The sequence below is a fragment of the Marmota flaviventris genome, chromosome X (genome assembly GCF_047511675.1).
Source record: "Marmota flaviventris isolate mMarFla1 chromosome X, mMarFla1.hap1, whole genome shotgun sequence".
Taxonomy (NCBI): domain Eukaryota; kingdom Metazoa; phylum Chordata; class Mammalia; order Rodentia; family Sciuridae; genus Marmota; species Marmota flaviventris.
Genome location: NC_092518.1, coordinates 103,268,685 through 103,340,773, shown reverse-complemented (window position 1 = coordinate 103,340,773; position 72,089 = coordinate 103,268,685). Strand labels below are relative to the sequence as shown.

The 72,089-nt window shown below is 39.4% G+C and overlaps 2 protein-coding genes and 1 non-coding gene across 3 annotated transcripts; 2 read left to right on the top strand and 1 right to left on the bottom strand.

Moving 5' to 3' along the window:
- The first annotated feature begins 3,230 nt into the window (after positions 1-3,230).
- LOC114092437 (small nucleolar RNA SNORA61) lies at positions 3,231-3,350 on the top strand. Its single transcript, XR_003582719.1, has one exon. It is a non-coding gene; the product is annotated as a small nucleolar RNA SNORA61 (small nucleolar RNA).
- Positions 3,351-15,620: 12,270 nt separating this feature from the next.
- Positions 15,621-22,874, top strand: LOC114089890 (rhox homeobox family member 1). The gene is made up of 3 exons (XM_027931864.2): positions 15,621-16,039; positions 18,877-18,922; positions 22,758-22,874. Exons 1-3 carry the CDS (start codon positions 15,621-15,623, stop codon positions 22,872-22,874), a joined length of 582 nt encoding a protein of 193 aa, XP_027787665.1.
- Positions 22,875-29,502: 6,628 nt separating this feature from the next.
- LOC114089882 (rhox homeobox family member 2B) lies at positions 29,503-35,745 on the bottom strand. The gene is given in 4 exon segments (XM_027931857.1): positions 29,503-29,931; positions 34,445-34,490; positions 34,970-35,249; positions 35,559-35,745. Coding segments are annotated over 4 exon segments (942 nt in total).
- Positions 35,746-72,089: the final 36,344 nt, after the last annotated feature.

Sequence of the window (72,089 nt, the reverse complement as noted above, 5' to 3'; positions counted from 1 at the left end):
TCGTGACAGTTGGGAGCCTCTGGGGCTCCTTGTTCGTTCCAAGTTTTCAAACAACAGAGTCATTCCTACTTTTTACAATTGTGCTTAGGTTCCAGCAGATGTCAGGTAAGAGGGTTGCCATTTGATGCCGATGGGGAACATTTCTGTAAATACCTTTGCACACCTGCCTTTTGTATATGTTCTGGGTAATGAGAGGTGGCTTTTGCAGCCAGTATTAGACTGGAAGTTCACACCTAAGTACCATAATAATACCTCAATGTTTGAGGAGCATGTTTTGCATACAAATATATCGTTAATCTGTTATGTACTGTACTAATTACACTGTATACTTTAGTATGATGCTGATACATAACTAAATTTGATACTTATATTTTCATATGGAAACGAGTTATGAAAGTTTTGAGTAGATATTACTTTATCACTTTTGAACTAAGAAATTTTATAAAATTTGCTATATATATGCCTTTTCTTAGTCTGTTTCTTCATTTGTTCATGTTTGGTGCATAGAACTGGGTAAATGCAAAGTTCTGTGTTTATTTTCTTCAAAAACACAGTATATTTAGAACTTTGAAATACCTCATGTTTATGAAAATAAATAGCAGTTAAGTGATTTAAAATTTTCTTTAAAAAGTATAAAGAAAGAAAAATATAAATTGTAGGAAATTTAATCTAAATTAAGATGTCTTAAAAATATAAACATGCACTAGAGTGATATCACAGCAAATGATGGTGGAAGAAGCTTGAATAAAATCACTTCCTACGTTGAAACAGTCATAAACTGTTGAAGACAGAATCAATAGTTTTTGGAACCCTTAAGAAGAAAGGGTCAGTTGAATTTCAGTAACAGAACATTGTGAAAAATTTTCCCACCAGGGCTGGGGTTGTAGCTCAGTGGTAGAGGGCTGACTTAGCACCTGCAAGGCCCTGGGTTCAATCCTCAGCACCACATAAAAATAAATAAATGAAATAAAGGTATTGTGTACAACTAAAAAATAAATATTAAAAACAATTTTTCCCCATTAACTTAACATTCTCTGTTTCCAACCTTGGAAGTGCCACTTGAGTTCTTTTTATGGCTTTCTGGTGCTGAGAGATTAATACAATCCTTATTTTTAAATGCTATTGCTATGTATTTTCACCTATCTGGTGATTTACTGGGAGCACAGCTCAAAGGTTGACTTATTCCCTTCCCTCCAGGCTGTTGTTACTTTCCAGGTTGGAGGGTATGCACTGAGAGGTTTTACTGATACACAATGCCTTTGTACACTTGCAGCAGGAGAGGGACAATAGATGAGACAAACAGGAGATGGACCCAAAATCCTAAGGAGATTTTCTCCTAGAAAGCTCAGGAGAAAGTGCTAAGGAGAACGTTTCTTGGGTATATAAGGGATTGAAAGGGCCACCAAGTCCACTGAGGAAAATGGAATGCAATGTGCATACTACAACCAAGACAAATGCTCAGAAAACACCTTAGAGTACCCTAGGATTCCACCAGGGCTAAATCTGGGGATTCTGTGCAAGTATGTAATGAATACCAAGGTAATCAAAAGACAGATATTGGGACAATAGATTTTCTGAAAAAGTCACAAGCGACAAAGGATATTATACATTGGTTGTTATGGAGGTGTCCCCCAAAATCTCAAATATGAGACAATGCAAAAAAAGTTTAGAGATGAAATGATGATTGGTTATGAGATCCTTAACCTAATCAGTGCATTATTCCACTGATAGGGATTAACTGCATGGTAACTATAGGAAGGTATAGAGTGTGGTTGGAGTAGGTAGGTCCCTGGGGGTGTGCCACTAAGGTTGTAGATTTTGTCCCTGGCAAGTGGAGGCTGAGGCAGGAGAATCAAAGTCCTCAGCAAAAGCAAGTCGCTAAGCAACTCAGTGAGACCCTGTCTCTAAGTAAAATAGAAAATAGGGCTGGGGATGTGGCTTAGTTTTCCTGAGTTCAATCCCAGGTACCCCCCACAAAAAAAATTGAGGAAGACCAGTTGAATAGAGGAATAGTATCAGGGGAGGGAGGAGAGGAGGGAAGGGGTAGCGGAGATTGAAATAGAGAAAACCATCTGATATGCATTTATGAATAAATAAAAATTATTAACCCCACTATTATGTAGAACTATAATTCACTAAAAAAGTTATATAGAAAGGAATATAGATATAAATACACACATATATAGCAAACAACACAGTAAAAAATCACAAGTAATGCTTATTGACATGATTGAAGGGAAAATAGTTTTATAATAATAGTTGGAGGCTTCAAATTCCCACATCAATAACAGAGCATCTATATGGAAGATCAGTAAGGAAGAAAGTAAGTTGAATATTGTAAACCAACTAGGCCTAATGGATAGGCATATCTAGAGCCCCACTCAACTCCTGTGAGTTTGGAATATTTTCCAGTATAGACATATGTTAAGTGACAAAACAAGTTTTAATAAATCTAAAATGATTGCAACCATATAAAGTACCTTCTGCAACCACAATGGAATAAAACTAGAAATCAATAACATAAAGAAAGAAAACTAGAAAATTCTCAGAAGGGTGGAAATTATCCACACATTATTAAACAACCAATGAGTAAAAGGAGAAATTAGAGAACATTTATAGACAAATAATATGGAAAATATGACATACAAAAATGAACGGGAGGGCTGGGGTTGTAGTTCAGTAGTCGAGCACTTACCTAGCACGCATGAGGCACTGGGTTTGATTCTCAGCACTGCATATAAATAAAAAGATTAATTGATTAATTAAAAGGTCCATCAACAACTAAAAAAACTAAAAAAAAGAAGTAACAAAAGCAGTGCTCAAACGTACATTTATAGGCGTAGACACCTATATAAAACAGAAGAAAACCTCAAATCAATAACCTAATGGCATGCTCCACATAACTAGAAAAAAGCAAACAACCCAAAGCCAGCAGAAAGAAGAAAATCATAAAGACTGAAATAGATCAAAAGTGTAGAAGAAAACAGAAAAACAATATAAGTAATCAGGGAAAGCAAAAGTTGTTTTTTTTAAATAGCAAAACTGACAACTCTTTAGGTAAACTGACAAAGAAAACAAAGAAACAACTAAAACAAAAAGATGAAAGTGGGTACATTATTAACAACCTTAGAGAAATAAAAATAATTATAAGAGAATACAGTGAATAATTGAATGCCAATAAATTTTAAAACCTAGATAAAATGTACATATTTTATAGAAACACAAATTGCACCCTCTGGTTCCCTTTCCTATCAGATCTTGGTGGTTGTAAAAGGAGGAAAAGTAATACTGAAGCTGGCCATATGGTGTTCTAGTCTGTTATCTAACACACCAGCTTGTTTCAAACAGAGGTAAAGAAGAAGAAAAAAAAGAAACACAAATTGCCCACATTGATACAGAAAGAAAATCTCCAGATACCTGTAACAAGTAATAAGATTGAATCAGTAATAAAAAATCCTGCCAACAAGGAAAAGCCAAAGGGCAGATGGTTCCACTAGTGAATTATATGAAACATTTAAAAACTAATTATCATTATTTATTCTCAAACTCTTTCAAAAAGTATTAGAGAAATGAATATTTCCTAAATCATTCTATGAGGCTAGTATTTCAATGACACAAAAGTCAAAGAGACACCACAAGAAAAATTATTCACCAATATTCCTTATAAAACAAAATATGAGCAAACCAAATCCAACACAATATTGAAAGTATTGTACACCATGACTAATTAGGATTTATGCCAGAAATGTAAGGGTGATTCAATATAAGAGATTGAATCAATGCAACACAGTACATTAAAAGAATAAAGATGGCTGGGATTGCAGCTCAGTGGCAGAGTGCTTGCCTAGCACGTGTGAAGCACTGAGTTCGATCCTTAATACCACATATAAATAAATAAAATAAAGGTTTTGTGTCCATCTATAACTAAAAACTATTTTTAAAAAACAAAAGAGTTTGAGGGGCTGGGATTGTGGCTCAGAGGAAGAGTGTCGCCTAGAATGCATGAGGCACTGAGTTCGATCCTCAGCCCCACATAAAAATAAAATAAAGATATTGTGTCCACCTATAACTAAAAAAATAAATAAACACTTTAAAAGAAAGAGTTTGATGGGCTGGGGATGTGGCTCAAGTGGTAGTGCGCTTGCCTAGCGTGAGTGAGGCACTGGGTTCAATTCTCAGCACCACATAAATGTGAAATAAAGATACTGTATCCACCTAAAAATTAAAGAAATAAATATTTTTTAAAAAGAGTTTGAAAAAAGCATGTGATCACTTCATTATATGCAGAAAAATCATTTTACATAATTCAACACCCTTTCATGCTAACACACTTAGAAAAGTAAGGGTTGGGGTTTTAGCTCAGTGGCAGAACGCTTGCCTAGCAAGTGTGAGGCACTGGATTTGATTCTCAGCACCGTATCAAATAAATAAATAAATAAACAAACAAACAAATAAATAAATAAATGTATTGTGTCCATCGACAACTAAAAATATATAAAAAGTAGAAATGGAAGGGAACATTTTCTACATGATAAAGGACATGTATTAAAAATCCACATTTAGGGGCTGGGGTTGTGGCTCAGTGATAGAGTGCTTGCCTAGTACATGTGAACACTGGGTCTTATCCTCAGCTTCACATAAAAATAACTAAATTAATTAAATAAAGGTACAGTGTGCACTTACAACTAAATTTTTTTTAAAAAAATTCATATTTAATACAAACGGAATGGTGAAAGGACAGCTTTCCCACTAAGCTGTGGAATACAAAAAGGATTTCACACTGCTGTTCAATATCATGCTGGAGGGTCTAGCCCAAACAATTAGTCAACAAAAATAAATAAAACTCAGCAATATTAGAAAGAAAGAGATCAAACTAACTGGATTCACAGATGACATGTTATGGAAAATTCCAACTTAGAGAGAAGAAAACTCCATAATTTAGTAGAGCTAAAAAACCCATTCAGCAAAATTGCAGAGTACACGAGCAATATAAAAAAATCAGTTTTACTTCTAAATACCAACAATAAACAATGAGAAAATTAAATTAATATAATTTTATTTATAATAGCATCCAAAAGAATAAACTATCTGAATAAATTTAAACAGGTGAAAGTTTGTACACAGAAAACTATAAAACTAAGGAAAGTAAAAGAGGCTGAAAAAAAAGGAAAGACAACTTGTGTCACTTGTAACATTGGAGTACTTCTTGTTAAGATGGAGAAACTATCCAACACAATTTAGTTTAAATGCAATCAGTATCAAAATTTCAAAGGCATTTTTTTTTCCACAAATGAAAGAGCTGATCCTCAAATTCACATGCAATTGTAAAGGACCCCAAATAGCTAAAGCAATACTGAAAAGAACTTACACTTTCCGTGGACTGTGGTGGCACATGCCTGTAATCCCAGTAACTGGGGAGGCTGAGGCAGGAGGTTTGAAAGTTCAAAGCTAGCCTCAGCAATTTAGCAAGGCCCTAAGCAACTTAGCGAGACCCTGACTCAAAAGTTAAAAAATAAAAAAAAACCCGGGGATGTGGCTCAGTGGTTAACAGTCCCTGGATTCAATGCCTCGTACCAAAAAATAAAAATTTAAAAACCCAACAACAACACCAAACTTCACAATTTCAAAACTCACTATATATGTCTACAGTATTAACAAAGTGTGGCATTGGCATATGAAAACAAATAGAAATATGGGATATAATTGAGAGTCCGGAAATAAACCATATATATCTATGGCCCATTGATTTTGTACAAGGATGCCAAAAATTTGATGAGGAAAGAGTAATCCTCTTAACACATTGTGCTCAGACAACTGTATATGCACATGTAAAAGAATTCAAAATAGATCTATGATCTAAAAATAGCTAAGCTAAAACCATGATTATTTAGAATAAAACAGAAATTTTCATGAGCTTGAGTTTGGTGATGTATTCTTAGAAATGATACCAAAACATGAAAAAAAAAAGCAGATAAATTTGACTTGCTCCGAATTTAAACTTTTTATATCAAAGGATATCATGAAGAAAGTAAAAAGAGTATCCCAGAATAGAAGAAATTATCCTTAACTCATATCTCTGTTAACGTTCTAACATCCAGTATATGTAATAACTTTTACAACTCAAAAAAGAAAAAGAAAATACCTGCTCCCTCCTCCCGCTCCTGCTTTTCAGTACAAGGGATTGAACCCAGAAGCACTTTGCCACTGAGCCATATCCCCAACCGTTTATTTATTTATTTTATTTTGAAAAAGGATCTTGCTAAGTTGCTTAGGGCCTAAGTTGCTGGGGCTGACAGTGAACTTGGAGTCCTCCTGCCTCAGATTCCTGAGTTGGTGGGATTTCAGGCATCCACTGTGACCAGCCAAACAACCCAGTTTTTCAATGGGCAAATTTCTTGAATGGTCATTTTTCCAAAAATGTAAACAAATGGCCAAAAAACATATGAAAAAATATTCAACATCATTAGGCATTAGGGAAATGCAAGTCAAAACCATGATGGCACCACTGCACAAACACTAAGATGATTAAGATTAAAATAAGGAAATTTAGCGTTGGCAAGACTGTGGAAAAATTTAAATCCTCCACATTGCTAGTATGATATAAAATAGTGTCTGTTAATGTAAATGCTGTTCTTTGTTAAATACCAAATTCCCATTGTTTCTTTCTTCATTTCTAAATATTTTTAGTTGTAGATGGACACAATACCTTTATTTTATTAATATTTTTAAGTGCTGAGGATGGAATCCAGTGTCTCACACCTGCAAGGTGAGCACTCTACCACTGAGCCACAAGCCCTGCCCTTCAATTGTTTCTTGATAGTATATAGAGAAGCAATTGACTTTTTAAAAAATATATTTATTTTTTAGTTGTAGTTTGACACAATACCTTTATTTCACTTATTTATTTTTATGTGGTGCTGAGGATCGAACCCAGGGTCCCATACATGTGAAATGAGCGCTCTACCACTGAACCACAACCCCAGCCCCGGCAAATGACTTTTGTATATTCACCCTCTATACCAGCAAATTTGCTCTACTATACTTCTTAATTTGATTCTTTGGAATTTTCTATATGGATAATCATATAATCTGCAAATAAACAGTATCATAATACTGTACAGTATAAATTTCCCACTAACCACTGCTTCTGATAACATAACACAAATAAGTTGCATTTCCATGTGGTTGAAAATATTCAATTCCTCCAAAGTACATGTATGAAGACTCGAATTGGGTGTTAACATACTTTATATACAAACAGAGATAAGAAAAATTGTGGTATATACATGTAATAAGAATTGTAATGCAAAAAAAAGTACACGTATAAAGACATGAATTGGCGTGAACATACTTTATATACAAAGATATGAAAAATTGTGCTCTATATGTGTAATAAGAATTGTAATGCATTCTGCTGTCGTGTATTTAAAAAAATAAAATCAATTAAAAAAAAGAAAATATTCAATTCCCCTTAGACTTCGCTGACCTATTCAGAAGTGTACTATTTCATTCTAGATATTTGGGAATTTTCAAACTGTTTCTGTTATTGATTTCCAGGTTCCATTGTAGAAAATACATAGCCCAGAAAGTATCACTGAGACTCAAAGAATGTCAATAAAAACTTCCCAAACTAAACAACAACAACAAAATCCTGGGTCCTGTTGTCAAGGGCTGTGATAAAGAGAAAAAATGTCCTGGGTGCTGTGGTCAAGGGCTATGATCCACAAGGATCCTCAGCAAAGACAGGAGATATACTCAGCAGCTGGATCTGGTGCCTGTTAACCTGGGACAATACTCCTGCCTCAATTTCAAAGACAAGATACTATCTTTTTAATGTTTTTAGTTGGGCTGGGGCTATAGCTCAGTGGCAGAGCACTTGCCTAGCATGCGTGAAGCAATGGGTTTGATCCTCAACACTACATAAAAATTAACAAATAAAATAAAGGCAGTCTGCCCATCCACAACTACAAAAATTTTTTTTAAATGTTTTTTTTAGTTATAGATGGACACAATACCTTTATTTTATTTATTTAGCTGAGGATTGAACCCGGTGCCTCACCTGTGCTAGGCAAGTGCTTTGCCACTGACTTATAACCACAGCCGAAGGTACTAATTCTTTTTTTGGGATGAAACTCAGGGGAATTCCACCACTGAGCCACATCCCCAGCCCAATTTTGTATTTTATTAGAGACAGGGTATCACTGAGTTGCTTAGCACCTGGCCATTGCTGAAGCTGTCTCTGATCCTCCTCTCTCAGTCTCAGGAACTGCTTGGATTACAGGTGTGTGCCACCACACTAGGCTCCAAGGTACTATTTTTTGGGGGGGCTGGCACTGGGGATTGAACCCCGGGACTTGTGCTTGCTAGGCAAGTGCTCTACCAACTGAGCCATATCCCAGCCTCGGTACTAGTTCTTAATCACCAGCTGTTGGCTGTCTCTTTTTGTTAGTCGCAGGGCATGCCAACTGCTGTTGTCCACATGTCTAATGGTGCAGTCACAAAATAGGCACCTAGTTTAGGAAAGGGCTGCAAGGCAGAGCTGAGAGCTGGTGGTGCAGTGGTAGTGAGGAGAGAGGATGGGTCATGCCTGCAGAATAGAGGCTCTGTGTTGAAGCAGCTGGTTACACTCACCTTGGTGGGAAGCCTGAGCTGAGAAAGGGGCTTTGCTCTTTTTCTTTTCTGGTAAATTTGGTAGTGGGGGTGGGAGTAGGGATGAGGAAACCTCCCACTTTTCCACTGAGAGTAATCATATCCCAGCCCCTGTTCATGCTCTCCTCCTCATTGCTAGTTGCTGCCTCCCCCCAACACCTGTGGCCACATGTCTATTTTCATTTTTCTATTTGATCCCAACTTACAAGCATAGTATGAAAGTATTTGTCTGATTGGGTACCCGCTTGTGTTCATGAACACTTTAGTCAACTGGGAAATTAACCTCAAAATTGGAGGGCCCTCTCCCTGCTGCTTTGGTTTTGCCCACCCCTGACCACTTCACTGCTATCTTGCCCTGGCTGCCTCTATCCCTCTATACCTCTCTCAGTGGCCTATAGACTCCAAAGGTCTGCCTCTTTCTATATACTGCCCAAACGTTTTTAAAATCAAATATCTATTTTTTAGGTACATATATTACATTAAAAAAGAACATAACATCACTTCAGCCAAATAAAGGCTGTATGAGTTGTCTACCTTCAGAAAAATCTCTATGACAGACTCTTTAGGGTTTTTATTGGCTATTGAAGTTATTGGGGTCAGGGCTAGGGGAGTCTGTTAAGTTATCAGGCGGTATGGTGCAAAAGGAACCCCAAGCCCAATAAGACCCATATCCATACATATGCCAAGTCCTCATTGGTGAGTTTTGGTAGATACTGCTTTCTGGGACTCTCCTTGTACCAGCCCCTTGAATTTTTTTCCCCAGGGCCAATCCTGTGCTTGAAGTACTGTTTGCTCGATTTCCCAAGATGTTCAGTAGTAATGGTGGTCACTCCATGATTTGAGTATGAAGATTGCCACTTAATTGTTCCATTGCTTATTTTAAAACTGATGTGTTGGGCTGGGATTGTGGTTCATTAGTAGAGCGCTCGCCTAGCACCGGAAGAACCCGGGTTCGATCCTCAGCACCACATAAAAATAAAGGCATGGTGTTGTGTCCATCTACACCAAAAAATAAATATTAAAAAAATAATAAAATTAAAAGTGATGTGTTTTTTTCCCCTTCTTTTTCTTCCTCCTCTCCTTCTCCCCCTCCCTAGCATCAGGGAAAGCAAGATTAACTTTCATCAAGTCCTGTGCTGAACTATTCATGTCCTTCAGCTCAGTGACCACAAGAATGAAAGCTCTGTCAGGAAGATGTGCTAACTTGGGAACTGGTATCTGCAGGTCTGAGCAACCACTATTTCAAGGCCATCATCTATGCGTGAATCATGTCTTCAGACAGGCATACCCATAGCCAAGTTCCCAAATTTCTTTTCAAAACTTTTGCCACCCCTCACCAAGAGGACAGTAGCTCTTGACATTCAAGTCTGCTATTCTCCTCATTTGCTGGCAAACCAGTAAAACCTCTTTTTTCTTTTTGTCAAAACCTTGTCCTCATTACTGTTGCACCAGTGACAAAAAAAACAAGCTTTCTGCAACATGATCTTGAACTAGCAGATTAAGTCCAGTACTTATTTTTATCCAAAGTTCTTCTACTTATTTAAAGAACTCCACCATTGAGCTGGGGTGGTAGAGCACATGCCTAGCGTGTGTGAGGCACTGGATTTGATTCTTAGCACCAAATATAAATAAAATAAAGCTACATTGACCACTAGTGTGTGTGTATAATTTTTAAAAACTCAATCATTATGCTTACTCAAAAAAAACCTTTTTGTAACCTCAAAAGGTCTGAGATACTCAGCAACTAGCTCTGAGTATCAGACAAGTCCTCTATTTTCCTGGACATCTGTAATCACATCTGCAAGATGAGATATGAGCACAAGAATATAGAGGAGTCATCCAAGCTGGAATGTAAGTCCAGGGTACTAGCAGTTTATTCTCAAAATAAGCTTCTCAACCTTATAATACTTTCCTTCCTTGAAGCACAAAGGTTTCTTTGCCTGTTCTGTTGTTATTGTTATAATTCTTATTAATATAATTATTATTGGTACTGGTGTTGAACCCAGGGCACCTGTACCACTGAGCTATATGCTCAGCCTTTTTTATTTATTTTTATTTTTATTTTTTTTTTAATTTTGAGACGGGGGCTAGGGCTATAGCTCAGTGGTAGAGTGCTTCCCTAGCACAGGTGAGGCACTGGGTTCGATCCTCAGCACCACATAAAAAGTAAATAAACAAAGTTATAAAAAATTTATTAAGGGGCTGAGGCTGTGATTCAGTGGTAGAGCACTTGCCTAGCATGTGTGAGGCTCTGTGTACCATTCTCAGCACCACATATAAATAAATGAATAAAATAAGGGTCCATACATGTAAAAAATATTTTTTAAAAAAATATATATATATATTTAAAAAATAAAAATAAATTTTGAGACAGGTTCTTCCTAAATTGCTGAGGGGCTTGCTAAATTGTTTTTTTTTTAATTTTTTAATATTTATTTTTTTAGTTTTTGGCGGACACAACATCTTTGTTGGTATGTGGTGCTGAGGATCAAACCCGGGCCGCACGCATGTCAGGCGAGCGCGCTACTGCTTGAGCCACATCCCCAGCCCTAGCTTGCTAAATTGGTGAAGCTGGCTTTGAACAATCCTCTGGCCTCAGCCTCCCAAGTTGCTGTAATTACAGGTGTGGGCCACTGTGCCCAGCTGAATTTTTCTTTTACAAGATGATATCTTATCCTGCGCTCCCTCTGGTTTGTCTGATGAGGGATCTAATGGACAATGTGTCCTGGGCACTACCCTGATGGGATTGCTGGGTTCCTCCAGTGCTCTGTATATTTGTGGTTTGGGGCCCCGGAACATTGGGCCCCCCTGTCCATTTTTTGGCAATGGAGCCCGATGCCTTTCTCCACGATATCGTGGATAAACACCTGGTCCTTGTTCATTTTTTGATAATGGAGTACCCTCTATGGTGGTTTGAGAACGGCATTCATTAGCCCAATATCTCCCTCTACGGCATCGTGGGCAAATACCCGGTATTCTACTCCTTTGATACCTAGTTTTGTTAAACCCTCCTCCTATGGGGCAATTCCTTTTAAAATGTCCTGTTTGTTCACAATTGTAGCATGTTCTTGGCCTGGCATCTAAAGCCTGTTTTACTGCAGCTGCCATGATTTGCCCTTGTTCATTAATGTCTCTGGCATCTAAAACCTGTTGTACTGCAGCTGCCACGACTTGCCCTTGTTCATTAATGTCTCTACATAATTTAATATATGTGTTTAAATCTTCATGTCTCCATGGTCTAATGACTTCTCTGCACCAACGATTCGCTTGCTCATAAGCCAGTTGTTTTATTAATGGCATTGCTTGTTCTGTATTCCCCAAAACTCTGGTAGCTGTTTGAATAAGCCTATCTACAAATTCAGCGTAAGGCTCATTAGCTCCTTGTATTACCTTAGATAATTGACCTTGTAAACCTCCATGTCCTTGTAAAGTCTTCCATGCCTTAATTGCATCTACAGCTATTTGTGCATATATACCAGGATCATATGCAATTTGTTGCTGCTGATCCTCATAAGGTCCCTTTCCTAACAACATATCTAGATTTCTCTGAGGATAACCAGCTGCTGCATTTCGCCTAGCCGTCTCCTTGCAAAATTCCTCATTGGCAACCTTCCATAACAGGTATTGTCCTCCATTTAGCACAGCTTTACACATATTAGCCCAATCTGCTGGCGTCATGTTCAAGTTGGGAATGGATTTGACCATGCTTACAGTGAAGGGTGCTTGAGGACCATAGGTTGTTACAGCCTCTTTTAGCTGCTTCACTTTTTTGAAATTTAAAGCATGGTGAATTCGCTGCCCTCCTGCCTGCTCAAATACAGGGCATGTTAATATTTGAGATCCTGTCTCAGGATCCCAACTATCAACTGTGGGGGTTGGGAGCCTCCCAGCATATGGAGGTGGCGCTGTTGGTTGGACACTTACGCCCTCTGGTGATAGAAAGGTGTTAGTAGCATTCTCCTGTAGAGGTGGCACTGTTGGTTGGACACTTACGCCCTCTGGTGATAGAAAGGTGTTAGTAGCAGTCTCCTGTTGTAACTTTTCCCCTGATGGCTTTTTCTGCTCTAAATTTTCTTCCTCTGTCTGACTAGTTCGAGAGACCTTCTCTTTTACTTGGATCTTTTCCTCTGTCTGACTAGCTTGAGAGACCTTCTCTTTTACTTGAATCTTTTCCTCTGTCTGACTAACTTGAGAGACCTTCTCTTTTACTTGAATCTTTTCCTCTGTCTGACTAACTTGAGAGACCTCTTTTACTTGAATCTTTTCCTCTGTCTGACTAACTTGAGAGACCTTCTCTTTTACTTGAATCAATGTCTTCTCCTTCCTCTACCATTGTCTGAACTGAAGGCTTTGGACTAAGCAAACAAGATACGAACGTCCACAATGGCAATGTGCCAACTGGCAGAGTCCCTGGGCTTTTCTTTTCTATTCTTTTTAAATCTTCACCATGATGGTTCCATTGTGATATATTTAGCAACTCCTCCTTAAAAAGCCATGGGCTACATTTTTGTATTGTATCAACGTATGCCCTGACTGTTCTTGATTTTACTGAGATGCCTCCTTCCTCTAACAATTTACTTAACACTCTTTCGGTTTGTTTTTTTACTAATTTCTGATCCCATATTTCTACTATAATACAACCCAACAAGATAACACCAAACAAAACCAAGACAGAATGAAACAAAAATGGAACAACACAAAATCATTATAGCCTTTCTATCCTCCTGACATGTGCATCCGTCCTTTCTCCCTATCTGTTCCTCAGACGCAAATAGTTTTTCCTCAGATGTGAGCGGTTTTTCTTCCGTCTCACTCATCTCCAGGGACAGGCAACTTAAAACAAAAGTGAAACAAAAGAAGAATCTTAAAATGGCTACCCATCCTCTTGCCCTGCCCTCAGGGGCGAGCAGTTTACCTTATCACTTACCCTCAGTCGTTCCCTGTGTGGCCCACCAAATGCCGCAGTCTGGCTGGGCACAATTCAGGAGCCACTTGTCAAAAGAAACGAACTTTATTTTTAGAACACACACACCACACCACACAGCTCCTCAGGAAAACCCTCAGAGCCCAACTGCCACCACCGGCTTCCCACAAGCCTCTCAACCTCCCCCACTCCTCCTGCTCTTGAGGCAGATTGGCTGGGTCGCGTGGGCGGAGCCAAAAAAAGTCCCCCAATGAGCAGCTCCTGTGGTCTGTAAGGGCGGGGAAACAGCCCAATGAGCATCACTGCAGAGGAGCCAATCAGTTGGCAGCTAGAAGTTTGCTGGGACCACTGTGAGCCAATCATCAGCTGGCAGCTGGAAGTTTGCTGGGGCCCCTTGGGCTGTGGCTCTCAACAACATATAAATAAATAAAATAAAGGTTCATCAACACCTAAAAAAATATTTTTTTAAAAAACATGGTATCTTACTGTATTGACCAGGCTGGTCTCAAACTCATGAACTCAAGTAACACTCCTGCGTCAGCCTCCCAAAGAGCTGATACAATAGGCATGTTCTGCCATGCTTGGCTTAAAGAAAAAAAAAATTTTTTTTTCATTTTTTAGTAGTAGATTGACCAAAATACCTTGGTTTTATTCAGTTATTTTTACATGGTGTTGAGGATAGAACCCAGTGCCTCACATATGCTAGGCAAGAACCCTAACACTGAGCTATAACCACAGCCCCAATTTTTTGATTTTTTGTTTTTGGGAGTCCTGGGGATTAAACCCAAGGCACTTTGCTACTCTGCTGTATTCCCAGTGCATGTATATATATGTCAGTGTACCTTTATTTATTTACTTATTTACTTATTTTCAATGCTGAGGATCAAACCCAGCATCTCACACATGCCAGGCAAGTGCTCCACCACTGAGCCACAACCCAGCTGTCCCAGTGCTTTTTTATTTTTTTACTTTGAAACAGGATCTTGCTAAACTGCTGAGGTTGGCCTTGAACTTGGGATCCTGCTGCCTAAGCCACCCAAGCCACAGGTATTGTGCTAAGTATTTTCTGAATATTAACTAATATATCTTTACCACAACATGATCCTGCATAAGCAATCCAGTGTAAGCAACACCAGGCAGCGGTACCAGAGATCGAACCCAGGGACACTTAAGCACCCAACCACATTCCTAGCACTTATTTTTTAATTTATATTTTGAGTCAGGGTCTCACTAAGTGGCTTAGGTCCTCACTGAGTTGCCAAGGCTGGCTTTGAACCCACCATCCTCCCGAGCTCCTCAGATTCCAGGCATGCAGCACCACACCCGGGTCAGCCTGATAATTCTTGAATGTGACCAGCACTACTCAAAGTTTTACACCTGGACTCTGTCATAGATTCGATACTGAAAATGGGCAGCATTTAGACTTCCTGAAGGGACTCAAAGGGTTTCCCACAGAGTGTGCCTCTTGACCCAGAATGCTTTGCAAACCAGGCCCAAGATGCCGCTGCAGCATTTCTGGGAGCTTGGCTTTGCTGCAGTTTCCCTGTGGGAACTCTGAGCAAGCCACCCGCTAGCGGGTCAGGTCAAGTGAATTCCTGTCTCGTGCCGCATGGTGAATTACAGATGGCACCGTGGTCCTGAGGTATTCTCCTGATGTTCACACAGGGGGACCTGTGGTTAGAATGAGCTCTCATCCTCTACAAAGTCCCTTCTGGAAGGCCATTTGTAGTTCATTTGTGGTTAGTCATCTAAGAGGCCAATCAGGCCCCCATTCTGCACAAGCCCCAGGTTGGCACAATTCTCCACACAGCCTTTCTTTGTGGTCCCGCCCCATTACTTCGCGCCTAACTAGCTCCGCCCATCACAACTGGCGGCAAACATACAGCCAATAGCAATCCTCAAAAGAGTAGCGCGTGCACGTTGAACGTGCCGTAAACCGTGGCAAATACAAATCTCTAGGACTAGCTCCACCCTGAGTCACCGCTCTATTCTATCGCTGGTCAAAGTGTGCTTGTAGAGGCCAGCTGGGACCTGTTGTATTGCAGCCATGGCAAATTGGTACCAGTACCGTGACCCCAACTATTATGGTCTGGGGGCTTATAATACAGAGATAGCAGCTGAAGCAGGGGAAAGTGTAGCAGCGGTAGCTGCAGAGGATGTGCCGACCCCTGCTGCAGGTGGCCACTTCCGTGAAGGAGCTATAGGCCTCATGGAAGACGTGATTCAAAAAGGTTACCTCAACCATGAGGGCGCTGTGAACCACCGAGGCATTGACTACCTTGAGGCCAATGGTGGCAAGCAGCAGCCCCGGCAGGAGCAACAGGCCGGGCAGTCTGCAAACGAGGCTGCTGCAGTTCCGCAGCCTGGGGGCACCCGTCCACGAATCCAATACAAGTTCTCAAAGTGGCAGTTGCAGGAACTGGAAAGTGTTTTCCAAGTTACTCAATACCCTGACATGGCCACCAGGTAGGTGACTGGCTTGAGAGGGTCTAAAGTCTCCAGGGGTTCAGGTTCTTTTTGGGGTCACTTTTCTCTCTCTGGCCCCTATTCTGCCCTGCCCGCTGTGAGCAAAAGCCCTTGGGGTCTTCACCTGCCTTTCTGCTCTGTGCGGGTTACCTTGTGGAATTCAGGTCAATTTTTTCATGCAGTATTGTCATGAATTAAGTCTGGAAATTGGTTGGTGGCTGCTCCTTTTGGTTTTTGTTTTCAAATTGCGGTAAAATACAAAAACAAATTTAGCATCTAAACCACTTTTGAAGTTGGCCTTCAGCAGCCTTAAGTATTTGCACATTGTTGTGGGACAGAACTCCAGAAACATCCAAATGTGGACAAAATGAAACTCTGTACCGTTAAATACCTCCCCTCCCCAGCGCCCTGTAACTACCATTCTTTTTTATTCTATGAATTTGATTCCTCTGGGCACCTCATGTAAGTGAAATCATGTAGCATTTGTCTCTTAGTGATTGCCTTGTATCTTTTTGTGTAATGTCCTTAAGGTTTGTTCATGTTGTAGCATGTGTTGGAATTTCCTTCCTTTTTAAGGCTGAGTAATATTCCATTATATGGATGTATTTCATTTGAGCGTTTATGTGGAAGGCAAATGGGATGTTTTTTTCATGTGGCTCTTATGAATAGGGCTGCTGTGAACATAGGTGGACAAATATCCAACTCCAGGTTTTCATTTCTTTGGGGTGTATACCCAGAAATGGATTTGGTATATCCTATGAAAAGTCCATGTTTGATGTTTTTATGCTTTTATGATTGCATCATAATGATACATGATAGTTGTGTTAGTTTTGACATAATCATACACGCATGAGAGTTAATTTGTTTAATTTTAGTCCAGGATGCCTCCTTTTACCTCCTTCCTCCCTCCCTCTATGTTAATTATAGATTTTGTAGTCATTTTTATTCTATAACACAGTGAGTTACAATTATGTCTTGCCCACTGAGCTGTTATTGTCACCTTAAATTTTGTGATGAGGTAAACCCATTTCTTTTTCTTTCTTTTTTTTGAATTCATGTTTTTATTGATGTTTTCTAAATTACATAGTTTCAGATGCTTATTTTTTTGCCATTATACATGTACTCCTTTTTTGCATTATAATTCTTAATACACATATATACCAAAATTTTTCATATCTCTGTTTGTATATAAGATTTGTTGGCACCAAATTCAAGTCTTCATACATGTATTTTGTACAATGATGACATCACTATCCTTGCTAATCACCTTTCCCTCCCTATCTAAAATTAATCTAATCCTCCCATGCTCTCCCTCCCTACCCCACTTTGAGTCACCCCCTTATATCAGAGAAAACATTGGGCATTTGCTTTTTTGGGATTGGCTAACTTCACTTAGCATTATCTTCTCCAACGCCATCCATTTACCTGCAAATGCCATGATTTTGGGGGTGTTTTTAGTTCTGAGTAATATTCCATTGTGTATAAATGCCAAATTTTTTTTACCCATTCATCCACTGAAGGGCATCTAGGTTGGGTCCCACAGTTTAGCTATTGTGAATTGTGCTGCTATAAACATTGATGTGGCTGTGTCCCTGTAGTATGCTGTTTTTAAGTCATTTGGGTATAGTCCGAGAAGAGGAATAGCTGGGTCAAATGGTGGTTCCATTCCCAGCTTTCCAAGGAATCTCCATACTGCTTTCCAAATTGGCTGCACCAATTTGCAGTCCCACCAGCAATGTATGAGTGTGCCTTTTTCCCCACATCCTTGCCAACATTTGTTGTTGTTTGTCTTCTTAATAGCTGCCATTGTGACTGGAATGAGAGGATATCTTAGAGTAGTTTTGATTTGCATTTCTCTGATTGCTAGAGATAATGAGCATTTTTTCATATATTTGTTGATGGATTATATATCCTCTTCTGAGAAGTGTCTGTTCAGGTCCTTGGCCCATTTATTGATTGGATTATTTAGGTTTTTTTTTTATGTTTAGCTTGTTGAGTTCTTTATATACCTAGAGATTAGTGCTCTATCCTATGTGTGAGGGGTAAAAATTTGCTTCCAGGATGTAGGCTCTCTGTTCACCTTATATTTTGTTTCCTTTGCTGAGAAAAAACTTTTTAGTTTGATTCCATCCCATTTATTGATTCTTGGTTTTAATTCTTGTGCTATAGGAGTCTTATTAAGGAAGTTGGGGCCTAATCCAACATGATGAAGATTAAGGCCTACTTTTTCACTTTTTCTTCTATTAGACGCAGAGACTCTGGTTTAATTCCTAGATTCTTTTTTTTTTTTTTTTAAGAGAGAGAGAGAGAGAGATTTTTTAATATTTATTTTTTAGTTTTCGGTGGACACAACATCTTTATTTTATTTTTATGTGGTGCTGAGGATCGAACCCAGTGCCCCGCACATGCCAGGCAAGCACGCTACCACTTGAGCCACATCCCCAGCCCTAATTCCTAGATTCTTGGTCCATTTTGAGTTAACTTTTGTGCATGGTGAGAGATAGGGGTTCAATTTCATTTTATTGCCTATGGATTTCCAGTTTTCCCAGCTCCATTTGTTGAAGATGCTATCTTTTCTCCAGTGCATGTTTTTGGCACCTTTGTCTAATAAAAGATAATCGTAACTTTATGGGTTAGTCTCTGTGTTCTCTATTCTGTACCATTGGTCTGAGTTAAACCTATTTCTAATGTGAAAATTTTCCAGGGAGTTACAGAAAAGTATACTTGAGGAGTTGTGAAGGGAGATTATAATTTTAATTTAAGCACAGAATGCACATGCTATATTATATTTTATCCACAATACTGAATACTGAATGTCTGTTGTTTTCTCTCCACAGAAAGGGACTTGCAAGATGCATCAATGTGACTGACACTAAAGTGCAGGTTAGTAAATCTGAAAAAAACAATTTGTGAGGGTAGTCATACTAAAACCTGCTTCAGTATGTGCAAAGCTCTGGCCTTGACATTTTTTTAAAATTTTTAAAATATTTTTATTAAAATATTTTTAATTTTTAAAATATTTCATTAGGGCTGGGGTTGGGGCTCAGCCGTAGCGCACTTGCCTGGCATGTGTGAGGCACTGGGTTCGATTCTCAGCACCATGTGTAAATAAATAAAATAAAGGTCTATCAACAACTAAAAAATTTTAGAAATAAATAAAATATTTCATTATAAGTATATATAATAATGGGGTTCATTTTGATATAATCAAACATGCAGATATTTTAAGTTGGTGTTATTTTAATTGTCTTGCTGAAGTAGACTAACTAATATTGAACTTTGGAGTTTCAATGGATGGAAAATAGGATGATAAATGTGAGCTTGTGCTGGTGCAGTGGTGCACACCTGTAATCCCAGTGCCTTGGGAGACTGAGGCAGGAAGATTGTGAGTTCAAAGCAAGCCTCTGCAACTTAGCGAGGCCCTATGCAACTCAGCAAGACCCTGTCAGTAAATAAAATACAAAAAAGGGCTGGGGATATTGCTCAGTGTTTAAGTGCCCCTGGTTTCAACCCTCAGTACCAAAACAAAAAAAGTGAATTTGTGGTTCTTTCCCATTACCAGAAGGAATATTATTTCCTCAAGGAAACAACAACAACAAAAAAACTACTTCTGCATTTCTGTGTACAAAATTATATATAAATAAAATATACGTGTATAATTACATATATAGTAAGTATATATAGATACATATTCAAAAATAAAGTTCATCTTCTACCTTGCCATCCGTTAGAAATCACTTTTGTGAGGAGTAAGGATGGGCCTAGGTTTGACCTTGGATGTATTCAAATTTATGGAGAGAATTAAGAGAGAGAGGGCTAGGGATATAGCTCAGTTGGTAGAGTGCTTGTCTCACATGCACAAGGCCCTGGGTTAATCTCCAGTGCCACAAAAAAGAGAGAGGGAGGGTGGGGAGAGGGAGAGGAGAGAATTAAGAGACTTGTTCTAAATTATTTGAACCAAGTATAAGCCCTAAGTTTGCTGAATGAATGTATAAATGCTGTGATGAGAATAATTCATTGAAAGCACACACTCTATATTTAAGTAGCATAGATTAAGCTGAGACTGATGGGGGAAGCTACCTGAAAAGCACAAGTACCTAGTTCTTCTACTTGTGTTTGTACATGTTGATAAAGTGACAGACAGGGGCAGCCCTCAATTTTAATTTTCTTGTATTCTGTGACATATCTACCTGAAAACATTACTCAAATGGTAATATTATGGTAGCAATAGGGCAAAGGTTTGCAAAAGTTGGGAAATTTGTCCAAAGAATGACTCAACAAAAAAAATACTGAGTTAATTTCACTTTAGCTAAGAAGGACAAAAATGTTCAAGAACAAAATTTGCATATGGTTAAAATAAACCTTGTAGCTTCCACAATAAGTGCATAAGTGGCCTTCAGTCCATATTTTCTAAGATGTATTTTTCTATTTTGGTGGTAGTATTTTGAAGAGGTGGGTTACGTGGAATATCTTTTCCTAAACATAGCCCTCATTTTAGTGTAAATTTCTACCTGTCCTGGTTTGAAATGCATACATAAGTCTTGAATCAATCAATCTCTCTCTCTCTCTCTCTCTCTCTCTCTCTCTCTCTCTCTCTCTCGTACCGGGGATTGAACTCAGGGGCACTCCACCACTGAGCCACATCCCCAGCCCTATTTTGTATTTTATTTAGAGACAGGGTCTCACTGAGTTGCTTAGCACTTCACTTTTGCTGAGGCTGGCTTTGAACTCGCAACCTTCCTGCCCCAGCCTCCCAAGCTGCTGGGATTATAGGCGTGTACCACCACGCCCTGCTATTTTTCTCTTTTTGTGGTTCTATTTTAAACTTAGGTATTGTGAAATACATTTGAGGGTGTGGCCCTCTTTTCAGGGTATCTGTAATAATTACAGATATTTTTCATTCCTTCAGGCAGTAATGACTATATGTAGGCAGGTCATTTGTCAACAGTGACTACACAAGAACAAAAACCAAGTGATAAATGCAAAAAAGGAAACGTCAGGATGACCTTATTATTAGCTTTGTTGCAGCGTGCATGTGTGAGTACAGTGATGGAAAAAGGCTGTGGACATGATGGTGGGTGCCCAGAAAAGTAGCTTCACAAAGCAAGCCACTGAGCACTGGTGTACTAATGCCACATGCCAGGCTGCACAGTCAAGCCTGGCTCAGGTGGGAGAAGTTGGGAAGCGGTTGTGAGCATTTCTTAGGGTGGTAAGGCAAAGTCAGAAGAAAAGAAAATCTCAAGGTTTGATGAGTTGCTTTTGCCTTCCCTGGATCACATGTCTCTCTGGAGTTCTAAAGGGAACTTGAGCTACAGGAGACAAATGAGGGAAAAGTCTAAATGTTATCCATTTCCAAATTCTGTACCATTAATTTCCCAAAAAAACTCAGTACATGGTTTCCCCTTCTCTTTTAGGAAACCAATCTTAGAATTACAGACCTAATATCAGCCCATGCCCCCAACACACTATGGGCTTTGGTTTTTATAGAGATTTGGTCTGTGGTACTTTACAGAGGACATATTCCAATAAAGTGCCTGAGGAGTTCCCAGAGAGAAGGGGGAACTTGACTCAGGACCAGTGGGGTTCTTGGCATTTGTGTTGGGAAAGAATTTCAGCATATGCCAAGGAAAGGCATAGACAGATTTATTTAGGAAACGTAGATACACTGAACATGGGCTTTTCAAACATGGAGCCATTCCCCTCCATCCTACTTTAAACAGGATCCACATGTTGTGGTGTCTTAATGTCCCCACACATAGGATGAAACTATTCCTAGTGAGGATAGCTGGACAGACCAATAGCTGTCAGGATGCAGAATGTGCTTTATCTGATTAAAAGGCATGCAATTAGAATTATGGACCTGGAGCAACTCACAAGCTAGACCTGCATCCAATCCATGCAAGAAACCAATAAAGAATATTAAAATTGGGAGAATAGCTGAGTGTTGTGGTGCAGGCCTGTAATCCCAGTGACTCAGGAGGATGGCAAGTTCTTAGACAGCCTCCGCAATTTAGCTAGTTCCTGTCTCAAAAATTTTAAAAAAGTGCCAGGACCGTATCTCCATTGAAAAACACCAATGGGTTCAATCCCCATTATAAAAAAATAAAATAGAGGAGAGAGAGCCAAAGTACTTGGCATCTTCTAGAGCAGGGCTAGACCTGGTGCACAGTAAGGGTGAGCTAGCCAGGCATGGTGGTGCATACCTGTAATCCCAGCGGCTTGGGAGGCTGAGACAGAAGGATCATGAGTTCAAAGCGTGCCTCAACAGTGGCTAAGCAACTCAGTGAAACCCTGTGTCTAAATAAAATACAAAATAGGACTGGTGGTGTAGTTCAGTGATTGAGTGCCCCTGAGTTCAATTCCCAGTACCCCCTCCCAACAAAAAGGGTGAACTAAAGGAGGGGGTGTAGGGTGTTAGAGATGGAACCCAGGACCTCAGGTACAGCAAGGCAAGTGCTCCCCTATTGAACTAAAGCCCTAAGCTTAGAAGGTATTTAAACAATAACACAACAGCCTCTGGAGATGGGCATATAGCTCAGTGCAAGAGCATTTCCCTAGCATATGTGAGGCTTGGAGTTCCATTCCCTGCAGGAATAGTTTCTACTGTACAGTTTAAAATCTAAGTGACCTATAATGCTGAATGTTTTTTTTTCCCACATTATGACATTTACTATTCAATATACTAAACCAATCAATACCTTTTCCTCTCTTATTGCAGGTTTGGTTTAACAACAGGAGAGCCAAATATAGGAAACATCAGAGGAAATTAATGCTTGAAGATGCATCATCTAGTTCCCAGGACCACATGTTCCTGGCAAACATGAAAAATAACTAGAATGCCATCTTTCAAGAGCCAGAGTAGAGATGGGTTTACCTGCTGCAACTGATACATGGGCTACTGTTGATGCCCAAGACACTTATATTAGCAATAAAGCACTTATATTAGCAATAAAGAAGTGAGTTATCAATACATTTGTTTTCATGTGCATGCTGGGGTATTTAAAACATGATGTGAATTTTTCCAGGAGGGACTGTAAGGTCAGGCAGCAGCGAATCAAAAGGAGGCAGATTTAAAAAGGCCGCTGATAGAGGCTTTATTGAGATTTCACTCCCGGGCTGTACCCTCAGACCAACATATTGGGTCTAAGGAGAAGCGCAGGGGGCTTGACCAGACTGGAACTTTTACTGGGCTTAAGGCAGGAAGGCAGGGTTTGAGACAGGAAAAAGGGTTTTTAGAGTCCCTTGTCCTATTGGGGTTGGTTGGGGGAGATGGCTAAGATCTAGGATTGGCTAGGAAACCCCGCTGATTGACAAGCGGTTCTATTAGTGCCTGATTGGAGTTTTTTTCACACGTGCGGGTTGCTTGGTGCTTTGTTCCTGAGCCACCTCCATCGACCTGACAGGGATGTTTCAGCATAATAACAAGGAGTTTTTCTTTCATGAGGTGACATGCCTGGGTCACCATCAGTAGGCCCTGTACTTCACCTTTTCCCAAGTTTCATGGGGGTCTACACTGACCCATATATTCATCTATGTTCCCTCTCCCATCATGCCATTGTCACCCCCACTCTGTTTAAATACCTTCTAAGCTTAGGGCTTTAGCTCAATAGGGGAGCACTTGCCTTGCTGTACCTGAGGTCCTGGTACATCTCAGGAGAAGCAGAACCTCTACATGTGCAAGGAGGGGCAGGCCAAGTCTCTAGCAAGAGAACAGTGTGTCTTCACAGAGGGCCAAGTTCCAGCCATGCTGAGTTCACTGTGAATCCTGGTCTGAGAAATTCCCTAAAGGGAAACTCAAGGATTTATGGGAAGGTGGCAACTGAACATTCATGTTGTTAGCTCCAAACTCTTCACTGCCCTCCATTTTTTTAAAGTTTTTTTTTTTTTTTAATATTTATTTTTTAGGTGTAGATGGACACAACACAATGCCTTTATTTTTATGTGGTGATGAGGATCGAAGCCCAGTCCCGCCCATGCTAGGCGACCGCTCTACCGCTGAGCCACAATCCCAGCCCCTCACTGCCCTCCATTTTTATGGTGCATGTGGCCACTAGCAGCTGTTGTCCAGAGGTCCTGCTGCTTCCAAAGAAACAAAAATCAATCTCATGGAGGCCAGGTAGGAGGAGCAGAACCAGTAGGAAGGGAGAGGTCCCCAAGAGTTCAATGATATTCCAAATTTTCCTCAGCCAAATCATGCCTTAAAAAGGAAGTAGACAGAACTGGAAGAATATATAGTCAGTAGGGGCTCAATAAGGAGGTTTAAGTTAGCTGAAATGTTCCCATGGGAGAAATAGGATCAAATAAAACAGAAAGGCCTCATAAAGACCAAGGGAAACATTTTCCAGCTCAGGAATTTCCCCACTTAAGGCAGTCAGGAAGGGCTGGGGTTGTAGCTCAGTGGTAGAGCACTTGCCTCACATGTGTGAAGTGCTGGGTTCGATCCTCAGTACCGCATACAAATAAGTAAATAAAATAAAGATACTGTGTTCATCTACAACTGAAAAAAAAAAAATTTAAAAGGCCTAGAAGAGGCCTTCTAGCCCAACTTCAGAGGGTACTCAAAATCTTAGTCATCAAATCTATCCTTTCCAGCTTTAACAGAAGTTTTCCTGGAGCAATGGGTCCCACACCTCCAGGAGTGGAGGAAAAAAAAGCTTCAAATGTGCATCTGCAGAGTCCTGGGTGAGAGGTCCAGGAGTCCAGTTATCAGTCTGATTTTACCCAAGTCATGGCATCTGTTAAATTTTAAATTTTTGCATTTGCTACGGATGGTAAGGAAGACTTCAGTCAAAGGCAAACATCAAGATAGACATAGGGGGACTGGGGATGTGACTCAGCAGTAGCGTGCTTGCCTAGCATGTATGAGGCGCAGGGTTTGATCCTCAACAGCACATAAAAATAAAATAAAGAGGTTGGGGATGTAGCTCAAGTGAGGCACTGGGTTCGACAACAAAAGCCAAGAGATAAAAATATGAAAAAAAAATTAAAAGCCATCAACTTTTTTATTTCATTGAGTTTGATTAATGCCAGATAAACTTGAACTTCCAGATAAAGCACAGGACTGACAAATAAATTTGAAATTCAGATAAATAATGATTAATATTTTTATAATTCCCTCACAAATATTGGTTGGGATAAGCTTATTCCAAAATACATTTTTTTCTGCAATACAAATTTAATGTGAGCTATGTATTTTTGTTTTATTTGCTTAATCTTGCAACAGTAAAATAAAGATATTGTCAATAACTTAGAGAATTTTAAAATAATCTGTCCTTTTTCTTGGTAACCAATTGTGACTTTTCTTTAATCCAGGAGTAAGTCAGACAATACATGCACTTCAATTTGGATCATTGTCCCCACTGCAGGCACACACACTCAGCATCCAAATTTTATACATCTCAAAATTCTCTCTGCTGATGTTACCAAAAGCTCAGTCCTTGTCCCCAGTGAGGATATGGTTTTGAGAAAAAGGAAAAATAAGTTTTACTGCTTTGCTAGCAAAGGAGAAACACAGGGCACTGTGGTCACAGAAGCTGTGATTCTTTTGTGATTTTGGAATAAGCTTATCCCAACCTTTGGGGGTGGGTGGGACATGACCCCAGGATTTTTAAAGAGGTGAATCAAATGCTACATTCTAGGTGGGCCCTGAGATTAGGGTGTGTGTTTGTAATTCACTTGTTAATTTGGAAACTGGCCATTTCTCAGGTCTTCTGGGCCATCCCTGAAGTCTGAATTACTGTGTTCCTTTGGTGGGTGTGTGCTTAAGGCGCCTATGATGGGATAGAGGCTTGGGGGGCGGGCGAGGGAGAAGAGGAAAAAACCTGTTCATTTTGAAACAAGTCTCAGAGGCAGAGCCGTAACTATATTCAAAACGTTCCATGGACCACTGTTGCACTTCGTAGTTTTCCATCCACTGAGCCACACCGTGCTCCTTGGAAATTAATTCCCATTTAGTCATGCTGTGTTAAAGCTGAGCCCAATCTCTCCCCACACTGCAAGACCCACTGCAGCAATCTGTACAGCTGTTTTCCCACCCACATCACTCCATGGGACCCTGGCAGCTCACTGTTTCTGGACCTATGGGGAGGCTCTGCAGCAGCCTCTGCCCATCCCTGTCCTTGGGCTCCCCCTTCCTCCCTAAGCCTTTTTTTTAAAAAAAAATATATAAACACAATACCTTTATTTTATTTATTTTTAATATTTTATTTTTTAGTTTTAGATAGATACAATCTTTATTTTTATGTGGTGCTGCCAATCCTGGTTGTTTTATTAGCTTTGAGACCGTGGGCAAACACTTCCTCTTCTTTAAATGGGGATACTAGTACCTCATTATTAGGAAATCCTAATAGTGTATGACCACCAAATAAAATCATCCAAGAAAATCATTCAATTGCTTGCCACAGAGTAAAGGATGTAACAGATGCAAAATACTAATAAAAATATGGAGTGGGCTTGGGATGTAGCTTAGGGGTAAAGCAGTTGCCTGGCATGTGTGAGGCCCTGGGTTCAATTCTCAGCACTGCATATAAATAAACAAATTAACTAAATAAAGGTCCATTGACAACTAAAAATATATATGTATATTTAAAAAAATATGGAGGTGACAGTTTAAACAGAACTATCTCCACCAATATGCCCTAGCATATAGAAATTGTAACCTGTTCCCTACCCAGCACCTTGAACGAGTTCCATCATATACTATCTCAACAATAAGTGGTTCAAGTTCTCTTTCAATTTATTTAATACATTTTTTAAGTGAAAGGGTATTCTGACTCTAATTCTACTGCTTTTATTTGTTTAAGGTACAAGAGTTTTGCCTTAGAAGTTTAGAATTTAGTCTGCCAAAAGCCAGACAACTTGTCAGATTTGGTCCTAAGAGGAAACTTATGAGACAGGTGAAAAATAAAGCCAAGTTATTATAGACAATCTCCTTTTCTAGGATATATAGGAAAGTTTTTAGATACTGTAAAAGTTTTTGATTTTGATCACCCCAGGGAGGGGAGAAGAGAGTATGATTTCAATTTCTATCCTCCTCTTGTTTCCTTTCTTTGTTCTTTTTGGAATTTCTTCAGAAGTGTTTTTTTTTTAATATTTATTTTTTAGTTTTAGGTGGATACAATGTCTTTATTTTATTTTTATGTGGTGCTGAGAATCGAACCCAGTGCCTCACACATGCTAGGCAAGCTTAAGCTGCCACTTAAGCCACATCTCCAATCCTGAAGTCGAGGTATTTCAATGATGAAGACAGGAAGTAGTCAAATGGTACAAAAAATATGAAGCAGAAACCATTTCCAGACTTTGACTGAAGTCTTCCTTACCATCCGTAGCAAATGCAAAAATTTAAAATTTAACAGATGCCATGACTTGGGTAAAATCAGACTGATAACTGGACTCCTGGACCTCTCACCCAGGACTCTGCAGATGCACATTTGAAGCTTTTTTTTCCTCCACTCCTGGAGGTGTGGGACCCATTGCTCCAGGAAAACTTCTGTTAAAGCTGGAAAGGATAGATTTGATGACTAAGGGGCGACATTCAGGATTTCTATAAACAATTATACAAAGCACAATATAATGGGAACAATAGCAAAACAACAACAACAAAATATATCTCCTCTTTGCCAAAAACAAACAAACAATCACATGAGTACATAGTGTATTCATGGACGTTCCTCACTAACCCCTAGGATCTGAGGCCTCTGGTGTAGTAATGAATTCCTATCTGCAAAGGTTGTACATTATAAGCAGTTGCTTTGCTGACACTTCATGCCCACAATTATAAAGGTAGGAGAGAAAATAGGAATGAAAAACACTGACAGGTAAGCAAAAAATACATGCACTCCCACCAGAACCTTCCTTCAGGTTGGAAACAAGCATTGTGAAATTGGCCTATGATTAATTCCCATGAAAATAAATTCCAGAAGAGCTGTGGCTCCTTATCTGCAAACATGGCAATCACTTTACACTACAGCCACGGTGTTCCCAATTAATTGCTTTTTAAATTTTAGTGGTATATTTTTCTTTCTTTTTGCTGTGGTAAAAAATAATTAACATAAGTTTTGCTATTATAACCATTATAAAGTGCACAGTTCAGTGTCATAAATTCCAATGGCACTTTAAAATTTTTTTTTAATCGTTGATAGACCTTTATTTTATTTATTTATATGTGGTGCTGAGAATCTAACCCAGTGCCTCAAACATGCCAGGCAAGTATGCTACCACTGAGCCACAACCCCAGCCCTCCATTGGCACTTTGAATGGACAACTATCTTTATGAAGCCTGACACTGCTAGAGAGAACTTAATGATTTTCAAAAGTGGGATTGGGGGCTGGCGTTGTGGCTCAGCAGTAGAGTGCTTACCTAGCATGTGCAAGGCACTGGGTTCGATCCACATAAAAATAAATAAATAAAATAAAGGTATTATGTCCAACTACAACTAAAAAAATGGGATTGGTTTCCTTCATGATACTTTCATTTCGTCTTAGTTGTTTTCCACCATGGCAGTTTTACATGAAGATGGCATGAACGAAGCCAAGATGCTTCATTTAAATGAAAGGATTATTCCTGATCATTTATCAGGGAACATCTTCTTGCTTCCAACGGCACTGAACCAAGAGGTCCCCTTTCAGGGTTTAATTAGCTGGAACTAAGGTTCTTGAAAAGATGTTGAAGGTGAGAGAAAGCATTTGAAGGTGTTGACATTCAACTTCTGAGCTGGGGAAGGTGTAATATTGCTTCATGTCTTGGGGGTAAATGGATCAGGAAGGGACAAAAACCTCACCCTCACCTGGAAGGAGTATCCTTTGGTTTCCTTTGAAGAGGCAGGATCCTCCTGAAAGCATGGATTCCATTCCCATGTCTCCTCCTCAAAAAAAGCAGAGCAGGGAATAGAACTTGGCGGGCACCAGGTAAGTGCCTGGCTCTAAAGCCCTAACAGTAGCCCCCTAGACAGCTTCCCCTAGAGTCTGTTGGGCCTGAGCTCATCAGCACGAATGGATCTTGACTCTGCCTTGAAACACTATTCTTCCTTAGGGACCCCTGCCCCCTGTATCTTGCACATGCATGTGGTCCCCATGGGGTAGGATGGGGTGAGTATGCAATGGTGGAGGGGGGTGGAAGAGGTTGTGTCTTTGTATCCTGCCATGGGCACTTGGGAAGCTTGTGTGGTTGCACAGCCTGATGGTGACCCCATGATCTAACTGCATGAATAGAGGCCTCTTCACCTTTGGTTTGAATGACACTTTTCATCCATAGTTTACTAATCCCAAGGGGCACACAAAACAAATATACATAGATTTCATATCTTTATTGAAATGCAAAAAACAAGTGCTAAATGAGTCAATGACTAAAGTTTTATTTAACACATCTAACATGCATTTGGTAAATTGCTCTTGATGGTGTTCTATGAAAAATTTGTATCTATTTGCAAAGCACTTTGGAAAATACAGGTCCCACAGACTACTCCTCAGTAAATGGGGAGTACAAATGAATTGTTGGCAATGACAATAGAGACCAAGTTAAATGAAGCCAGGCCAAAAGGAGGCAAAGGCGGGAGAAACAAAGGTAGAGGAGGCAAGAACAGGTGAGGAAAGGGTGTCAGGGGTGGCAGGTGAATCAGATGCGGCAGGCGAATCAGAGGAGGCAGGTACATCAGGGGCGGCACAGGCATTATGGGTGGCAGAGGCATCATGGGTGGCAGGGGAAACAGGGGCGACCAGAGCAGCAGTGGCTCCAGACGAACCCATGTCCCATCTGGCTTCAGAATGAACATGGTATTATAGGGGCCACTCGAGATTATGGTGACAGGGTGGCCTGGGCACATGAAGGGCACATTTCTGAATCTTGGTGCCCTATGTCGTCTCCTCCACCTGGCTCTCCTGTTCTTGAACCAAACCTTTGGTGAGAGAGAGAAAAAAAAGGATTGATTGAGTATATCGAGCATTTAATGTCATCATAGGCAAAACAACACAACTCAACAGGTGACTCCATATGTCCTTATTATTTTCAATTGCATCAGGAGAAGCTATTTCCTTATTGCTAATTATCTTAGGAAAGTTAATGCCATAACCTTCTTCTAGTGAGCTCCAACTATATGCCAAACTCTGGCTTGGCTTATTGCTTTGACTCTCTCCTCCTTCCTTTAATACTGTCTTCCTTTAATATTGTGCAGTTGTAGCTGATAAATTGGACTTGGTCCCTGCAGCTATTGCTATGTCTGCTCTATCTGTTCCATGATGGTTGACCATCCACTCTCTAGCTGCCACCAATCCCTACTCACTAGTCAGGTGTCACCGTGGTTATACAGAAGCTGAGCTGCACTTGATGAAAAGCGGGTACCTTTTAGAATCATACCAAAGGGAATGGCCCCCACTTTGAAAAGCCTATATTCAGTGTGAAGAAATAATCAACAGGATTTTTTTTGGGGGGTATTAGACATGGAACCCATGCACTGAGCTGCTTCCCTAGTCCCTTATAAATTTTTTTTTTTTTTTTGAGACAGGGTCTAAGTTGCTGAGTTTGGCCTCAAAATTGTAATCCTCCTACCTCAGCCTCCCAAGTTGCCAGGATTACAAACATTTGCCAATGCACCCACCTCTGTAGGAATTTTAAACAAAAGATCTTCAAGGGCATATACGAGGTCATTTATCCTATGAAACTTCTTGAAAATTAAAAAGATGATATTGAGGGAAGCCTGGTCTTATGGCCCCATGGAGTGTGTGGCTTGCCTTACTGGGACACGAGTGTAGTTGAGGCCCTGGACTCTGTTTTCATGTTCTAAACTTTAGGAGTAATGAATATTTAGACTAAGTCCAACTTCACCCTTTGCCCAGCCAAGAGTTCTTAGGGGAAAAGGCACTGTCAATTATACATGCTCTAACCCATCCTACCCTCCAGATTCTCCTGGGATCTGGTGATTCTGAGCTCCCTACATTCTCATGTTCTGAGACAACAGACATGGTTTCTCAGCATGGTTAGACACCTTCAGCCAACTAGCCCTACTACTCAAATAGGAGATTCTAATCCTATCCACATTTCTAAAGCAGGGAAATCCAAACAGGCATTTCTGAAGACAATCAATAATAATATAGGATGGTATCAAAAAAGACTACCTGCTAACTATTTAAAGACCAAAAGTAAAACCTGTCAATTAAACTGCACTATCCCTTCAGTATCCTATTTAATGAGGTTTCCATTTTATTATCCTTTTGGAAGTTCCCAAACAACAAATCTATGAGACAAAGGATGTCTTCTTGCTGGGCATGGTACATGCCTGTAATCTCAGTGACTCAGGAGGCTGAGGCAGAACGACAGAAAGCTTGAGGCCAGCCTCAGCAACTTAGCAAGGCTTTGTCTCAAAATAAAAATAAAAAGGACTGGTAATAGAGCTCTGAGTTTAAACTCCAGTACCAAAAAACAAACAAACAAACAAAAAAAACCCCTCTTCTTCCTGTTCAATGCCTCATTTCTCCCTCCCATCTTCCTCTCTGGAGTTCCCTTTGAATATATAGATTGAAAAATCTATTAAAATAGTACTTGTTTGGGGAGATTCGAATGTACCAGTGGCTAAAGGTTCATAAACATAACCAGTGCCAAAAGTGAGCTAAATATGGTATGGACTGACATTTAGGTCCCTATTCCCAATATTGGTTTCATAAAAGAGCTCTTGCTATCTTTATAGAATGTGGGGGCCGGGGGTCTGTTAAAGCTTTTTGGAGATAGTCATGTCAAAATGGTTGACAACAGATGTGAGCCCAGCCTGTGGCATTAGGATGCCAGTGGTCAGGGGCCTGCTTTGTGGGGCTGCTTTTCTACACACCATCACCTGATCTGCAACACTTTTCCATCACCACAGTACTCCTCAGGAGCAAAGTGCATGATATCATCCTGATCTTTTTTTTTTTTTTTCTTTTTCTCTTTTCCCAATACTCCTTTGATACAACTTTCAGTTTTCTACGGCCTCCAAATAATCACCTTGGGATCCAATGACATACAAATTAGTTATCACTGGCTGAGTAAATGAGAAAGTATTTCATATTACCACAGGTCAGAATCTATCCTGAACTGACAACCAGCCCCCACTATCAATGAATTCCACAAAACACATTTCTTCATGAGAGTACCACAAAAAGGAAGGGAAAAAAATATAGGTGTTAGGAACTGCTCAATAAAACAGCCACTAATGCATTTGGTAGTTTCAAAAAGTTTAATGTGTGCAGTTTCTCCAAGACATATGTCTGTTTCTAATAGTTGCCTAACACTTCTACCTTTCTTAGGTCAGTGGAAATTTGTCCAAAATCGTTTTTAGTTGTTTTTTAGACACATTTCTAAAGACTGTATATCTTCTTCTCATCTTCACCTTAACATACAACCTACTATGTTAGTAATGTTTTCAGGCTGATGCGTCAACATATTCCAGAAAATTTAAATGTAGGGCTGCCACTCTCTGTTTGGCTTTACCAAGATTTAAAAACAACAGCAGGACCAATCAGTAAATGGGCAAATGAACTAAACATTTATTGAAAGAACTACAAATAGCCAACAAATATATGAAGAAATGTTCAACCTCCTTAGCAATCAGGAAAAGATGAATCAAAACTGATATGTTCCCATCCAGGTGCAAATTTTTTTTTTTTTTAAAAAGCAACCACCCTCCACTGAAATTTCATCTCACTGTACTCAGAATGGCAACCGTCAAGATAACAAATAATGCTGATGAGATGAGAATGTGGGGGAAAACTCAGACTCATATATTGTTGGTGGAGCTACAAATTAGTACAACCACAATGGAAATTAGTATGGAGATTCCTCAAAAGACTACAACAGAACTACCTAATGACCCAACTATCCCACTCTTTGGTATTTACCCCAAAGGGCTAAAATCAGCGTACTATAGTGATTCTACAGACCAAGGTTTATAGCAGCACACTGCACAATAGCCAAGTTATGGAACCAGCCTAGGTATCCATCAGCAAATAAATGGATAAAGAAAATGTGGTATATATACACAATGGAGTTTTACTCAGCCATAAAAAAATGAAATTATGGCTTTGGTAGGAAAATGGATGGCACTGGAAAAGACTAAGTGAAATAAGCCAGACTCAGAAAGTCAAGGTCAAATATTTTCTCTCAAATGCAGAAGCTAAAGAGAGAGAAAAAAAATGGGTCTCACAAAACCAGAGGGAATTCAATAGAGATCCAGAGGGAGGGAGGAGGGGAGGACAAGGAGAGGTACTAAGGAACAAAATCGACCAAATTATGATATATCCATGTATACCACATGGAATCCCACTTAAAAAGTGTTGGAAGGGAGATAGTAGAGTAAAGATAGAGGAAGGGAATCAGGGGAGGAAGGAGGGAAGGGAAAGGGGAGGTACTAGGGAATGATATTGATCAAATTGTTATGTGTGTATATGAATGTCACAATAAATGCCCATTGTTATAAACAACTGTAATGTACCAGTAATAACCATTAAAAAAAGGAGGAGGACCAGGCATTTGGACTTTAGACTCTCCCAGTTCCTATCAGTCTCAGTTTATCTAAACACACATTAGTTACACATCTGTTGTGTTCTTGCTGTGAATTATTCCCTCACTCCAATGCCTAAATATTTATAAGTTCACTCCTTAAACAAAAAGTTTATGCTTGGTTTTAAATAATTTAATATGGAGCTTCTTGGTACACTAACTTGAATAATTCTCATGTCAGAATTAACCTCAACATGACTCCATTCAGAAGTGCTACCTAAAGGAAACCAGTGTTAGAAGGAATTGAAATTTATTATATACATATGTATAATTTATATTTTATGTACTTATAATATATAAATATGCTTCTAATTTAGAATTCATTTATAATTTATACTAAGACATATATATGTAAGGAACAAAAAAAAAGTACTTCAGACTTTTTTGTTCCTTTAGGAAGTCATGTACCCTCTGGAGATGGAAATTTCCTTATGCTGAGGGTTTCTCATTTCATTTTCCACCCCAAAAATCCCCAAAGTTCAAACCTCATTTCCTAAACATAGGGAAGGCAACAAAATATATCAACGACATGACAATCAATGTTCATGACAAATGAGTTCAAACTGAAACAGGTTTTGATTTTTTCTTTTCTCCCCCGCCCCCACAGTGCTGGGGATCCCCAAGACTTCACACATTGGAGACAAGCACCCTACCAGGAAGCTACATTCCCATTTATTTATTTATTTATTGGTACCAAGGACTGAACCCAGGAGTGCGTTTTACCAGTGAGCCACATCTCCAGCCCTTTTAATTTTTTATTTAGAGACACAGTCTTGCTAAGTTGCTTAGGCTGGCTTGGAACTTTCAATTCTCTCAGTCACTGGGATCACAGGCATGGGCCTCAGCAAAAGCCCAGATTGCTTTTTTCCACATTTACTGACCTGCACTCTGGCTTCAGTCACACCCATCTGTCTTGCAATCTCCTTTCTGAGGAGAAAACATTGCAAATATTAAATATCTGGCATTGTGGATGAAAAAATATACAAAGTACATTTCATGTTTGTTTTTAAATGTTTGTGCCATCAAACCTCCCCCAACCCCGTGTGTGCTACTCTGTAATATCCACCCTGAGGCTTGCTTTAGGGACAGTTTTCTCTCAGATGCAAACTTTACCGGGTGGCCAAAACACCAATAATCATGAGAAATAATGTTCTAATGTATTTACAAATATAAAAATTAATGCCAAAAATCCACAATAAACAGCTTGATTCATTTAAATACTGTATGGAAATATTTACCTTCATTCCCAGTTGGCATAACCACATTCCCACCCTAGAACCAAATGCAGGAGAACAGGCTGGGCAGCAAGGAGGGGACTTTTATTTCAGGAAAGGAAGAGAAGGACCCAGAAGAGAGCCAAAGTATGTGCTCCCAGCAAATGGCACCCAGAAGGACAATCTGCTTACCTCACTGGGCCGTTGGGGTATTGATTGCGTTGGAAAATGCTCTCCAATTCCTGCAATTGCCCTGGGGTGAACCTGGTGTGCTCTTAGAGCTGCTGCAAGTCTGCAGACAGTACACTCCCATCGCCCTCATCCTCAGGGGTTCCCTCCTCCTGCTGCAGCTGGTGCTCCTCATCACCACTGTAGGCGCCACCACCCTCAAGGTTCCTGTCGTCAATTGGGCCCTGAGCACTGGCGCCAACATGGCCTTCTTCTCCTTCCTCTTCTTCTCTTTCCTCTTCTTCTCGTTCCTCTTCCTCCTCCTCCTCCTCCTCTTCCTCCTCCTCTTCTTCTTCTCCTTCTTCCTCTTCTTCTCTTTCCTCCTCCTCTTCTTCATCTTCCTCTTCATCTTCTGCTCCTTCCTCCTCTTCTCCTTCCTCTCCTTGTTCTGCTCCCTGCTCAGGCTCACTCTGTACACCTTCTTTTTTCTCTTCTTCCTCTACAGCAACGGTGGTCACCACTGGCTTTCCACCTGGAAAGGAAGAAGCACAAAGAGAAAAAGTGAAAGATCAAGGCTTTGGGGCCTAGGGTACTTGGGAAGGTGCCGTACAACACGAGGGCGGCGGGGGTTGGGGGACAGAATCCGTCCACTCGCCTCGGCCAGGAAATGTTCGCTTTCTGGAGATCACTAAAGCACTCATCCGGTCCAGGAACGGACCAAGCTGTTCTTCCCCATTTTCCTCAGCTCCTAGGCTGAGCAAGCTGCCGGCATCATGACTGTGGCCCTGAGGAGGCTCCATGCTCTGGGTGCTATGGATGAAGCTGTGGGCTTTTGAAGATTCTAAACTAGTGCCCCTGTGTTTGCCTGAGCAAAATGAGAGCCCTGACGTGAGGCTGCAAGGGTTCTCTTTTGGCGCCAAGATCTCGATACAATGTATCAGTTGCTGTGGGTTGAGTCTCCAAGGCATATAAGGTACAGGGGCTTGGAGTTGCAATGAGCAGGGTGTACTTGCAAGGAGGACAGGAAGGTGAGCCTATGTGAGTGCAGAATTGGGGTCTCTAAATTGCAGGTTAGCTGTCTAATCCCACCTTGCTGAGGTATCTTTCCTGGGAAGGTGCAATGCTGAGCTGTGCAGATGAATTTTCAGGGAGGAAGAGAAAGATCTCTCCAGAGGCTTCGGAGAAATGTTTGAAGAATACCTCTTGGACTAACCCTCCACATCCAACAGCCAGTAGTTAAGCTAATATCTAGGAGGCCATTAATACCAGAAGTTTATAGAATCACTGCTGTTTGTGACTACATGCATGATTATCTAGGATCATCTAGGAGGCTATTGCTCTGAACTTTTGTAGAGGTTGAAGTCAAAGCCTGCCATGCTTCCCAGGTCTCCAGGAACCAAAGCTTGGGGGCCAGGTTTTCCAGAGCAGCCAGTGGCTCCTATCTATACACTTTGAAAAAAAAAATGAACCTAGAGAAAGTCCATGGCCTCTAAATTTTTAGTAATGCATCTACAGCAAAATGCAAGAGTAGAAAAGTGCACAGTGCTTAGAGAATCCCAGATTATATAAACTGTAGGGAGCCTTTCATTTTCCCCTAGTCATTGACTGTGGAAAATACAACCTCTATGTTTCTTGTTGCAGACCCTCTACAAAAGTACACTTGTCCCCTGTGCGGAACTGATGCTGTGAACCTGGGATGGGTTACTGCACTTTCCTGATGCTGTCTCCTCCCCTTTCACTCTACTCCTCCTTTTTTCTAGAAATATCTTTCTGAGCTCTTGTTTAGGAATATGTTTTATTTACTGCCATAGAAATAGATTTGGACAGATTAAGGGCTCTAAGTTTTTTCCTTTATAGAAGTGTTTTGTAGCTGGGTGCTATGGCACACGTCTGGAATCTCAGCAACTGGAGAAGCTGAGGCAGCACTGTAAGTTTAAGGTCAACCTCAGCAACTTAGCAAGACCCTGTCTCAAAATAAATAGGTCTGGGGATGTAGTTCAGCGGTAAAGTACCCCTGGGTTCAATCTCTAGTAACTCCACCCCAAAAAAGTCACCAATAAATGGAACATTGTATTTTTTTTTTTAATTTTTTATTGTTGGCTGTTCAAAACATTACATAGTACTTGATATATCATATTTCACAATTTGATTCAAGTGGGTTATGAGCTCCCATTTTTACCCCATATACAGATTGCAGAATCACATCAGTTACACATCCATTGATTTACATATTGCCATACTAGTGTCTGTTGTATTCTGCTGCCTTTCCTATCCTCTACTATCCCCCCTCCCCTCCCCTCCCCTCCCCTCTTCTCTCTCTGCCCCCTCTACTGACATTCGTTTGTCCCCCTTGTATTATTTTTTCCCTTCCCCTCCCTTCCTCTTGTATGTACTTTTGTATAACTCTGAGGGTCTCCTTCCATTTCCATGCATTTTCCCTTCTCTCTCCCTTTCCCTCCCACCTCTCATCCCTGTTTTGTATTTTTATTTCACCATCAAGTGGACTAAAATAAGTGATTCTTCCTGATCATATCAAGGATCAAGAAGGTCATGTGAAGTTTCCCTCTGAAGGATTGCTATAGAGAATCCAGATACAGAAACAGGTATTTTGAGGCTTGAGACCAGAGCACCCTAGGTAAAGCTATCCTTAGAGATGGTGTCTGATTCCTGCATCAGTGCATGTAGTCACAAACAGCAGTGACTCTAAGTTTCTGGTATTAATGGCCAAAGAAATTAGGCAAAATGTGAAGAATTAGAGTTAGAGGTGTAGCTCAGAGGTAGAGCACTTGCTTAATATGTGTGAAGACCTGGGTTCCATCCTCAGCAACACACACACACACACACACACACACACACACACCCCACACCACACACACACACATACATGAAGAATTGTAATGATAGAATTTTACCCTTGACTTATTGCCCCAAACTCTAGATTGGGATTTAATGTGTACTTGAAGCAACCTTGTAGGGGCCATGATGTTATAAGACAGGGTAATGAATACAAAAAATGAATTACTTTTGTTTGCATAAAATCCCTAGCAGCAATAGATATCTTGGCTGTCTTTCCCTCCCTTCTACTCTTTCTACCTAGTATGATATGCAAATAGATTCCATGAGTTTTCCTCTACTTTATCAGTGTAGACATAGAAAAACTTATATTTAAAAAAAACAGTAAAAATACATTTTTAAGGCAATCAGAGCCAAGTCTGAATACAGGTGGCAGGGTGAGAATTCCAGGGGATTATTGTTGTGTGTATGCCTTGTTGTGTAAGCAAATGTCTATAGATTTTAGAGAGTGCACATAATTGATCTAGGTGATAAAAGGTATGTTGTTTTGGTTTATTTTAAATTGCCTCAGTAATAACAGTGTGCATGGGAAGGGAAGGAAGGTTGATGAAGTCAGACAAAGTCCTGAAAGCTGTTATGATTTGGATCATTAATGTCTCCCCAAAAACTCATGCATGGTCCCCAGTACAGCAAGGTTCAGATGTGGGGCTTTCAGGCAATGATTAGATCATGAGGGCTGTAACCTCTTCAGTGGGTTAAGATATTTGGTGGATTCATAATTTGAGTGGTCTACTGGGTGGTAACTGTAGGCAGGTGGGTTATGGCTGGAGGAAGTAGGTCATCAGAAGAGTGTCCTTGGACTGTATCTTCTCCTGCCCCCCCCCCCCACTTTTGTCTCTCTCCTTCCTGGCTGCCATGATCTGAGCAGTTTCCCTCTGCCATACCCTTCTGCCATGATGTTCTACCTCATCTTGGGTCCAGAGCAATAGAGTAGACTATGGACACAGGACTCTGAAACTGTGAGTCCAAAATGAACTTTTCCTCCTCTAAGGTTGTTCTTGTCAGGTCTTTTGGGCACAGCAATGAAAAACTAACACATATATGGAGATTCCTTAGAAAACTTGGAATGAAACCACCATTTGACCCAGGTGTCCCACTCCTTGGTCTATACCCAAAGGACTTAAAAATAGCATATTACAGTGACACAGCCACTTCAATGTTTACAGCTGCACAATTCACAATAGCTAAAGTACAGAACCAACCTAGATGCCCTTCAGTAAATGAATGGATAAGGAAACTGGGGTACATATATACAATGGAATATTATTACTCAGCATTAAAAGAAAAGAAAATTATAGCATTTGCAGGTAAATGGATGGAGTTGGAGAATATCATGCTAAGCAAAGTAAGCCAATCCCAAAAAACCAAAGGCCAGATGTTCTCTCTGATAAGTGGATGCTGATCCATAATGGGGGGTGCGGAAAATGGAGGAACTTTGATTGGGCCAAGGGGAGGGAGGGAAGGGGAGGGGGCATGGGGGTAGGAAAGATGGTAGAATGAGATGAACATCAATATCCTAGATAAATGTATGATTGCACTTATGGTGTGACTCTACATTGTGTACAACCAGAGAAATAAAAAGTTGTGCTTCATTTGTGTACAATGAATTGAAAAGCTTTCTGCTGTCATATAAAACTGATTAGAACTAATAAAAAATAAATTTAAAAAAAGAAAAGCTAACATACTCTTGAATCTGGATAATGGGTTTATAGGCTCATTACACTATTTTTGCTCCATGTTTAAAATTTTCATAATGAAAGATTTTTGAAAATTAAAAAAAACATAACACAAATTATATATATATATATATATATATATATATATATATATTATATACATACATGTATGTGTGTATGTATGTATGTAATATATATAACACATATATTACATACATGTATGTTTGTAATATATATTACATACATACACACACACATACAGGTGTATGTGTGTGTGTGTGTGTGTGCATATTCTGGTTATTTAACCCAGAGCCTTGCGTATCTGTCTTTATCTAATTCTAGCATCACAATATTCTCTAAAACGATTGTTTTAGCAAATAGTAATAATAGTTGCCACATTTTCCCACTGGGGGAAACTGAGGCTCAGAGAAAAGATGAGGTTCAGTATAACTTGGAGATAATATGTGGCTAAAGCTCTTTTTATGAGGAGGAAAGAAGAACAAGGCTTTGCCCTGAAACCAGATTCAGGCAGTCTAACTCCAGAACCTGGCTTCTTTACTGGAACCCTTCCTTGGTCTTCACTATTTTGCTGGACTAGGGGAGGAGGGTGATCATTGCAAACAACTTTCATTATCTAATGATGGTTATATACTCTTGTGATGGTACATACCTAGAACTTTATGCTCAATATCAAAAAGACTCATAATTACCCTTGGCCCCCAAGTAAAAGACTCTAGGTCTGGACCATGTGCCCCGCTCAAAAAATCTGCAATGAACTGAACCCAGATCTGGCCTATAGACTCACCCCCTCTACTCCACATTCTATGGCACTGCTTTCATTAAGTCAGTTTCTATCCAAAACTATTACAGTTTCCTATAATTCTAAATGCTGACATTCTAGTTCCTTCCATGAATTCACTCCAACCTAACTTAAAAAACAAACAAACAAACAAAAAACCAGAATGCTCCTTAATTTATAGAGGACACAGATTTTGTGTGCTTATAGCCTGCTCCTTTCACTTTATTTTATTTATTTATTTGTTTGTTTGTTTGTTTGTTTATTTTTATGTGGTGCTGATGATGGAACCCAGTGCCTCACACTTGTGAGGCAAGCCTCTACCACTGAGCCAAAACCCCAGCCCCCCAAACTAACTCTTTTTTGTGTGTGGTGCTGGAGATTGAACCCAGGGCCTTGTGAATGCAAACACTCTACCAATTGAGCAATATCTCCAGCCCCCAAACTAACTTTTAAACTATACTTCTGACCCTTAACAGAACTCTCTTCAGACTCCCTGTCCAGTTTCCTCTCAAGGTCACACTTACATGCATTCACTGTGCTAGCCATACTGGCTGTGTGGAGATTCCCCAAGACAAGCATTGTATTAGGTCCCTCTTGGGGTTATTCATGCTACCTCCTTTTAACTGGGATGTCACTCATAGCCTGGTTGTTTTCCAAAATCAGACCTATCTTGTGATCTATGAGGGAGATTTCAGTACCAAAAAACAAAAACAGAAAAACAAAACTGCTTCTTCCATGGCTACTAAGAACAAAATCTCTTCTTTTGGGTTTTGTGACCTTGGAAATTTTCTTTCATCAGAATATTTGGAGCTTCAGCTCCCCACGCTCCTGTGACTGGTTCAATCCTTAGTACCCCACCAAATGCAGCTTTTTAATTTTTTTTGCGGGGGAGGGTACTAGGGATTAAACCCAGGGGCGCTTAACCACCAAGCCACATCCCCAGCCCTTATTTATTTATTTGTTTATTTATTTATTTTTACTTAGGGATAGGGTCTAGATGAGTTGCTTAGGGCATCCCTAAGTTGCTGAGGCTGGGTTTGCACTCCTGATCCTCCTTCCTCAGCCTCCTGAGTTTAAATCATTTTTACAAGAAAACCTTAATCCAGGGCTAGAAATCTTAGGCTTTTCACATCTTAAAAATGTTGTGTTTTCTTCTGATAGATGTGTAATGCTTATATCTATCTATGACATTCATGGTTTGTCTAAAATATTGTTTGATAGAATTCAAAATTTGCAAATAAGCCTATACACTAAAATGGCTACACTAAGTTTGGATTGAGTTCTAAAAGGTTCACAGTGGAGTGTTATTTAAAACATATTGTCAGGACTGGGGTTGTGGCTCAGTCGTAGAGTGCTCGCCTAGCACAAGGCCCTGGGTTTGATCCTCAGCACCATATAAAAATAAATAAATAAAATAAAGATATTGTGTCCAACTACAACTAAAAAATAAGTATTTTAAGAAAAATAAATAAAATAAAACATATTGTCAGAATTCTTAAACTTAAGAAATTCAATTCCATTTGGTATTTTAGTTCAGAAGTAAGCCAAAGGAAATAAAGATCCTTTAAAATGCTAATAGTCTATGTATATTTTCTGTTTATTTTGATTAGACCTCAACATAAAGAGAGACAATTGCCACAAGGCATCTATCCTTTTTTGTTTTTCTTTTTTTTTTTTTATTGGTTGTTCAAAACATTACAAAGATCATGATATATCATCTTTCATACATTTGACTCAATTGGGTTATGAACTCCCATTTTTACTTTTTGTGGCACTGGAACATGTGAGGGCCTTGTGCATGTGAGGCAAACACTCTAACAACTGAGCTATATCCCCAGCCCTGGCATCTATCCTTCTTGGCCATGAGATAAACATCAGCTGTAGACAAATTTCTATTAGAACTTACTTGACTATGACCTATCTCAAAGTGCCTCAAAGTTATCTAAGAGTCTTTGCTATCTAACATAATAATGATAACAGTAATAATAATAACAAAAATTTTAAGTTCTTAAGTACATCTAGATTACTTGAGATCTTAGGGATGTTCTTTTTTTTTTTTTTTTTTTTTAGTTGTAGATGGACATGATACCTTTATTTTATTTATGAGGTGCTGAGACTCGAACCCAGTGCCTCACATGTGCGAGGCAAGTGCTCTGCCACTGAGCCACATCCCCAGCCCCAGGGATGTTCTTTTAATTACTTTTTCTCTTCATAAAGAATTTCTTTTCTTGAGGCCTAGTTTTTTAAAAAAAAGTGTATTCTACTAAAAATTACATAAATAAGAGGCCACATTCAGCATGGCTTTTGAGCACTGCAATTTATGTTTGTCTTATGTTACTTTCACATACTTAAATCTCTGATCTCTGTTTATGCCTTTGACTGGTGTGTACTGAAATTCTTTTTTTTTTTTTTTTTTTGTGGTGCTAAGGCTCCAACCCAGGGCCTCACACGTGCAAGGCAAGCACTATACCGCTGAGCCACAACCCCAGCCCTTTTTCTGTCATTTACACCAAGAACCCCACTGGTCATGAGTCAAATTTCTCCACCTCTCTGGGAACTCATTGGACCCTTCTTTGGTGACATCTCCTATGACAAGACCTTGAGGCACCACTGAGGCAGAGCTGTATTATAAGTGAAGGTAAAGTGGAAGTTAAGTTAGAGTAGGGTGAAAGTAAGGCTCAAGTTGAGAGCACTCTCAAGAGAGAGAGTGGGTCTGCCATCTCTGAGCAGAGAACAACAAAGGAAACAGTGCTGTTTCCAAATTTATTACCGTTTGATATTTGAGAACTGGAGACCACCTTCCACCCTCTGCACTTGGTTAAGTGCTCAATTCTGGGCTGGAGTTGTAGCTCAGTGGTAGAGCACTTGCCTAGCACACGTGAGGCACTGGGTTTGCTCCTCAGCACCATATTAAATAAATAGATGAATATAAATAAATAAATAAAGGTATTGTGTCCATCTACAACTAAAAATATTTATTTAAAAAAAGTGTTCAGTGGAGTAGGCGGTGGAGTTTTTGACCTTAGTTGGTTCTCTCCAGAACTGTCATGGTGGCCATTCTATTCAGGAGGGCTTCATCTATAAGTCAATCCCATGTTAATGTGGGCACTGGGGTCAGTGGTAGGTCAGAATTTACCTTAGGGCATCTGTACCACTAAATAATTCCCGCTTCTGAGATAGAAGGAGATACTTGGCGCCATAACTCCTAGCTTTATCCTGACCTCAGTGGACCCTGTCAAGAATTTGCCTCATTAATCCTTCTTTCTTGATACATTTTGCCAACTAGCCCCCCAATTAGCTCCTTTTGTTTCTATTTGCTTACTCTCAAGGTCTGTGCACTGATGTTTTTCTACTGGTTATCTGCTACAAGTTATTTACTCATCTGCCTTGTCAGTAACAAAGAAAACTTTAAGAGTAACTTAAAGTAAACCTGTGACCTCAGTATGCATTCCACTGCTCATTACTACTACCTAACAAACCTAGGGGCATTTTACCACCAAGCTATACCCCCAATCATTTTTTAATTTTTAAATTTTGAGTCAGGGTTTTGGTAAATTGCTGAGGACCTCACTAAATTGCCCGGGCTGGCCTCGAACTTATGAACCTCTTGCCTTAGTCTCCTGGATTGCTGGGATCACAGGTATGCAATGATGGCTGGTTTAAAAGGCTTCATTTTAGAGAAACCAATCTAGGCAAAGGACAGGAAAAATAGCAGTAGCTCACCTAGTACAAAGGAGCATGTGAGTTCTTTCAGTTTTTAATCACAGACTGTTGGCATTATGCTAAATAAACAAACGTATTTGGTAGCCATTAATTCTCTTTAGAAAGCCTTTAATGAAGAGCTTTTATAGCAAAACAAATGTTTTTATTTTTATTTATTTTTAATATCTTTATTTTATTTTTATTTAGTGCTGAGGATCGAACCCAGTGTGCTAGGCAAGCTCTCTACCTCTTGAGCCACAATCCCAGCCCCCAAATGTTCTTTTTTTTTAAACAGAATAAACTTTTATAAAGGCTTGTCCTGCATATTTATTTAATTTACTGGTTTGAATAGTTATTTTTATATTTTAAAAAATCATGGAAATTAAGCATAGTTAACACTTTAAGGTATTTCTTTTTTTAATTTTTTTTTAGTTGTTGATAGACCTTTATTTATTTATTTATATGTGGTGCTGAGAATTGAACCCAGTGCCTCACACATGCCAGGCAAGTGCGCTACTGCTGAGCCACAGCCACAGCCCATTTAAGGTATTACTTGGCAAAAAAAAAAAAAAAAAAGGCCTAGGGCTGAGGCTGTGGCTCAGAGGTAGCACACTTGCCTGGCATGTGTGAGGCCATGGTTCTATCTTCAGCACCACATATAAGTAAATTAAAAAATAAAGGTCCATTGACAACTAAAAAAAATATTTTTAAAAAAGGCCTAAAAGGCTGCTTATATAGAAGACATAGAACGTTATATCTTAAGTATCTAGAGACAAATATCCCAATTGTTCATTAGGCCAGGAAAACAAGTTTATAAATTTTAAAGACTTTGGGCTGGGGATGTGGCTCAAGCGGTAACATGCTCCCCTGGCATGCGTGGGGTGCTGGGTTCGATCCTCAGCACCACATAAAAATAAAATAAAAGATGTTGTGTCCACTGAAAACTGAAAAATAAATATTAAAAAATTCTCTCTCTTTTCTCTCTCTTTCCTTAAAAAAAAAAAAAAAAAAAAAGACTTCATCATTACCAACAGATTGAAATTACTCATCACGTATTTACTACAGTTATGGGCTAACTTAACAGTTTTTACTTAATAAGTTAATTTAATACCATGGAAGCAAACAATATAATAAGCACATAACCATATAGGTATATACAAGAAAAAACTTCAAGTTTAGATTTATCATTTGCAGTTTTAAAAGCCAGACTTTAGGTCCGATGTAGAAAACATGTCTTTAAGTGTTAAAATTTGTATTTCCCAACTGAGGCCAGGTACATTTACATCTTAAAGACTATGGCCAGCGAAGCTTGAATTCATTTCTTTTCAGAACAGAGAAAAAAACTAACAGTGGTCCACTTAATCCTCTGAATACAGTCTTTGCTGTTCTGCTACTGATGCTTATCTCAAAAGGGTCGCCCAAATTAACAAGTGAATCACAAGCCCCCTGCAGGAAACACCTGGAAACTCTAGTCTTTGGATCTTTTCTTTAAAAATCCTCTCTTCTCTATAATAGGCACAATTATGGTCTCTGGCTTAGTCCTGTTTTTTTCCTTTGGTAGCAAATTAGTAAAACTTCTTTTTCCTTTTTCTCAAAACAGGGGACACAGACTGAGCTTTTGGTAACAAAACCTCAGATAGAGAAAATGAAGACAACCAGACAAAATAAAACTACATAATTTAAGCACACAAAATTAAAAAAAAAAAAAAAAAGAAGTGAATTCACCAGGAAACAAACAAATAAACAAACAAAATGAGCTTAAAATAAAGTGATCACAAATACATTTTGTCTGTGTTCAGCCCAAGGGCTGCAAACACCCCCAAGCATACTGTTTATCAATCCCAAAGGAAGAACTTGGAGGACTCAACAGAGAGGTTTTGGACATTTTATTACTTACTCACTTCTCGACGATTGCAGGCTGGGATACATGGAGGGCTGCACTGTGCCTACAAGCAGAGGAAACATATAATAGGTGGATTTCTTCACATGTTTTATGAGTACATTTCCTTACTTTATAACCAAAGTCACTCTGTTTAGGTCCTCTCCTAAAGATTGGAGGGAGATAAAGGGAGTGGCCAGCTCCTCTCTCCATTCCCCTCATGTCCAAATTCTTTTAGAAACTTTCTTATTTCACTGCAAACTGTCATAGGCACTGATTAGTGTTTAACCCACAGTCTATTTCTTTTGCTAGGGACTAATAACTGAAACAAGGACTATATTGGGGAAATGTTTGGAGTCTGAAAAATGTGATGTTTTTAGAAATTCTTTTCAATTGTTTCACCAGGGGGCTAGACAATCCTTCAGACCATGGACCACATTAGAAATAAGTGAATGACAAAAAAAGGGTAAATCAAATTTATGCAGTTTGATCAAACTGGAGAGAAGAGGCTAAACTGCGAAGCAGTTAAAATTTGTAGAAACAAAATCTAGGTGCTATATGTGAAGCCAGATTTAAAATTAGGTAGTGTAGTTAGGTAAATCAGGTCTAATTTTAATTTTAGTGAAATCTAAAATGGAGGCCATGCTGAGAATGAATTCCGGAAACACAGGACAACTCATGGAATGTTAATGAAGTCCCCAGAAAAGCCCTAGGCCCAAAGTCCATCCCAAAGAAATGTTAATGAACAGCCCCAGCAGATTTGAAGATAGCCCATCCCAAAGAAATGTTAATGAACAGCAAACTTAAAGATGCTGACTCAGAAGTGCCCAGATTACTTCTTTGGCCCACCTGTGTCCCACCCCTGGGGCCTTCTCACCTACATTCCATCACTGAAAACTATAAAAAGGGGAAACAACTGCACTTCCACAGATTCCATCTCTTGGGTCCCCTTCTTCCTCCAGGAGAAGTCTTTTCTGCTATCCTTTAATAAACTTCTAATTTCTACTCTGACCTTGCCTCGGCGTGCTCTCTGGTGTTATTCTTCAACATTGGGGAAGCAAGGACTCATCACAGGTCAACAGTGGTAACATATTGGAGGTTCCCAACCGAGATTCTACACCGAGGTAAGTGCCTCTCCACGCACCCCATGTCTGTCTGAGGTGCATCTTTCTCTTTCTTTCTGGAGGGTAAGGTGGGCACCCAATGGCTACTTAAACACAATTAGTGCAGCTGCCACGGGTGAGAGGTTTCCCGGCCTAGGCAGCTCTCAATCACCTGTTCAATACAGAGCAGGCATGTTGGGTTGTGCCAAAGCCACTTCCAACTTTTCTGTCTGGGCCCGGAGAGCAATTGGCGTAAGTACACAGTGTCCATAAATCCCGATCTGCCTCGGATGCGTGGAGGTGGAGGAAAGAGTTTGGAACAACTGCAGAATTCCAGTCTGGGCTACACTCAGACGTATTCCTAAGGTTCCTTTCTCTTGAGCCCTCTCCCGACAGCCCTAAGGGGTATCTAGGGTGATCGGTAGATGAATGGCACTGAGGGAAAGTCCCAATCACATTTGCCTCCGTGTGGGCTACACAACACTCCCAACCCCGCATCCATTCCCTCCTGGATGATGCTCCCCTTCCTTCACAGGTCAGAAATGTTGGCAATTCAGGTTGTAGGACTGAAAGAAAGGCATGGGATAATTAGTAAAATCTGCCCAGGTTCCCTAAGATGCATAGGTAACTTTCACTAGTCTGTTTTACTGCTCTGATGTTTAAAATGTGCTGTGTTCTCTTTAAGCTGCTAGAGAGGCATTTTTAGAATCAACTCCTCCAGTGATCTCTCTGATAGAAAACGCTACCTTACAACCAGTAGATTTCCCTTATCCTTAGGCGGTTCCTTTAGTCTACAGAGCAAAGGCAACAAAAGAGCGCATGATTCTCTTTTGCAATGGATTTTTAGTGGCTGGAAGGATAAGCAGTAATGCCCTTAAGTCTGAATCCTCCCAGGGTCTCTGGCACGGGGCAAACTGAGACCCTAGCACTTTGCCAAAGGGGACCAGAAACACTCTTGGCAAAGCAAGGTGAGAGACGGGTTTTCTGGACCGTTTAGGAAGCTCAAGCTTAGGGAGACGTCCCTAATGAGAACAGTTTTCTCCGGCGCAGGTGCCTGAGTCCTGCTTTCTTCTCACTCAGATGGGAGCTTCTCTCTCCAATACACCAGATGCACCACTAACCTGCGTATTGAAAAATTGGGATAGATTTGAACCTCAGGTACTCAAGAAAAAGCGCCTCATTTTCTTGGCCTGGCCTTAATACAAACTCTCTGATGGAGAAACCTGGCCACCAGAGGGAAGTATCAATTTTAATACAATTTTACAGCTTGATAAATTTTGCAAAAAGGAAGGGAAATGGTGTGAGGTGCTGTATGTTCAGGTTTTCTTTGCTCTAAGGGAAAATCCTAAATTATGCCAACCGTGTAAAGTAGACTTAGCTATGATATCTGCCATCAAGAGAGAAAATCTTGGGGACTCACTGAGGAAAAAGAATCAGGAGGACCCACAAAATCTCCATCTGCTGGCCTCTCTGTGTCTGCCCCAACAGGCAAACCAAATATATTACCTCTCCAGGAGATGCCAGGAGGAGAATTTGGGCCGATCAAAGTACATACCCCCTCTCCCTTCAAGACCTAAGGCAGATAAAAACTGACTCTACTGGAAAGTTAGGAGATATGCCAGATTGCCTGGATTGGACCTAACCATAGGAGCTAATCCTGTAAGTAAAAGGAAGGACTGAGGGACTCCCAGCAGCTGCCAAAGCCATTTTGCTTTGGGGAATTTCCTCTTCCTTCCCTGCACTGTAAGGATTACTCCACCTCTATCTACTTAAAAAAAAGAAGAAAGGACAATGAATGCAGTAATGTGTTGATATTATAGATTGATGCTTGGGAATGATCTTGGCTGAATGTGTATCTAAAAGATGATTTTTTATTGTAACAATCTGGTATCTGAATGGGTTTTTGAAGCATTGCATAATCTTGCAGTTAAAAATTGGGTTTAGGTAATTGTTTAGTTTATGATTTCAGATAATTCATGCCAGAGAACTTAAATACTTAGGATGGAAAATTAAAGAACTCTACTTCCAAGTTGGCAAGTTACTCCCAATCATTTAGTTTTATTTTTTCATCAATTTTTGAACTGGGTAGCCTGAGAAGATTTCACTAGGTATACCAGTGCATTAATTTGGATAAGGATAATAAATTATGATATGGTATCTGTTCCCTTCAGTGTGTAGGATTTAGGAAAGAAAATTGTTGGATTGGAATGTTGGTCTGGCTTATTGAAATGACATTGAATAGCAACAGTCTTGGGAATTTTTAAAGCTTAATTTTGGATATACATGGTAGTGTGTGGTTCTCTTTTGAAATTTTTTCAGGTGATTTAATGTAACTTAATACTACTTTAGGAACTTCAGAAATAATCTGCCTAAATTTAGAAATTTACAAGTATTGTTTCAAAATGTGAACAGAAAAGGAGGTTAACAGATGGAAAAGAGAAATTAGAAGGTTCTAGATATGGATTTAATAGAGGGAAAATATGTTTCTGGATAAGAGTCTATGTGATTAAGTAAATAAGAGTTTTTAGTAAGTGATAAAGAAGGTCTGTGTAAGTTGGTTATATGTGTAAGTTTTTGAGCAAGTAATCTTAAAGAAATTAAACAGCTGGTTAAATAAGTACTGTTGTTTTAGAGAATTGTGCTATGTTATTTCTTTAAAAGCTAAACTTGGTTAATATAAAAATATCAATGTAATTGTGGTGCTATTAATGTGTTCATATCTTCCAGGTATACAAGTCTGTAAGGTAGAAGCTTTAAAAGAGCATTATATCAAGCTGGTGTTCTAAAGTTGTATGGTAATTTTAGGCTTAAAAGAAAAACATGTTGGAGATTTATTTATATCATTTGTGTTCTATAACTGGACTTGTTATCAATAAGATATGTAAAGTTCTATGTTACTTTTTACACTAAGATACAATTTAAATGTACTTTTAAGTTAATGAGAGCCTAATCTGTGTAAAAGTTTTATTGCAAAACACAAAAGTACTTTGCTACTTTTCTACAAAAGGTTAAAAGCTTTCAGCTTTTCTTTAATTCATGTTTTAGGTGTGATATTATATTGTGTTATCTAATATTCATGTGAACTTGAGCAAAAATTTATGTAGGCTTTATAAAATGATGTCTAAAAAGCAAAGATCAGCTTCAGAACTATAGTACTTAAGATTTATGAAGAACCCCGCCTTACCTGAGATAAGGCTCTATGTCCCATCTCACTACATGTGAAAGTGACTATGAAAGAAGTAGGCCAGATTTCAGTACATTTAAAGTTGTGTCCAAAAGTTGGTTTTTGTCATGATTACTAGGATCTCAAATAGGAGATTACAATGTATAACTCTGCCAAAATTCAAGGTAGCTATTACATGAACTAAATATGTTTTTACTCTTGTTAATTTTATTTTGTAGTTTTCTTATAAATGGTCTAAAAATTGCCTGTTAATGTTTTGCAGAGGTACTGCTTTAAGAACACACAACCTGAGTTAATTTAAGATAATGAGTTATCACCTACAGGATAGAGAGATAGACATTAAAGCCCAGTACTCTTAATATGAGGCTGTTGAAATTTACTTGCTGGATGTTTAAAATTAACTTTTAAAATTAAAGTTAAATTACAAGGGCCAAGAAAACCAATGTTTGGCTCTTGCCCTCTGAGTCAGTCTGAATCCAGGGAACAGGGGACATCTCTAAAGAGCTTTGCAATTCTGGGCCGCATAACCTCCTGATCAGGGAGATTAATGAGACTACTGGAGAACAGAAAGCCAATAAGTGCATTTGCTATTAAGTGGAGGGTCATCAGAGAAGGGAGATATCCCTGATGCTTCCAAGGGAAGCCACATGGTCAAGCAAGGCCTGGACCCATCCTAGCGCAAATGGCACTAGCAGAACTGAGAAGCTGCTGTAAAGTTCCCCCATGATTCTCATGGAAACACAGCTGACTGTTAACAATAGATAGAAACAAGTCAGTTTGACTACTTCATCTTAAACACTTAGCAAAGACAGTTAAAACCAAAACACAGCTATTCCTGGGCATTTTAAATAATAATAATAGTTAAATGTAACTTCCAAGAATAAGTAAACTGGAGGCTACAAAAGAGATTCTTAGGCAGGAATGCCTGATAATTATTAAAAAGAACTGCCAGAGTAGTTTTTAGTTTAAGGCCTACAGGTATTTCTAACCTACACAGGTAGGCTTGGTGTTTGCTAGTATGATTATCCAGCCCTAAGTAACAGAATTAAAGGTTTCTCTATTAGACACAGAGGTCATACTAGTAAAAAGATTTTGCAAGATCAGATGACATTAAATTATTAAACTGTATCTTAAGGGGAAGGACATCTGTAACCATAAAAGTTTTAAATGTTGTGTTTACATCCCTGATAATTCTGGCAGTGTGACAAATATCCTTAAAGATTTACATGCTCAGATAGAAGCCATGTCCTCACCAACTTTGTCATGGGAACAATATCTTAGCTCCTGGTTCTCTGGTACTTCCTGGTGTAAAACATTGTTAGTCTCTGTCTTTGGCATCATACTCATTGGCATATTCCTGTGCTGTGGCATTTATTGCTGCATCAATATGGTTCCAGTACTAATGAATTCTTGTTTCTCTTATAGACCACCCATCACTCAAATGCCCTTCCACCCTATTACTTCTCAATCGGACTTCTATCATGGACCACTCGATAGACCCGATTTTTAAAGGGGACTCCAAACTGCTTGCCCAACATCGTCCCCTTTCAGCCTGAAGAAGCCAGAATGATCTTCACCCCCTTTCCTTACAGCAGTAAGGAGTTCCCAAAATTAGAAGGGGGAATGAAGCCAAATTTAAAATTAGGTAGTCAGTGTAGTTAGGTAAATCAGGTCTAATATCGAGTGAAATCTAAAATGGAGGCCATGCTGAGAATGAATTCCGGAAACGCAGGACAACTCATAGAATGTTAATGAAGTCCCCAGAAAAGCCCTAGGCCCAAAGTCCATCCCAAAGAAATGTTAATGAACAGCCCCAGCAGATTTGAAGATAGCCCATCCCAAAGAAATGTTAATGAACAGCAAACTTAAAGATGCTGACTCAGAAGTGCCCAGATTACTTCTTTGTCCCACCTGTGTCCCACCCCTCAGGCCTTCTCACCTACATTCCATCACTGAAAACTATAAAAAGGAGAAACAACTGCACTTCCACAGATTCCATCTCTTGGGTCCCCGTCTTCCTCCAGGAGAAGTCTTTTCTGCTATCCTTTAATAAACTTCTAATTTCTACTCTGACCTTGCCTCGGCATGCTTCTCTGATGTTATTCTTCAACGTTGGGGAAGCAATGACTCCTCACTGGTCAACAGCAGTAACATATTGGAGGTTCCCAACCGAGATTCTACACCGAGGTAAGCGCCTCTCCACGCACCCCATATCTGTCTGAGGTGCATCTTTCTCTCTCTCTTTCTTTCTGGAGGGTAAGGTGGGCACCCGACAGCTACTTAAACGCAATTAGTGCAGCCGCCACTCTTCGGTAACATACGTATGTAGATTTAGTTGGCACGTAGAGGGGGCAGAACAGGACAAAAGGCAGGATATATACATATGCAGATTGAGTTAGCAAGGGCTAGAGAGGCCTGAAGAAGGGATGATCTCCATTCTTACTTCCTGGAGTCTCCCAGGTGGGATGGGGCTGTAGTCCCCCAGCCTTTACTCTCAGCATGAGGTACTATTCTCAGGGAAGGGCTCAAACTGGAGTGTGTTTACTAAGCAAGGCTCAAGCTGAATATTGTAAAATAGTGTACTGTGGTGGGGGTAGAAATTTTAAAACAAGCATGAAATATGCATCATACATTTCATTTCATCCAAAACTTCAAATACTGAACATTTGCAATTTTCTCCACTCAGAAAGGAGCTTATAAGTCATGCATGTGACTGAAGACAGGATGCAGGTCAGTAAGCTTTCAAAAAAAAAATTAATTTGTGAAGGTAGCTAGCTATTCTCAAACCCCCTGCAGGATTTCAATGATTTTTTGAAGACAGTTTCAACTCAGTGTGCTTTTGCGACTTATTCTATGTTTGGCAAATAAGTTTTGAACTTTGTGTGCTTTGAGAGTGGAAAAAGATATGTCAACTTCAGCTAATGGAAATTGCCCATCACCAGAGAACAATACACACAGAGACACATAATACAATGTTCATGCAAACATATAATTTTATGAGTAATATATAAAATAATATATTGTACAAATAAAATTTATTTTATATAAATATACAGCCAACAAATATATACAAGGTCTTTTTAACGATGGTATCCTTTAGGGAGGATTTACGTGTGGTGTCATTTTGGAGCTCAGTCTGACATGGGAAGTAGGCAAATTAATGCACCTATGAGCTAGGTTAGTACAGGTTCAAATATACTAAATTATTTTAAATATCTAAAACCACCTTTCTGCTAAATGACTGAACTTATAAATATTTAGACAGTGGAGTGAGGAAATATTTCACATAGAGAACATACCATGTGAGTAATATATATTTATTTAAGCTGAGACTTACATGTGTGGAAGCACTTCAATAGTCAAATGCACATTCTTTGTCCCTTCTGTTGTTAAGTATTTGAAAAAACTAAGGAGTGTAGAGAATGACTGCCATAAATTATAATCTTCTAGAATATTCTGATATATCAGCCTGGGAGCATTACTAAAAATAGTTAATTATGGTGAAAATAGGAAAACTCTTTGCAAACCTTGGAAATATGACAAAAAAATTAAACAGGCAAATTAAAAGAACAAAGTGAATAAAATTCTACTGACCTAAGAGAGGTGAAAGATTAGAGAAGAATTATATCCAGTCAAAATATGAGAGAGGAGAAAGCCTGGCGCCAGCCCAGCCCAAACCGGAGGAGGAAGCCCAGCCCCACCCCGCATGCTAGTCCGGAGAAAGCCCATCAACCCTTAAAACCCATCAAAGGGGGCGTGGCTACCAGCATGGTTCTGCAGCTGATCCAGATATGGTATGCCTTTTATGAAACTAATGACTATATTTTAAAATAATAATTGAAACCAATATCTGTAGTCTTAGAATCTAACTATAAATGTATTAATAATGAAAACTTGTGCTTAGATGATGTACTGTTGATATTGGGAACTGTTAACATTGTCTTTATCTGCAAAAGAGGGATTTTGGAGCTATACAAGAACAATATAAATATATAAGGAGACAACCATTAACACAACAATTTCACAAAGCTAGAAAGAAACATAAGCAGTATGAAAAGACAAGGAAAGAAAGGACCACAAACAATGCAGGTCAATTCAACATTAGATGAGGTAATATCTGTAGCTGATGGAATGTCAGATAAAGAGTTCAGGATATACATGCTTCAGATGATCTGGAGTCTCAAGGAAGACATTATTCAGCAAATTCAGACAATGAAAGATCACTTCGACAATGAAGTACATAAACAAATCCAAGAAGCAAAAGACCAACTCTTTAGGAAGATAGAGGATATAAAAAAAAAAAAACCAGAAATCCTGGAAATGCAGGAAACAATAAACCAAATTAAAAACTCAAATGAGAGTATTACCAACACTTAGAAGATAGATCTTCAGACAACGAAGACAAAGTTTTTCAACTTGAAAAGAACATAGACAGCTCAGCGAGAATGTTAAGAAATCATGAGCAGAACATCCAAGAATTATGGGATAACATAAAAAAAAACAAACTTAAGAGTTATTGGGATACAAGAGGGTATAGAGGTCCAAACCAAAGGAATGAGCAATCTATTCAATGAAATAATGCTAGAAAACTTCCCAGACTTAAAGAATGAAAAAGAAATCCAAATATTAGAAGCCTACAGGATGCCGAATGTACAAAATCATAAGAGATCCACACCAAGACACATAATAATGAAGATGCCCAACATACAGAATAAGGAGAGAATCTTAAAAGCCAAAAGAGAGAGGAAGCAGATTACATTTAGGGGTAAACCCATCAGGATAACAGCTGATCTTTCAACACAGACTCTGAAAGCTAGAAGATCCTGGAACAATATATTTCAAACACTGAAAGAAAAAGGGTTCCAACCAAGAATCATGTATCCAGCGAAATTAAGCTTCATTATTAAAGATAAAATAAAAGTCTTCCACTATAAACAAAAGTTAAAAGAATTTGCAGCTAGAAAACCAGCTCTTCAAAACATCCTTGGCAAAACATTACAGGAAAAGGAAATGAAAATAACAATGAAAACCAACAGCAGGAGGCAGTACAGTAAAGGAAAAACTAATCATAGAGGAAAAACAAATCATGTTAAGTAACATAAATAATCAAATATGGCTGGAAGTACAAACCATATCTCAATAGTAACCCTAAATGTTAATGGCTTAAATGCACCAATCAAAAGACATAGGCTAGTAGACTGGATTAAAAAAAAAAGATCCAACAATATGCTGCGTACAGGAGACTCATCTGATAGGAAAAGACATACACAGACTGAAGGTGAAAGGTTGGGAAAAATCATACCACTCATATGGACCTCGGAAGCAAACAAGGGTGTCCATACTTGTATCAAATAAAATAGACTTCAAGCCAAAGTTAATCAAAAGGTATAAACAAGGACACTACATACTGCTCAAGGGAACCATACGCCAACAAGACTTAACGATCATTAATATATATGCCCCAAACAATGGTGCAGCTATGTTCATCAAACAAACTCTTCTCAAGTTCAAGAGTCAAATAGACCACAACACAATAATCATGGGAGATTTTAACACACCTCTCTCACCACTGGACAGATCTTCCAAACAAAAGTTGAATAAAGAAACCATAGAGCTCAATAATACAATTAATAACTTAGACTTAATTGATTATACAGAATATACCACCCAACATCAAGCGGATACACTTTCTTCTCAGCAGCACATGGATCCTTCTCAAAAATAGACCATATATTATGTCACATGGCAAATCTTAGCAATTACATAGGAGTAGAGACACTACCATGCATTTTATCTGATCGTAATGGAATGAAATTGGAAATCAATAATAAAATAAGAAAGAAAAAATCCTACATCACATGGAGAATAAACAATATGCTACTGAATGAACAAAGGGTTACAAAAGACATCAAAGAGGAAATTTTAAAATTCTCAGAGGTAAATGAAAACTCAGACACAACATATTGAAATCTCTGGGACACTATGAAAGCAGTACTAAGAGGAAAATTCATTTCATGGAGTTCAATCCTTAAAAGAAGGAAAAGCCAACAAATAAATGACCTCACACTACACCTCGAAGCCTTAGAAAAAGAAGAACAAATCAGCAACAAATACAGTAGAAGGCAAGAAATAATTAAAATCAGAGCTGAAATCAATGAAATCGAAACAAAGGAAACAATCGAAAAAATTGACAAAATTAAAAGTTGGTTCTTTGAAAAAATAAATAAGATTGATAGACCACTAGCCACGCTACCAAAGAGAAGAGAGAGAACCCAAATTACTAGCTTACGGGATGAAAAAGGCAACATCACAACAGACACTTCAGAAATACAGAAGATAATTAGATATTATTTTGAAACCCTATACTCTAGTAAAATAGAGGATAGTGAAGGCATCGATAAATTCCTTAAGGCATATGAGCTACCCAGATTGAGTCAGGACGATATAAACAACCTAAACAGACAAATATCAAGTGAAGAAGAAGCCATCGAAAGACTACCAACCAAGAAAAGCCCAGGACCGGATGGATATACAGCAGAGTTTTATAAGAACTTTATAGAAGAACTAATACCAATTCTCTACAATCTATTTCAGGAGATAGAAAAAGAGGAAGTACTTCCAAATTCATTCTATGAGGCCACCATCACCCTGATTCCAAAACCAGATAAAGACATTTCAAAGAAACAAAACTTCAGACCAATATCCCTAATGAATTTAGATGCAAAATCCTCAATAAAATTCTGGCAAATCAGATACAAAAACATATCAAAAAGATTGTGCACCATGACCAAGTGGGATTCATCCCTGGGATGCAAGGCTGGTTCAATATTTGGAAATCAATAAATGTAATTCACCACATCAATAGACTTAAAGATAAGAACCATATGATCATCTCGATAGATGCTGAAAAAGCATTCAACAAAATACAGCATCCCTTTATGTTCAAAACTCTAGAAAAATTAGGGATAACAGGAAATTACCTCAATAGTAAAACCTATATACGCTAAGCCTCAGGCCAGCATCATTGTAAATGGAGAAAAATTGAAGGCATTCCCTTCAAAATCTGGAACAAGACAGGGATGCCCTCTCTCACCACTTCTATTCAACATAGTTCTTGAAACACTAGCCAGAGCAATTAGACAGACGAAAGAAATTAAAGGCATAAATATAGGAAAAGAAGAACTTAAATTAGCACTATTTGCCGATGACATGATCCTATACCTAGCAGACCCAAAAAATTCAACCAAGAGACTTCTAGAACTAGTAAATGAATTCAGCAAAGTGGCAGGATATAAAATCAATACCAATAAATCAAAGGCATTCCTGTATATCAGTGACAAATTCTCTGAAATGGAAATGAGGACAACTACCCCATTCACAATATCCTCAAAAAAAATAAATAAATAAAATACCTGAGAATCAACTTAACAAAAGAGGTGAAAGAACTATACAATGAAAACTACAGAACCCTGAAGAAAGAAATAGAAGAAGACCTTAGAAGATGGAAGGATTTACCTTGCTCATGGATTGGTAGAATTAATATTATTAAGATGGCCATACTACCAAAAGCACTTTACAGATTCAATGCAATTCCCACCAAAATCCCAATGGCATTCCTTGTGGAAATAGAAAAAGCAATCATGAAATTCATCCTGAAAAACAAGAGACCCAGAATAGCTAAAGTATTTCTAAGCAGGAAGAGTGAAATTGGTGGTATCGTGATATCAGATTTTAAACTATACTATAGAGCAATAGTAACAAAAACAGCATGGTACTGGCACCAAAACAGGCTGGTAAACCAATGGTACAAAATAGAGGACACAGAGACAAATCCACAAAATTACAACTACCTTATATTAGACAAAGGTGCTAAAACCATGCAATAGAGAAAGGATAGCATCTTCAACAAATGGTGCTGGGAGAACTGGAAATCCATATGCAACAAAATGAAATTGAATCCCTTTCTCTCACCATGCACAAAAGTCAACTCAAAATGGATCAAGGAGCTAGGAATCAGACCAGAGACTCTGTGTCTAATAGAAGATAAAGTTGGCCCTAATCTTCATCACGTGGGGGCAGGCCCCAAATTTCTTAATAACACACCTATAGCACAAGAGTTAAAATCAAGAATCAACAAATGGGACAAATTCAAACTAAAAAAATTTTTCTCAGCAAGAGAAATAATATGCGAGGTGAATAGGTTGCCTACATCCTGGGAACAAATTTTTACCCCTCAAACATCAGATAGAGTTCTAATCTCTAGAGTATACAAAGAACTCAAAAAGTTAAACAACAAAAAAGCAAATAACCCAATCAACAAATGGGCCAAGGACTTGAACAGAAACTTCTCAGAAGAGGATATACAATCAATCAACAAATACATGAAAAAATGTTCACCATATCTAGCAATCAGAGAAATGCAAATTAAAACTACTCTAAGATACCATCTCACTCACTACAATAAGAATGGCAGCCATTATGAAGTCAAACAACAATAAGTGCTACCGAGGATGGGGGGGCGGGGGGAGGTACACTCATACATTGCTGGTGGGACTGCAAATTGGTGCAGCCAATTTGGAAAGCAGTGTGGAGATTGCTTGGAAAGCTGGGAATGGAACCACCATTTGACCCAGCTATTCCCCTTCTCAGACTATACCCAAAAGACCTAAAAAGAGCATACTACAGGGACACAGCCACATCAATGTTTATAGCAGCACAATTCACAATAGCTAGAATGTGGAACCAACCTAGATGCCCTTCAATAGATGAATGGATTAAAAAATGTGGCATTTATACACAATGGAATATTACTCAGTACTAAAAAATAACAAGATCATGGCATTTGCAGGCAAATGGATGGCATTAGAGCAGCTTATGCTAAGTGAAGTTAGCCAATCCCTAAAAACCAATGCCTAAAGTCTTCTCTGATATAAGGGGGGTGACTCAAAATGGGATAGGGAGGAAGAGCATGAGAAGAAGACTACCACTAAATAGGGAAGAAAGGTGGGAGGGAAAAAGAGGGGGAAGAGGAGTTGCACGGAAGATGGAAGGAGAACCTCATTGTTATACAGAATACATTTATGATGTTGTAATGAGAAAAAGAAAAGAAAAAAGTGTATCACGTTAGATTGGATAGAGAGAAAGGATGGGAGAGGAGGGGAGGAGTAGGGGGGATAGGAAGGGCAGCAGAATAGAATAGACAATATGATTGATGTATGTACATTCCATATATGTATTATACGTCAAAATACATTCTGCTGTCATGTGTGACTAAAAAAAATAAAAATTTAATTAAAAAAAAGAAAAAGTGGTTAAAAAAATGCTCAAATTTCCATAGTATGAAGAAGAAACTAAGACTAAAGTGTTATTGTTGAAATATTGTTGAAGAAAAGAAACAAAATTAACTAAAACAAATTTTTAAGCTCAAACTTACACAAACAAAAATTTGGTAGATGTGGTTTTTTCATATTTGTGCATTTTATGTCTTTCTGTGTCAGTTATAATAATTTGATTTATATAAAATGCTACTGAAAGAAATGATTGACTTGAATTTTGGGTGGTGAAATATGTTATATTTTAGTCATAATTATCACATGTATGTGTAAAGTAGAAGAGAATTAAATAAAAAAATTGTGGGGAGACTAATATATATATATATATATATATATATATATATATATATATATATATATATATATGACTTACTGGCCAGGCACAGGATACGGCTTGTAATCCCAGCTCAGGAGGCTGGGGCAGGATGATCACAAGTTCAAAGCCAGCCTCAGTAATTTGACAAGGCCCTGAGCAATTTAGCAAGACCATGTCTCAAAAACCAAATAGTTCAGGCTGGGGTTGTAGCTTGTAGGTAGAGCACTTGCCTCAAACTCATGAGGCCCTGGGTTCTATCCTCAGCACCACATAAAAATAAAGACATTGTGACAATCTACAACTAAAAAAAAATTTTTAAAGTGCACATGGAATGCCCTTCAAAAAACAAAAACAAATAGCTCAGTGGTTAAGCATCCCTAGGTTCAATCCCCAGTAACCGCCCCCCCACCGGAAAAAAATGACTTGATGATCATTCATAAATTCAATGAAATGAAACAGTGAAATGCATAGGTGATCAATCACTTGAGGAATTTCTAACATGCAAGAATTCTTTTTCTTTTTGGTGGTACTATTGGAAATAGTGGGTTTTGGGAATTTGTTTGGTGGGTAGGGGATTAGCTCTCAATACAAAGTAGATTTTTTAGATTATTTTTGTATTTGTAGGTGTGTTGTGGAAAACAGACTGTTCAAGAAGCAGCAAGCAGCACTCAGAGAGGAGGAAAACACCAATCTTTATTTTATGCCAGCGGGCCAGAGGAAAAACAAAACTCCAAATTCTGAGCCCCTATCCACAATTTCTCACAATATTTAGAGGCTATCTAGTGTCATATATTGTCTAGTCTGGGGTTTTTTTTTTCTAATATTTATTTTTTAGGTGTAGATGGACACAACACAATGTCTTTATTTTTTATGTGGTGCTGAGGATCAAACCGCCCATTCTAGGGGAGCGCTCTACCACTGAGCCACAATCCCAGCCCAGTGTGCCTGGGGTTTCCACCTGAGAACTTGTTTACAGAACAGAGTGTGATAAGGGGAAGACCGGGCCCAGGGCCTCCACAGGTGCATTTACATCTCAAAGTCAGACTCCCAGAGGAAGTTGTCTATAATCCAAAAGGTAGGGGCCCAAGGTAAATCAGGATTCCTGGAGAAAGCCTGAGGGGAGGAGAACTGACCCCCTCCCCAGGCATTGTTGTCTTACTATAACATTTTTATAATTTCATTTTACAACTAGGTCTGGTTTTGCCATCACAGGTGGACACAAACCTTTATTTATATTTATATTTATAATTTATATTTATTATGCTTGGGATTAAAACAAGTGCCTTGGACTGGAGATATAGCTCAGTTAGTAGAGTGCTTGCCTCACATGCACAAGGTCCTGGGTTCAATCCCCAGCACCAAAAACAACAACAACAAAAATAAAACAACAAAGCAGTGCTTTGGGGATTGGGGAGGGGCTGGGGTTGTGGCTCAGGGGTAGAGCACTTGTCTAGCATGTGTGAGGCACTGGGTTTGATTCTCAGCACCGCATATAAATAAATAAAGTCCATTGACAACTAAAAATGTTTAAAACCACAACAAAAAATATTTAAAACAAAAAAGCAGTGCTTCTCATGTACTAGGTAAGTGCTCTACCACTAAGGTACAACCCCAGCCCCTACAGAGCAAGTTTGTGTTTTAATTTTTTTTTTAGTTGTTGGTAGACCTTTATTTATTTATTTATATGTGGTGCTGAGGATCGAACTCAGTGCCTCACACATGCTAGGCAAGTGCACTACTGCTGAGCCACAGCCCCAGGCCTTGTTTTAATTTTAAAATATATTTTTTAGTTGTCAATGACCCTTTCATTTATTTATTTATTTATATGCAGTGCTGAGAATCAAACCAGTGCCTCACACATACAAGGTAAGCCCTCTACCACTGAGCCACAACCCCAGCCCTACAAAGTAGATTTTAATGTGTCTGTTTGAAATACTTTTTCATTTCCTCAGGCATTAATGATAAAGATCAAAAGGTGATGATTTGAGGCCATAGGAAACCCTAAATTGTATCAAAAGTATTGATGAGCCAAGTGGAGTGGTGCATGCCTGAAATTCCAGCAGCTCAGAAGGCTGAGGCAGGAGGATCATGAATTCAAAGTCAGCCTCAGCAACTTCGTGAGGCCCTAAGCAATTCAGTGAGACCCTGTCTCTAAATAAAATATTAAAAAGGGCTGGGGATGTGGCTCGGTGATTAAGCACCTCTGGGTTCAACCCGGGTACCAAAAAAGAAAAAAAAAATTAAGTATTGCTGAAAATTAAAACAAAAATCAGGATGACATTACTAGCTTTGCTCCAGAATGCATTTATGGAAATGAGCTGCAGATCAGAAGATGGGATGTCCAGAAAAGCAACACCACAAAGGAGGCCACTTTCTTAGGCAAGCAATGCAAACTTGGGAGAAAAGAAAAACTTGTTTTGGTGAGTTGAAGTTCCTCTCCCTGAGTTTAATCTTGTTCCTCAATGGAGTTCTAAAGGAAAAATGATCAACATTAATAAGGAAAGAGAAAATATTCTCTCCCACTTTTAAACTCTTCAGAGTGAATTTCTTCAGAAATTTCTATAAGCACTCTTCTCTCTCACTTTTTGTGATGGTTCTATCACTATGAAATGGTAATAGGAATAAGAAACTAATATTGACCCATACCTCAGTAGGCCTGATTTGGGTTTGGTTATGTTTAGGGACATTTGACTACTGGTACATCTGAAAATCCTCAAAATGAGCTCTATCTACTTCACTGGCCTATATATTCATCCAAGAGAAGGACTCCCAAATGCTAAGATGGTGTTAGGTAGTAGCTAGCAATGAGCAGTAATATGCAGGCAAGGTCACAAGCATTCTTTTTTTTTTTTCCAAATATTTTTTTAGTTGTAAATGGATCTTTATTTTATTTATTTATATATGGTGCTGAGAATCGAACCCAGTGCCTCACACATGCTAGCAAGCGCTCTACCACTGAGCCACAATCCCAGCCCTACTTTAGGATTTTCTTTAAACTGTTTTCCAAGTAGACTAGAAAGCAAAGGGTAGGTGGTAATTTGTAGAAAATAAACAGAAGCAAAGGAGCTAATGGGAAAATACATCAAAAGAAAAGGATTAATGGGACTAACTTTTCACAGGGTCCATTTGATGTTGATATGAAGCTAGGAATCGTGGCTATAGGTGTCATTTCTATTTGTCTGGGAAGGAAGATTCCTTTAGTAGCCTAGGCGCACTAAGGTCACTTCCAACCAACTATTGATACCAGTACCCACATTAACATGATATTGACTAAACAGGATAACCACCATGACATTCCCTGAGAGGAGCAACAAAGGTCAAAAACTCCAAGGTGACTTGAAGGAAGAGTTGAACACCTGATTGGCAAAGTTCAGAAGGTGGTTCCCAGCTTTCCTGGTAAACATCAAACAGCAATAAATTTGGAGACAGCCTTGTCTCCTTTGTCATTCTTTGCTCTGAGGCAGCCCACTTGCTCTCTTGAGAGCACTTTCTGCTTGAGCTTCACTTTGCTTTTACTTTTCTTTCACTTACAAAGTTCTCTTGAATTGCTTTTTGTGTCTACTTTAAATTTTCTTTTATGGGAACACAAGAACCGAGGTTTGGAGTTTCAGCTCCCTGATTTCCTGTGACAATAGGAGAGTGAAAAATGAGGCAAGAGGGTGGGGGCTGGGGCTCAGTGGTAGAGCTTTTGCTTAGCCTGTGTGAGCACTACATAGTCAGTACTACATATAAATAAATAAAAGATCCATTGACAACTAACAAAATATTTTTTAAAAATGAGTCATGAGGCAGAGAGAGGAGGCCATTTGTATCATCCACAATTTGCTATTTTTTGCCTTCCAAAAGAATGCTGAGGGACAGTGAAGCCTAATTGGCAGGTATGATTTGGGGTTTTTAATAGTTGGCAGGCATTGAGGGAGGAATTTTTCTTTTGTGGCCCCTCGTCTGCATTATTATTGACCATGTTCCTAAAACACCCTACTTCTACTCTTCTGCCTTGGGAATATGAATATATATATATAGTTGTAGATGGACACAATACCTTTGTTTAATTTATTTATTTTTTTTGTGCGGTGTTGAGGATCGAACCCAGGGCCCCACACATGCCAGGCAAGTGCTCTACCACTGAGCTACAATCCCAACCCCTGCCTCAGGAATTTCAATGTGTGCAAAATAGAAAGTCGGTGATCCATTTTTCTGAATATAGTATTCAGCCTTAATTGTTTCAGATTATACCCCTTCCCTTTTGCTCACCCTAATTCTAAAATCAGCCAGTTGCATAGATTTAAAGTCCGAACTCCACCAATCAGAATGAAGGGCAGTGCTGCAATAGGTTAGAGATATAAGCTAGTGGACTGCCTGCACTAGCAGTACACACCCTTCTGCCAGAAGTAAACGTTTGTCTTGCCTGCCCACCTTTAAAAAAAAAAAATAGTTGTAGATGGATGCAATATCTTTTATTTTATTTATTTATTTATTTATTTATTTATTTATTTTATGTGGTGCTGAAGATCGAACCCAGTGCCTCACACATGCGAGGCAAGAGCTCAACCACTGAGCTACAAAACCAGCCCTTGCCCACCCACTTTTGAAAATATTTTTGACTTCTAGTGTCATCTCATTACTTCTCACAAACGGGATTGGAGTCTTCTGGTTGAGAAATAAGATTGACAAGTCCTATTATGCACCATCACATTGGGCAATAGTGGCTTCCTCGCAGGAATTTAAAACTGTAGATATAGTTGAATGAACAAATAGAGTCCTGAACCCAGGAAGATTTGGGAGTCAGAGCACATTGGAGCATGCAAAATTGACCATGCTGATGTGGTATGCCTCTTCCCCCTACCCACAAGTCTTGGCTATACAAAGATTTTTGAGCATTTTAGTGAATATGGACCAACATAGTTTTAACTTTCCTCAACAAAATATCATGGTACTTTCCAGGGCTTATGCAACTCTCACGTCAAGCCACACAAGCCACAAACAACCTCAGTCCCCATAACATCCTTTGCCATAACAACATTAAAAAAAATTTTTTTTTGAGACAGGGTCCTGCTAGATTGTCCATGCTGACTGGGGTTATGGCTCAGTGGTAAAGCGCTCGCCTTGCACGTGCAAGGCCCTGGGTTCGATCCTCAGCACCACATATAAATAAATAAAATAAAGTTATAAAAAATTAGATTGTCCATGCTGGCCTTGAACTTGAAATCCTCCTTTCTCAGCCTCCCAAGTAACAAGGATTACAGGTATGTACCACTGTATACCCAGCTACATAACCACATTTTAACTCTCAAAACTTTAAAAGATAAATGATCCTTTAGACATCCTTGAAAGAAATGTTTTCACAATCCAACCTGCTATTATAGAATATTTACTTTATACTGAAGGCAGGATTTTCAAATAAGGGGCCATTCACCTTGACATGGCTTTTAAAGGGGCCTAGTTTTTATCATGATGAGCATTCCTCCAAAACAGGGTGACACTATCCCTATAGAGTAAGGGACAGTGGCTACTAAGTAGCTGATGATCAGCTGTCAAAATACCAACTAGTCATTATCCTATTAGTGGGCACAGCATTAACATCAGGGACCCAGTACATTGCATCAGCTACACGTGGATTCAAGAACAGGAAAACTCCATGAAAGAATATTAAAGTGGAAGTAAAAATGTTATGGGAGAAGACATGTCTCTGAAGAAGGGTCCAAGGAGTTCCCGGCAAGAAGGGGGAATTTGACTCAGGACCTGCAGGATTCTTGGCATACACGATGGAAAAGAATTTCAGAACATGCCAGTCAGAGGCATAGAGAGAGGTTAATTTAGGGATGTAGAGATATATTCAAGGCAGAATGGGGGCAATCTCAAAAGAGAATGGCCTTTGGGGTAAAGCAAGGTATATGCATTCAAGGGAGAATGCAGGCTGTCTCCAGAAGGAAAGATAGCAATCTTTCCTTGCTAGGGGCTGGACTAGAGGTGGAGCCACACAATTTCTTGCCAGTTTTCCTTGAGCATGCACATTGCCCTCATTTTACAAGGGTTGCAATTGTTCCTAGATACTTTTTGCATCTCAGTAGCTCATGGGCATTTTTTTTTTTTTGAGACTCAGCATGTCTCTCTCTTTATCCCAAATTCCTATCTGGAAAGACAAAGCAATTGGCCAATTCCAGAGCTTGCACATAGTAGATGCACTCTAAAGAGAAGCTTAAGGGGAAAAACATGGTATTAACTTTCCAAGATAATTTAACAATAAGGAAATAGTTTTTCCTCTTGTAGGTTAAAATCTCAATGGTATACACATTTGCATGTCACACTCTCTTATTATGACATTAACTGTTCAATATACTAAACCAACAGTTTTATTCTCTGATTGAAAGTTTGGTTTAAAAAATTGGAGGATTTGGGGATGGGGATGTGGCTCAGTGGTAGAGTTCTTGCCTAGCATGTATGAGGCACTGGGTTTGATTCTCAGCACCACATATAAATAAATGAACAAAATAAAGGTCCATCAACATCTAAAAAATGGAGTGTTTACTAGGCACTGTGGCACATACCTGTGTTCCCAACTGCTTAGGAGGCTGAAGCAGGATGATCGCACTTTTGAGGCCAATCTCAGCAATTTAGCAAGGCTCTAGGTAACTTAGTGAGATCCTGTCTCAAAATTAAAAATAAAAGGGCTGGGGATGTAGCTCAGGTACAGGGACCCCAGCTTCAATCTCAAGTACCAAAAAAAAAAAAAAAAGATTGGAGGGTTAGGGTTAGACTGAGTATAAAGCTCAGTGGTAAAGTGTTTGCCTAGTAACAGGCCCAGGGATCAATCCCCAGAACAGCAAAAAAAAAAAAAAAAAAAGGAGATTTCAGATAGTATTAATGTTCAGAAATATGTTTCCAGTTGCCCTGGGCCACTGTTATTTAAATCATGAATGGGGGGGGCTGGGGTTTGTGGCTCAGTGGTAGAACACTTGCCTCGCATGTGTGAGGCACTACATTCCATCCTCAGCACCATATAAAAGTAAACAAGTAAAATAAAGGTATTATGTCCATCTACAACAACAACAACAAAAATATTTTTTAAAAAATCCTGGGGCTGTGGCTGTAGCTCAGTGGCAGAGCACTTGCCTAGCATGCGTGAGGCATGGGGTTCGATCCTCAGCACCACATAAAAATAAATAAAGTTATTATGTCCATCTACAACTATAAAAAATAAAAAAATAATAATCCTGAATGGGTAATATAATTCCATCCTTGTTCAGGAACCAGATTAGACATATTTTTTCCTGGTGCCACTATTGCCTGGGCTGCTCGTCTTGCCTTTATATCATTGCCATTGCTTCCTGCACCTTTACCTCCTTTTGGCCTAACAAAAGCCCCAATCATCAATAATTCTATTATGGTTCCATTTTTAAGGTATGGGCTCCATGATAGTTTTCCAAAATGTTTTTCTGCTAGATTCTAATACTACATAGCATATCCTTAAGAGCAAATGTCTACTGAATTCAATCAACAGTCATATCTCAACTTTTCTTCTAGGACACATTTTCACTTTTTTATTTTCAGTAAAGGTACATATTTTCTGGTTAGGAGTCCTCCTTTCATGAAATGGCATTCCTGACTTACTATCAATAGGTCATGCACATCACAGAAGTCTCCTAGGTGTCATGATCCATTCAATACAAATTGTATTCAACTGTCTTGACATGCCCTACTCCAAACACTCCTCTACCTTGCCCCATTAGGACCACATATGTCTACAAAATAGGATGGAGGAAAGTCCCTAGTAAGAAAAAACAGTGTGCTTTGAGAGAGTAAAAAACAAAACAAAATCAAAAACCCTTGTTTCACTCCATTTTTCTTTCAAAACCAGAATTCATAGGCCTGGAATTAAAATCATTTTCCACCTCTGCATTTCACCTAGAGGTTCTGGTTTTGTCTGGCAACTGTGCTTTGCAGGGATTCAGGTGTATCCATTATACTACACATGCCACAGTGCCCTGTTAAGGCACTGTGTCCCTTTATTGTGAAATTCTATAGAATGTCCTTCCAGAGGAGTCTTTGTATGATTCTTGGCATAGTGAAGGCTTTCCAGCTATCACTCTGCTTTTCTAAAAGTGTTCATTCGACACCTGCATAGAGCTGGTCTTTCCTCATGGGCTGTATGGCCAGCTGGCAGGCTTGGCTTTGCAAAGACATGGAGGGCATGATGGCCATTGCACTGGAGCCCCCCTCAGCCTTGTGTGAACAGGATGTAAACTCCATCACTCTCTCAGGGCTCTGAAGTGTCACATTCAAGAATGAACATCAGAACAGAGTTGGGAGGAAGAGCATGAGAAGAAGATTAACATTAAACAGGGGTGAGAGGTGGGAGGGAAAAGGAAAGAGAAGGGAAATTGCATGGAAATGGAAGGAGACCCTCAGGGTTATACAAAATTACATACAAGAGGAAGTGAGGGGAAAGGGGAAAAAAACAAGGGGGAGAAATGAATTACAGTAGATGGGGTAGAGAGAGAAGATGGGAGGGGAGGGGATGGGGGATAGTAGAGGATAGGAAAGGCAGCAGAATACAACAGACACTAGTATAGCAATATGTAAAACAGTGGATGTGTAACCGATGTGATGCTGCAATCTGTATACGGGGTAAAAATGGGAGTTCATAACCCACTTGAATCAAAGTGTGAAATATGATTTGTCAAGAACTATGTAATGTTTTGAACAACCAACAATAAAAATTAAAGAAAAAAAAAAGAATGAACATCAGGATACCGCATTCCTTGAGGGGAGGAGGCTTAGTGTTGAGTGAGTGAGAAACCTGGAATCTGCACCATTTGAAGGAAAGTTCTGGGCACTATGGTGGTACTAAGAAGTGAGCAGCTGAAACTGGGTGTGCACTGCAGAGTTGTGTGCGCCACCCTCCCAGAACCTTGTCTCCTCCACATGAACTCTGTGAGCTCTCTCCTGCAGGCCCGCACTTCAGGGGCTTGGTTCCTTCTTCTGTATCTGCAGGATGCCAGAGAAAGCCACCCACACTGTAGAGAAACTACGTTGTCCTCTTCCTTTCAACTGGACATCCTCTAGAAGACAGAGGCACTTTGTTGGGACAGGCAGCATTAAAAGAAGGGACATGGGCTGGGGATGTGGCTCAAGCGGTAGTGCGCTCGCCTGGCATGCTTGCAGCCCGGTTTCAATCCTCAGCACCACATACAGAGATGTTGTGTCCGCCGAAAACTAAAAAATAAATAAATAAATAAGTATTGAAATTCTCTCTCTCTCTCTCTCTCTCTCTCTTAAAAAAAAAAAAAAGAAGAAGAAGGGACAGCTTGTGGGTCATTGCCAGCTTCTTGCTGCAGGACGCAAGATCATTTGCCTCACTTGCTAATGATGGTATTCTTGCGTAAGAGGTCCAGGAAAGAAAAATAAATGTTTCTGAGAAGAGGAGGTGGCTGAGGCAAGGATTTGCTCTCCTGGGGATATCCCTACAGCCTTGGCTTACAGGACAGGAGCATAAGAAATCTGGGGTGAATCCCAGAGTACAAGTGATGTGCAGCATTCTTAGGATGAGGGCCAAGTGATGAGAGTTGTCACCCTAGCAACCAATTCAACAGGGGATGCAGGAAGCAATGAGAGCCCTAGCCCCTGCCCAAGTCAGACCAGAACAAGTGGAGGCCACAAGGGGCACTATTGCAACTCCCCTTACTTGACTTTCAGGATTCAATCTTTCCCCAGGAGTCACATCAGCACCAACCAAAGTGTGGAAAACAGTACAACCATATGTTTGCAGTGTCCAATTATCAGTACGACACCCAGGATCAGAATTCAGGTTGTGGGATCTTCAACTCTCCCCTGTTATCTCTCTGTGTCCAAACTGAGAACCACAGAGGCCTGCATGGCTATGTGACCTGCACAGAAGCTTGTTTTTTCCCTGGTAGGCCTGAACACAATCTGGGACCTTGAACATCCCCAGACATGGGTACACTTGTGTAGGTTATGGCCTGAAACAGGGAAAGATAGAACATGTTGGCAAACCCAGAGTAAGCAGCCCTAGCCCTGAGACACATTCCTGAAACCCTCCTTTAAGCTCTATAACCCAAAATCCTTGATTTGGAGCTAGCTAAGAACATCCTTCATGTAACTGTTCTTTGTGCAGAAGCAGAACCCCCTCTGACTGCTGGAGTTCCTAATCAGTGCTTTGGTCTGATCTGCCTTCCCTTTAGCGTTCCTTTCTTGGGAGTCCCAAATGGCCCCATCTGGGACAGTCAGTCCTTTAGGGGAATTCCCCTGCTACCGCCTCTGGAAAGAATCCAGCCATGTCTTTAGCTGGATGGAATACAGGTAAATGTACTTTGGCTCTTGTGAAAACAACTCGGAACAAACTCCATTCCCTACTTTGTATACATTCATAGTAACTCTTCTCTTCATTCAAAAATTCCCTTTCCACATCTACAGAGAGACCACCCCTTGTCCAATAAACAATTTTTGATGCCCTATCATTTCTCTGCCATTTGTTTCTAAGTACATGTAGTTAAAATTGTTGTTTCAGATTTTGTTCCTGAGGCACTTCCAAGTTAGGTGTCCAAAGTTCTGATTATGCTTTTAAAAATCTAAATCTATGTTATATACAGCTATTTTAAATCAACAGACATGCTGTACCCACATAGACCATACTTCCTTCATACTTAGTTTCACCATTAGCATTCATATTTGGAAAACCTCTTGACAATATTTTCTTCATGGTGAAGCACTATAGAAAGCAAGTACCCATCTAGAACTTCTAGATTACTCTAAAAATGCTCGATCTACTACATTCCTCATGATAGTGTATTTATAATTTTTCAGCCCAAACCAGCTTACATCTCCAAAGACAACATATGTCAGGTGAATGTATATGTTGTTTACCACTTTTTTAAAAATAATTTTATTTGTAGATGGACATAATACCTTTATTTTATTTATTTTTATGTGGTGCTGAGGATCAAACCCAGTACCTTACACATGCCAGGCAAGTGCTTTACTGCTGAGCCACAACCACAGCTCCCTGTGTACCACTTTCTAAAGACTTTAGAAAATGAATCAAAAGTTATTTCCTTGGCCAGGTGTGATGGTACACGCCTATGAGCTCAGTGTCTTAGGAGGCTAAGACAGGAGGATTGCAAATTCAAAGCCAACCTCAGCAATGGCCAGGTGCTAAGCAATTCATTGAGACTCTGTCTCTAAATAAAATACAAAAAAAGAGGTATTTTCTTATACTGATTTGTATGCAATGCTTTTTAGATATTTGAAGTATACATTATGAGAAATGCTCTTCGTGGGATTAATTTTAGAATTTTCTCTTTGAAAATCTACACTATGTATAAAGTTTCATCCATAGCCATATTTGGCTTATCTATTTTGCCTCACATCACCATGTTCCCTGAGACATCTAGAACCTGAAAGAAGTAGAAGGTGACACAGGCTTGTAGGCCCTGTGACTTGGGAGGCTGAGGCAGAAGGATGGAAAGTTAGAGGCCATCGTGAGCAACATAGCAGACCCTGTATCAGAAGAAAAATAAAAATGGCTGGGATATAGCACAGTGTTAGAGCACCCCTGGCTTCAGTTCCAGTCTATGGTTTGGATATGAGGTGTTCCCTGAAGGTTCATGTGTGAGAAGATGCAGGAATGTTCAGAGATGAAATGACTGGATTACGAGAGCTGTGACTACTTAGTGGATTTAACTTGATGGATTAATAATTTGATCACTGAGTGGTAACTGTTGACAAATGAGGCATGGCTGATGGAAGTTTGACATGAGAATGTGACTTGGGGTTTTTATTTCGTTCCTGGAGAGCCTTTCCATCTCTCTCTCCTTCCTGCCTACCATAAGCTGAGCAGCTTTCCTGTGCCATACCCTTACACCATGATCTTCTGCCTTACCTCAGTTCCAGAGTGATAGAGGCAGCTAATGATGGACAGAAACCTCTTAAACCATGAGCCCAAAGTAAAGTTCCTCCTCTACGTTGTTCTTGTCAGGTATTTTGGTTACAGTGACAGAAAACTAACATAGAAATTGTTTTCAAAAAGTGGAGTCACTGCTGTGACTAACCTGTGTGGTTCAGAAGCCTTTGAAACTGGTTTCTGAGAGGAGTTTGGAAAAGTTTGGAGATGCAGGCTGGAGAAGACTTAGAATATAATAAGCAGAGTTTAATGGGCAATTTTGGTGATAGCTCAAAAGACCAGAATGCCAAGAGGAACACAGACAGTAAAGAATGCACTCATGAGGTTTCAAATGGGAATGAAGACTCCAGTGGGAATTGCACTAGGGGCCATTCATGTTA

Coding starts and splice junctions, on each gene's coding strand:
- LOC114089890 (XM_027931864.2), top strand. CDS start 15,621: ATGGCAAATTGGTACCAGTACCGTGACCCCAACTATTATGGTCTGGGG. Junction 16,040..18,876: donor TACCCTGACATGGCCACCAG/GTAGGTGACTGG, acceptor TTCTCTCCACAG/AAAGGGACTTGCAAGATGCA. Junction 18,923..22,757: donor TGACTGACACTAAAGTGCAG/GTTAGTAAATCT, acceptor CTCTTATTGCAG/GTTTGGTTTAACAACAGGAG.